Raw genomic sequence first — 55,577 nt, forward strand, 5'->3', positions numbered from 1 at the left:
GCCAGCAACAACAAAGCCAACCCTGGAGGTGCTGCAAGCCACTGAACTGGGGACATTCTGTGTGCCTTGCCACTGCTATGTTCCCATTCTCACACCACTGTGGCTTTTTCTGCATATTTTACAACCTTTAGTTGCCCAGTTTCTTCCAGTACAGTTGGCATGTTGCTTTCGGTCAAATTAGTACAGTTCAGCAACCATTTTGTTCTTTATACAAAACGCAGCACTTTCAAATCCACCCATGAAATACATTTCAGACCCAAATGATCAGCCTTAAAAAGCTGAGTCAAGCGAATGCCTTATTAGCCTGGGGCCTTCAACTTTATTCTTTCTCACTTTGTGGGGAGATGATCAGGATTCATAGGTGGATGTGGAACACTACACAGCTTCCTTTATGGGTTTAAAATACGTTTAGAACTTCTTGTTAAGAGAAGGACTATCAAATAGGATTGAGAGGGAAAGGCTGCCACTAAGATTGAGGCCATTTCCAAAAATAACACTGAAAGCAAAGGGTTTTTAATTGGTGCATTTCTCTGTGTTTGTAATTCAGATGCAAAACTTACATTGGCAAGAGAGCACAAGCAGTTAAAAGTCGGCTCTAACGCTATTGTCTCACTGTAACCATTTATAAATGACACATCCAGGCCTAAAAAAGCATTACTAGCCATCATGTGAGAAAGCAACTTGGGAATTATCCATAGTGTAATTAGTCTGTGGAACTCCTTGCCACAGGATATGGCAATGGCATCTAACCTAGGTGCCTTTAAAAGGGGATTGGACTAATTTCTGGGGGGAAAATTCCATCACAGGTTACTAACTGTGATGGGTATGTGCAACCTCCTGATTTCAGAAGTTGGCTATCTCAGAATGCCAGATGCACCAGGATGCAGGTCTCTTGTTGTCTTGTGTGCTCCCTGGGGGCATTTGGTGGGCCACTGTGAGATACAGGAAGCTGGACTAGATGGGCCTTTGGTTTGATCCAGCAGCTGACATCTTCTTATGTTCTTATGGAATGAAGACAGCTCCCCTCACCCTTAACACTCTGATCCATCATAACTTGGGAAGATAGACTTAGGTTTAAGTGTAGAGAACATATGGAGAAAGACCACTATCAAAAGAAAGCCAAGAGGTCACATGTACAAACATTTAAAATACTTTACTGGAGCTTGAGCAGACTTAGTCCTAAACTGAAAATAGCTTATGTCCAAGAACCTCCATACTGATTAATAAATACATTTCAACTTGGAACTTTTAAACATTTTATTTTTTTATATACAAAAATATCTCAAAAGGCATTTAGAACAAATTATATAAAATCAGTTTCTGTGATTCCTTTAATGTAGCCATTCAGAATCTTAGTAATAAGGTCCGTCTGAAGATGGATTGTGTCCACTCAATTGCACCATTGAGCTTCTGGTTGTGGCATTTGCTTTGTCCGTACCTGGGATGTCAACTTTTGCCTGAGCTGTCTAACTTCTGACATCAATTCTCTCTCTCTAGCATCAAGGTGTTGCCGCTGTCTGTCAAAAGAAACTTGACAAGAAAGAAAAGCATTAAAACTGCAAAGATAACAGCTCCAAGAATGAAATAATATATTTTTAAGACAAGAAGAAGCAACAAGTAATGACTTTCTGAAAATGTAGTGGCAAATGTGGTCTTTAATGTTTAGAGAGGCATGGCTTCTGAAAAGAGAGGTTCTACCTAACAATCTGCATTTTAAAAATTCCTTACCAAATTCTACTAAGGAAACCAACAGTGCAAATTCCAGGCATGTCTACTCAGAAGTAAGTTTCACTGAATTGAACTGAAATTCCCAGATAAGTGTGTATAGGACTGCAGCTTAAGGCACCATATACGTGGATGGCTCTATAGAAACAATAGCAGGCAGTCTTGAGATAAGAGTTCTCTTATGGAGACAGAGACATTTCAGTATGAGACAGCAAAACATTCCTGGTGTGGTTCTAGCTGCCTGAATTCATTGTCTATATTCACTTAAGAAAGAATGTGCTGAATCTAGTAGGGATGACAAAATTTAGAACTTTAATTGGTCTAGCTCAATCTTTCCCAAAGTGTGGGTCGTGAGTCCAAGAGAGGTAGGTTGCAGGGTGGCCTCCCACTTGACTTTGTGTCTGAATGGCACTATATTGGAGCAATTCCAGAAGCACTGGGCAGCCCCTGAGGATTCTTCTGGGTTGCACCTGGCTGGCAACCTGTTCTACCGGCCTCCATGGGCCTCAGCATGGCTTGCAAAAGCCTCTGAAAACCACTTCTGGTTTTCACAGACAACTTCTGGTTTGCCACAGAAGCTAGTAGAATGGGTTGCTGGCCCAATGCAACCCAGAAGAAGTCTCCCCAGTACCACCAGAAACATCGTGACCCTCTACGTAGGATAAGGTGGGTTGCAGTGCTGTTAAGATTGGAAACCACTGGTCTTGCAAGAAAAGCAATCTGAATCATCACCTGGTGGGGGCAGGAGAAAGAGAGAAAAAAAATCTGGTGTACCAGTTGCAAGGGTTGGGGAAGCCATTTGTTTCTCCAGAGAGAAGTTCAAAAGTCTTCTTTGTTTAGCAACTTACAAGGCACTGATGAATCTGCTGGTGATGAATCATTTAGGCAGACATTGCCAGGCTGTGTTTGGGTCTTGCTGGGTGTCTGATGGAATGCTAACCCTTGCCCAGACTGGGAAGCTCTCAAATCACGCAGTCGTTCTGTGAGAAGTGGACAAGTTGCTTGCTAAGCTTTTAGCACAATTTAAGACACTTTGTGCATAGTATATACATACAAACATATGATAGCACACACACACACATACATATAATGCATACGAAGTTCTCTTTCTGCACACAAAACTGACAGTGTGATGTTCTTGTACACAGAAAAGTGAATGGAATCCTGGCTTTGTGCCCATGTAGCACATTGCACAAGTTGCACATAAATTTGCCAGTGCACTGTAGTACAATTTCTTATACACATGTGTGCACAACTCACGCACAACAGGGTAAAATGCAAGCTTGTTTTCACACGTGCACCTTAGGATAAAACTCTCAATTCTAAAACAAGGCCAGTCAAACTTTACACTCTGAACCAACAATCAAAATCATGCCAATGAAAGCTGACATTTGAATGGCAGTATTGATTTACAAATAGAGGTGGGTTTTTTGTGATAATGACATAAAAACACATAACACTGCTTTCTGCACTTGTCATTTTTGTAAAAACAAAATCCAAAATTGCAAAAAAAAACAACCCCAAACCCATCATTTTCACCCTGCTCTTGGCCAACAGTCTGAGGCTAAGAGGCAAAGAAGGAAGGCCCATAGCCAGGGAGACAGACCAGGGACAGACTGCACTTGCTCCCAGTGTGGAAGGGATTGTCACTCCCGAATCGGCCTTTTCAGCCACACTAGACGCTGTTCCAGAACCACCTTTCAGAGCGCGATACCATAGTCTTTCGAGACTGAAGGTTGCCAACTAGGATCAGTTTTAGTCTCCACTTTCAGAGTACTTGAAGCATCATACAAAAATCATAGTCAAGCACACCATTACCAAAGAGGGATGGTGTTTGGCTTGGTATAGTCAAGAGGTGATAGCTGTTGAGATTAAAAGAAAGAGACAAGAGGCTATTTCTTCCTTCTCAAAGTATGAAGAGCCCAAGCTTTTTAGGAATTTGCAGGTTAAAGCTTTCATAAAGACTGAAGGAGCCTAAACATGGGCCTTGTTTAGGGTTGTGTTTATCTTGAGCCAACCATATACTGTACCAGTTGAGACTTTTGAACAGTCTTCAAGAGTAGCTCCATCCCATGCAGGGTGCAGAATGGTAGTTAGTCTCAATGCTCACGCAATCAGAGTCAGAAGGGGACTAATGATAATTGAGTCTAAGAGCCCAATCCTATGCACATCTACTCATAGGTAAATCACATTACAGTCAATGGGGGCTTACTCCCAGGTAAGCGTGGATAGGATTGCAGCCTAAGGCCCCAGTCCTATCCAACTTGCCAGTGCTGATGTAGTCATGCCTATGGGGTGTTAACTGCATCCTGCAGTGGGGGAGCAGTCATGGAGGCTTCCTTAAAGTAAGGGAACAAATGCTCCCTTACCTCAGAGCTGCATTGTGGCTGCACTGGTGCTGGAAAGTTGGCTAGGATTGGGCCCTTAGTGTCAGGAGAAAGGATGATCCATGAGTAGGACCCCCAGTTCCCTACAGCCCAAAGTAAACATTAAGAGGTTAAGAACCTCAACAGAGGTCAACCCATTCTATTCTTACAACAACCCTGTGAGGTAGACTACACTGCAAAGTAGCCTAAGTTCACTTAGTGAGAATAATGATGCCAACTTGGGTTTCTCTGATCAAGGACAACATTGTCTCAATTACCCCCACACTGGTTCACAGCTGGACCACAAATGATACAACTGCTTCACCTTGATGATCGTACTTGACATCAACTGCATGCAGGAGTCCTTAAGTGCTCACCAAAATAGCCATCTTCATCCTGGAGTTTTACAGCCAGGTCCAGCGCATCTTGCATTTCATGTTCTAGAAACCGTCTCCTGTTGGCCTCCAGAGCAGCAGCGACAGCCTGTTCTGCTGCCACCTGCTCTCTTTTTTCTTGAACTTCCTCCCACTAAACACACAAAACAGAATTTTTTCTTTAAAAAGAGGACTGAAGGGGGGATAGCAAGGTGGAGAAAGACTGCACACAGTAAAAGCTGTTGAAAAACAATTCAGGACACAGTCATACAGAAAAGGAGCAGGACACAGAAAAGGAGCCACAGTTTGTTAACATTTTAGAATATTTTAAGCAAACCTCTGGACCTATAAAAATATTTGCAACTTCTGAGATACCAGGAATGCAGTGGGCCCTTGGTACCTACAGGGGATCCATTCCCAAACCCGCTCCTTAGATACCGGTATCTGTGGATGTGGAAAGCCCTCAAAGCACCTCCCAGACATGACTGGAAGTGCCTTCCAGTCATATCCAGGGAGGTGTTCTGAGGGCTGAAGAGGCTGCATGTGGCCTCCAAGGGCCTGAAGGCCCCTGAAAGGCACTTCTGACTTCAGCTGAAAACCACACCCACCTTTTGAAGGCCTTCTGAGGTGCGGAGAGGCCACATGTGGCCTCCCTGCGCCTCAGAACACCTCCCAGACGTGACCAGAAGACTCTTCTGGTTGTGTCCAGGAAGTCATTGAGGCCCTTCCTATGCAGGGTCAGCATCCATGTTGGGTCAAATCCATGGGTGCCGAACCCACAGATGAGAAGGGCTAACTGCGCATTTAAAAGCCAGGTCTGAGGAACATCCACAAATGAGCTTGCTATAAGACAACGGTCTGAGCTCTTTTCAGGATTAACCAGTTTAGCTAAAGAGAGTGAGGATATTATTTAGTGTCTAGAACTTGACAAAGATAGGGGGCATCTAATGCCTGGTAAGATGATGATGCCCCAGTTCAGATGTATTAAAACAGATTGCAGGAGGAGTTATAATTAGATTCTAGTCTCTGCTTGATGATAGATTTCAGGATGTTTCCAGGTCTATTGGACAAAGAAACAGCATTGGCTGTTCCCCCATTTTAAAAAATATAACATCTAGCAGCTACTTGCCCTGTCTCCAGCACAATCCAAAGAACACAAAGGTGCCCTGTGAAGGATCAATTTCCACAGTGTGATAAAACAAGAGGAAAGCATGGAAATCCTCACCACGGGCTGAAAAATCATCTAGCCAAGAGACAGATTCCTGTTTTGCCCTGCAGTCAACTGTATTGTGCTCTGAACCTGAACTATGTGCTGGGTCAAGTTGAGGTCTTATCCACGCTTGTGAATGGTTCACTGGTTATAGAAGGGGTGGGAGGGAACCTGGCTTGCTGACCCCACATTCTTTAATCCAGTTCAGCATACTGGCACAGAGACCTACCCATCTCACTCACCTTTTTGGCCTCCTCCCTTTTCATTGTATCCAGCAGTTCTGCCTCAGTTGTCTTGTTGTCACGAAGGAGCTTTGCTAGTTCGCGATAACATGCCTCGCGATCCAGATCGTCCCGGCTTTGCTTGTGCAGAACGCGAGCTTGCCAGTCCATCTCAATCTGCTCTTGATCAGCTTTGGCCAAACATTCCTCAGCCAGCTGAAAAACACAAATGGGAAAAATGGAACTCCAAGGACTTTGCACCCACTCCTATGAAGAATGCATCAGGTTTGAAACAGCCAGCCACCTAGTCACCTGCGGCAAGTAAATATCACCCTCCTGTCAACCAAGACACCTTGGACATGTTTTTTTAAGAGGGTAAGGTGGGGTGTGCATTTTCAAAATAAAGAAACAAGTAGAGATGTTTTACAGAAACTGGTCCTTTTCCTGCTCTAGCTAGCTAACCACTAACATTGGTATGTTCAAGCAGGTGGGTTAATAAGTATTTTGGGGGAGCTAGTAATTTTGGCTAACATACTTGTAAGGTTGGGATACATAAATAACCTCCTTCCATTTGACTCTGAAGTAGCAACTACACGTTAACATAATCTGAACGTTGCCTTCGAAAGAGTTGGACTACTGGTCTCTCTAGCTAGTAGTCTGTCCCACTATGCACTGGCAGGAGTTTTCTTTAAGGCCTCAGGCAGTGATCTTGCCCATCATGTGCAATCTGATGCCAGGAATTGAACCTGGGACCTTTGGCACCAAGAGTTAACCTTGCAAGGGGTTGTATAACTGTTAACTGTGAGGAGGTGAGAGCAGAGGGACAATGAAGCACACAAAAGTGTGCAACATTTGAGTCTAAGGCTCTCTCCTGAGACTGCAACTATTATTCAGTCCTGGTGGAAGAAAGCACACTTTCTTTCAAGAGACACTTTCTCTCTGGTTTCTTTCTAAAACAACTACATAGAAGGAATGCTAAAGCATTTTGGTACACAGTTTTAAAAAAAAAACCAGTCTAAACATTTCTGTTGCAAGAGACATGGATTCCTGAAGTCCTCCTTACTCTCTGAGCTTTCTGTTCCTTATCCTCCTTAGTTTCAATCAGTCTCTGAAGCAGGTGGTTTTCAATATCCGCCTTTTGCCGGCTGGTGTCCAGGTCTCCTTTTACTTTCTGAGTTACAGTTTCCTGTTCTTTGACAAGCTTCTGTAAAGATAAAAATCAACTGGTCTTGTGAAAGACAAGTAGAAAACAATGGTCCCAGCCACACACACCAGAATTAAAACAATTGTATAGAAAGGCTCTTTCCAATGGACCCAACTAGGGAAGAGTTTCTCCTACAGGCCTGCCTGCATCACAGGTTACATACTCTCACGGGAGACCATCTTGGTTCATCACATTTCACTTGTTTCAACAGTCTGTTGGTTAGCTCCTTGGGGCTCCCCGAAAGAGGGCACTTAATAACACTTTAGCATTTATTGTGCTTTTTGAGAATACAAAGCACTTTGCAAGTATTAAGATGCAATCCTCAAAACAACCCTGTAAGGTAAGTGAGAATTATTATCCCTATATTGCAGGAGGGGTTGAGAGGGAGTAGGCCATCAGGTGAGTTTGTTGCAGGGGAAAATTCAAACTGGGGAAGTCTTGATTTGCAGCTCAGTTTCTTTACGACCATGCTACACCAGCTCACCAAAGTAGATTATGTAAGGTGAGCCTACCTGTTCAAAAAGCCTCCTTTGTGATTCAAGCTCCATCTGCCGCATCTCTACGTCTTGAACTGTAGTGGCTGTTTCTTGATCTCTCATTGATGCCTAGAACAGACATATACATAAATGCCCAAAGAGCAAAGATTTATTTTGTTATTTACCGTTACATGTTTATTCCCATCTTTAAAAAGGTTTGTTTGTGTGTGTGTTTGTCGTATACCACTTTGGGAAAAGTGGTATAGAAATCTAATAAATAAAAATCAAGCAACTAGTAGGTTCTGTACCCATCAAGAAATGAAAGGTTGCCCCAGAAGCCTTAGGGAAGGTGACTTGTTGGTTCTGCCCTCCACTTTTGGTCTGGTCAGAGATAGAGAAGGGGAAAGGTGTCAAAGAGGAGGACAGGTGTGTTGAGGGAGAGGTACAAATGTGAAAGGAGATAGAGGGCCTGGGACATGCACCGAGGGGAGATACCATTCTCAGACTGCTGGATACTTCACTCAGATTCCTTCTTAGTTTTACGGCACTTGGTCGAATGGTGACATATTTTCAGAAATGGTAAAGACTGTACTACCGAAGTACCACGTTCCCTACTAGGAACATAAGAAGAGCCCTGCTGTATTAGGCCAAAGGCCCATCTAGTTCAGCTTCCAGTATCTTACAGCGGCCCACCAAATGCCCCAGGGAGCACAAAAGACAACAGACACAATCTGCGTCCCAGTGCCCTCCCCTGCATCTGGCAGTCAGAGGCAGCCTGCCTCTAAAACCAAGAGCTTGCACATACCTACTATGATTTGTAACTCGTAATGAACTTTTTCTCCAGAAATTTGTCCAATCCCCTCTTAAAGGCATCCAGGCAAGATGCCATCACTACTTCCTGTGGCAAAGAGTTCCACAAACTAATTACATGCTGGGTAAAGAAATATTTTTTTCTGTCTGTTCTAACTTTCCCAACATTCAACCTTCGTGGATGTCCCCTGGTTCTGGTGTTATGTGAGAGGCAAAAGAGTGTCTCTCTATCCACTCTGTCCATCCCCTGCATGATTTTGTATGTCTCAATCATGTCCTCCCCTCAGGTGCCTCTTTTCTAGACTGGAGGCCCAAATGTTGCAGCCTGTCCTCATAGGGAAGGTGCCCCAGCCCAGTAATCATTTTGGTTGCTCTCTTTTGCAACATTTCCATTTCCTTAATAAAATAGGATTCTTTCCTCCATTTTGTTTCTCCCATTTTATAGAACTAACGTGGCAGAAAGAACATCAATGGATAACTGGAGCATTTTGGTTCTCCTTTTCCTTGGAAGAGATGTCGACATCTTGCTCTGGGAATCTATGGCAGCCTTGGACTGGCAGAACCATAAACACTTCCATTGAAATGCCACACTCTACAACCCACGGCAGTACTGCTGTCATGCCAATTCCTAAGCCCATTGTCTCCAGATATAGTAACAAGAGATGGAGATGACATAATAGCCTTCTTTCAGTTGCATTATCTCCCTGTTTTCAGTGAACATGAGGAGGTCGCCGTGCATACAGCATTAGTCTGCAGAGGCAAGCGTCAAACACAGGGAGATAACAAGTGAAGAAGGTGCCTGCTTCCTAGGTTTCTTATGTATTTAAGAAACTTAGGGCACATTCCTAACCAACTTTCCAGCAGTGAGGTAAGGGCAAAGTAAGGGAACAAACTTTCCCTTACCTTGAGGAGGCCTCCATGACTGCCACCCAACAGCAGCACATGCCCCATTGGCACAGCTATGTCAGTGCTGGAAAGTTGGTTAGGATTTAGGCCTTAGGTAAGCAGAGCATGTGTCAAGCCAACATGGAAATAAATACTGATTTATTTCCATGGATCTTTTTGCTCTTATTTTCCTCACACACGAGCAGTTTGGTTACCTTTCTTGTAATTTCATCGTCAAGCCGCTTGAGCTCCATTTCACGCTGATCTTGCTGGTATTTCAGAAATCGCCTTCGGGCAGCTTCCAATAACTGAAACTCCTTCACTTTCAGCTCTCTCTTCACCGCAGCCAGCCTTTAAAGCCCAGGAACAACAGGAAGAACAAAAAACGATAGAAACAGATGACAAACCCTTTTCTGAAATGAAAGTGAGAATGAGCAGAGTGACATTTTGACAACAGTTGCCTGTTGCCAACTGTGGCCCTTCTGACGGTACTGAACATTCCTGACAGATGTACTGTGAAAAACCACATTCCACTCTGCAGGACAAATCTAATTCAAGACTATCTGCAAAGAGGGGTTCCTTCTGGGTCAAGCCTCAATAATGACTGTGGCCAAGATACAGGACAGAAAAATACCTCCTTCTTTGCTCTGCAAGTTTTTCCTCTTCCTCCAGCAGGAGCTTCCTCCTTTGCTCCTCAGCCTCCTGAAGCAGCTCTTGTTTTCGATACCAAGTTTCATCCTCCACTCTGCGCTCAATTGCTTTGGCTTCTATCTCATGAACCAGCTGCCTGCAGAGAATCATTTCATACTTTACTATCTGAAGTGGATTTCAAGCAATCCTACTCTGTTCTTAAAAAAGCAGCTAGAAAATGACATTTAATCTGTTTCTAGTACAATACTACACCTCAGCTTCCAAACTGATCAGCTACACCAGTGATTTTCAACCTTATTCGTCTCATGGCACACTGATAAGGTACTAAAATAGTCAAGGCACACCATCGGTTTTTGGACAATTGACAAGGCACACCATGCTGTTGGAGGGAGGTTTATTTCCCCCAATGGCCCTACTAATAAATGACCCTCCCCCAAACTCCCAATGCACACCTGCACACCATTCATGGCACACCAGTGTGCCATGGCACAGTGATTGAAAATGGTTGAGCTACACTCTGATTTACACTGAATTACTTGAAGTGCGTGAAAACATAACACAAACCAAACATGCTGGTAAGTGTAGGGTGTTTGGTTGGATATGTTACAAAGGAACAGGGTGTAATGGAATGCAGGCTGAGGTGGACTGGATTGTTATTTTCAGTTAAACAATTTTGTTCACTTCAAACAATGATATACAGTATGTGTACCTGAGATGGTCAGGTGGGCTCAAGATTATTTTCTTGTAGGATGCTCAGGGCTGTTTTCCCACTGCAAATACCCCTCCCCCCCCCAAGAAGCTGCTGGGGCCCCCAAAGGTGTTATTTCCTGCAATGGCATCTTTTCCTAGAAAAATTTCAATTTCTCTAGAGACCAGATCCAGAAAATGAAAGCTCAAAAGTAGGTGACACATGTCAGGTTGCACCTAGGTTGGCACCCAGTATTACTTCACCTTCTGACGTGGTTCATGCCGAAGTCCTGGAATGACTCTCCAGTGTCAACTAAGCCAGAAGTGTGAAGCAAAACACAGCATCAGAATACAAGGACCTTCTCACTCCTTTGTGTGAATGCATGTGTGTGTTCAAATTTTGCAATAGGAGTTTGGGCTAGATTATATTCAAGTCAAATCCAGCCTGGAATTCTGATTTTTCAGTCTCTGCCCCCCCCATCTAACATGCATTACCATTCATCTTTCCAAGACACACACCCCATTCCCAATTCCTTATTTCCATCAATACCTCTCTCTCAGGTATTCTATTTCATCTCGCCTAATTCTCTCTCGTTCTTTCAACTGGTAATCCACGATGAACTCGGGGTACTTATTAAATATTGGGTACTGCCCCTTGGTCAAAGGCACAAAGTCCTCCAGCATACGACGTGGATGGATATCCGCTGGGGTGCACTCCATTAGGTGGTAAGCCTCTTTAATCACAGCACTGATGTCCAAGTTGTTCCGGTGATGGAAGAAGAACTGAAATCAGTTTGACATAAAGAGAAAGAAAAGTAAGCACAAGGAGCAACTTATTTTGTGTAGCCCTTTCCCAGGACTCAATAAATTGATTACTTTGGTACCTCAAGAACAAGGCTAGTGAACAGAGTACCACAGCAGCTACCACTTCCTGATTCATAACAGTAGCCCAGCCAGAGGGGGAGCAACCTGGTAAGTATGCAGGCGCTAAGTCCCTGTGTAAGCAGCTCGTCTGGAGCCAGTTGGCACTAGCACATAGTTGTCACTGCCCTGTACGGCTCTGATGGCAATCGGGAGAACGCACTTACATGGAGAGTGGAGGCATTTGCTGTACTTACATGCCGTCCCCTCAGCTATGCCACTGACTCATAGGACTATCAATGCTTTCTTTGATAGATGCTCCATCTTCCAACTTACAGAGCTTCAGAAATAACATATTCAAAAGCAGTTGTCATGAAGGGAGAAGCTGCAGTATTTCTCCCTCTGATGGAGTCACCAATGGTGCCTCTCCCTTGACATTTGTATTTGTTTAGCAATTTGTTTGTTTCACATCCTTCCTCTGAGAAAACCAGGGATGTATTCAACAAAGAGCCCAATTCTATGCATGCCTACTTAGAAACAAGTCCCATTATAGTCGGTAGGGCTTGCCCCCAGGTAAGTGTGGATAGGATTGCAGCCCCAGTCATCAAATTTCATCAGCACTGAGGGACTGGATTTATGGCAAGAGAAAAAAGAGTAATCTCTTGGTGGGAGGCTTGGTGAATGTCATGGCTAAGGGGGATTTAAATCTAGATCTCCTCAAAACCATTCACATCACCAACCTGGTTCCTGGGACAACAAAGAAGTTACCTGACATTTTGTTTAGTTTATTATTTCAATTTCAAACACAGGTGTGTGTGTCTTAAACACACAACTTCAGGCATGGTCTACACATGCAGCAGTGGAAGGTGGGGGGAATGGGTTGTACCATGCCAAATGGAAGGATGTCATTTTTTTTCTGTGTTGAAAAAAATTATAAATCCCTGCACGTTGGCACATAAGGCAGAAAGACCCTTATACAGCCTATTCCTTACTGTGCTGGTTTTCTACATGGAGGAAGGTTTTATTTTCAGAGGGTAAGGTTTAAAAAAGTGCTCTCCTCCACATGCAGCCTGAAGTGTATACAGTGCATTCAACTACCTCATTCTGCTGCATGTCAACATCAGGTTTTACATCCAAAAAATATGGCAAATGTGGGTTACTCATGACAATGGCATTTTTATTTATATCTGTGCTATGTGTGCATCATGCCTTTTTTCCAGGAAACTCAGAGCAGTGTTTTAGCTGAATTAACCCTGTGGGTAGCTTAAACCCGGTGGGGGGGGGGCACTTGCCCAAATTCTTATAATGACCTTCATAGCCAAGCAAGGAATTGAACCAGGATCAGAATAGAGTGTTCATAAAGATGTTGAATTTCAGAAATTACAGGCTATTCAAAAGGGAAGAAATGCAAGTAGAATTTCCTTTTAGGTTAACAGATAAAGGCCCCTAACATGGCTTCTACAGTGTTTGTTAGACTGTGAGTCTGTGGGCAGAGCCTGTTTCATTTTTCAATTCATCTACAGCATTTCAGGTGCTTTAATAATGATGATGATAAATAGCAGCAGGAGCACTTGACTTTATTACAGAGTCTGGACTGTGGGCTCCTAGGTTCCTGCCTGGAGAGTACAGAATACAGAAGCCGGCCAAGCCTGGCTGAAAGGGCAAGATGCTTACCTCAAAGTCTTCTTTCCGATTACAGCGAAGCAAAGGCGTTCTGGAACACATCACATAAGCAGCCACCACCATCAGAAAGAATGAAGGATGATTGGAGAAGATATTATCAAACAGTTTCAGCCATTCTTCCCTGGTCAGCACCTCTGAGAACATGGTTTCTAGAAGAGGCCAGGCGTAAACCTAGAGGCACGTGGAGAGGTCAGTTAGCAGCTGTTGCACCCTGAGCCTGGTAACATTAGACAGGCTTGAACACAAAGACAGCTTTCATTTTAAAATACATGTTGCTTTCCTAATTGAGAACTCAGGTCCCTTTCCAGTCCTATGAGCTCAGGACCACTGGTTTCAACTATCTACTCCCCACTTAAAACATCAAAGGAACATAGGGGAAAGCAGGTGCTCCACAGACTAATTCCTTACTTCTTAATGTGTGTTTAGGAACCAGACTGAAATAACCTGTAACCGCAAGATACAATAGCATTCTCTGAAAAAGCAGCGGGCCATTTTCTTCCAGATTAGTCCTGCTGAAGAAACTAAAAAATGGCTTGAAAAATGTAAGCTAGAGTAATAGAATAAAATTCAGTCTCTCAGGTAAGTGAACAGTAATAGCTAGAAGGCAGACTAGGAGGAGACTGCAAAAAATAGCTCACCTTCAATATCATTCCCCCCTTTTTTAGGAGTGCAGAATCGGGAGCCATAGCAGTTGGACATTAGTCTAGGTGAGTAAGCCCCACCTGCACAGAAACTAAAAACATCTGATTGTGAAGCATAAACTGGCCAGCATATTTCAGGATGCGGAAGGACATGAGTCCCCTATGGCCACAGTTACAGAGCTGGTTGAATAGCTACACAAGCTGGAGGACTGGGAATAGGTTTAGCAATGCTGTCCCTCCAGTAACTCTGCCCATATTTGCTTCAGAGAGGGCAAAGGAGTGGGAGCTGTTGATACAATCTCTGCAGAGCAGTAACAGGAGCACCTGATGAACTGGGCACCCGCCTCCCTTAATTCCCCTGATAGGAAGAAATGATGGCAGAGCCAGGAGGCACCCACATTGGACAGCACTGGGTGTTCTGGATCTGTCACTGTAAATGCAATACCACCCACCTATCTATCTTGTTTATTACTGCTTTGCAAACAATTGCAGCTGAATAAAAATAAAACATTTGAAAAGCAGAACAATGTTATCAGGGCATCTGCCAACAAGGACCAGTATGCAGTAGGAAAGCTTGAATCTTCTGGCCCAGAAGGAAATGTTACTAACGTCAAGTGATTCACATGAAAGGCTAAAATGAATGTCGCCTCCAAATTGGGAAAAGCACATATTTTCCAATGAGGCTGTTAAGCCAGGTACGCAGAAGTAAATGGCAGATGGTCTCTGTCAGAAGCTAATGATTTCTAGCCTGCAGTAGCAACTGGGCACTGCTCTAGCCCAGTAAGCCAAAAGAAGCTCTCAAGGCCATTTTGAGGACATCTTAGCACAGGCTGAGTTCAGTGCAATGCAGTGAAACAGACTTGAGTGCTATCACTATGGGCAATGAGTCCACTGAACAAACTCAGGCTGCAGCTGCCCTGTGCAGCTCACCCAGCTCAAACCCAGGTTGAAGTTTTACCTGTGATGTTATATTGTAACTCATGAGATGCTGAAGCAGTTCTTTGTCGTGATGGGCCACGATGTTTTCCACCATGCTGAGGACATTGATGGGAGGGTTGGGAAAAAACTCAAACCAATGCTGGCACCAATTAACTAAAGAAGAAACCAAAGGGTTCGGTTGAGTGTCTAGCAGCAGCCCATGCGCAGAAGTTCATCTACTGATTCTGTTCCACTAACTGCCAAATACGTAAGTGACAAGTTAGCAGTTGCTCCGTAAAATATTGAGGCAACTCCAACCCTCCTCCCCCTGCCACCACTTCCCAAATCTGGAGTAAAGAAATGTGTTAATGACACAAAAGAGGTGCCTTCAACCTCACTTTCCTCATTAACTTCATTGCAAAGCTAAAATCAAGAATTAAATAGTAATTAAAGTGCAGGTCACCTCAGCAATCAAAGAGCATCCACCACATCCTCTCCAGAGCACACAACATATAGATGGCGCCGGGGCAACCCGAGACCTCTTGATGCCTTACGTGGCATACCAAATGCTACCCCCCTTGTGCTTGATGATATGCCACCCTCTGCTCCTCCCACTCTCCAATGTCCTCATTCAGCACTCCCCTCCCCGTTTAATCTTCTGCTCAGTCTCATTTTTTTTTTCAGTCCAGGGAGTGAGAAGAGGAGGAGCAGTTGTGGAGGTAGGGAAGTGGACAGAGATGGGCACCTCCCCACCAATCTGCAGCCTGAGGTGACCACTTCATTTAATGCTTTAAGTGACCAGCTATGTTAAATGTGGAGCCTGGTCAGATATTTTTAATCTTTCTTAAACAGCATTTGCAGGGACCCTGTTCAGGACCACAAAGAAGGGCCAGAGGTACCAATTGATGCTTCTTTCCTGGGCAGGGTGACCAGATACAATGGAGGACAGAGTGCCTATACCTTTAACCATGGTAGAGAAGAGGGAATTTTGGCAGGTGCAGCTCCACATCGAAGGGTTTAGAAAGCTGCACCTGCCAAAATTCCCTCTTGTCTACCATGGTCAAAGGCACAGGCACTTTGTCCTCCATTATATCTGGTCAACCTGTTCCTGGGGCAAACCACAATTGGGGGGGAGCTTTCATTGGAACTGCAATGTGGGCTGAAAGAGTTAAGCTTCTGTGATAATGGATTCTGTGCAACACCCAGATTATATCCTTACAGAATAAAAACCAGCAACTCCTTTTGGAGATTCACAGGCAGCTGAATTCTAAACAGTCAGGATGGGTGTTCAGCGTTCTTATTGCAGCTCGCCTCTTGCAAGACAATTAGAATGCAATGTCAAACTCTCAGTGAAATGAGAAACTTGTCCCAGCACTTAGTCTATCATGCAGCTACCTTTCTGAAGCTAAGCAGAACTTTGTCTGGTCAGTACTCGAGTGAGCGATCACCTGAGTACACAGAACTCCACATATACTTCCTTGAGTTCCAGGATGACAGGAAAACAGAATACAAATGTAAAAACTAAGAAAGCTCTATGGTGTACGTGCGGTGGTCATTATTTTGAACATCCTTCCTTACCAATTACAGTAGCAACCACCTCAAAGCAGATCAATTGATTGTTCTGGAAAAGCTTGACAAAAGGGAAGGTCAGCAGAGGGATGTAGGGCATCTCGCCGAAGATAGAGGACCAGTGAGCTAGAGCTGACAGCGTCCTGTACAGAGGCAGAAGAAAACTGCTGTTGTTTTCAACCAAGGAATGGAGTTGTTCTGCCTCCGTTTTGCTCCCATCGCCCAGAATGGCTCCATAGGGGAGGGGCTGCTTCCATGCTGCAGTGAAGCTCCCTGCAAAACTTAGTGCTTTGCACCCCCTCTAACTATGCTACTAATGCAGGCAACTAGGCCGTGAACATCAAGTCACTTGTAGCAGGTTTCCCCAAGACAATCCCACATGTACCTCTGTAAGACTCGCAAGAGCTTCCTGCTTTTAATAGGGTACTCATTCTGCAGGTGCACAAATGCCAAATGCGTCCCCTTATCTAACAGGCTGCTGAAGGTCAGGTGATTTTCTGGAAGACGCAGTAAGGAGCGCCACACAAACAACCTGCAACAAGACAGCAGATTTGCACAGGCAGGCCAATTTGACTTAATGGGGCAGAATGCAACAGATTGGGTCTGACACACGCACCGACGCACCTGTATTTGGCTGGATACTCCCCAAACCCCTGCAGCAAGGCTTGCAGCCGTTTCTTGTTCAGGCCATCTGGCAGCTCGTTCTAGAACAAGACAAACGAGGTCACTTCTCTCACTGCCTGCTGCGATACTCCTTGGCTCAGCCTTCCTGACTTCCACCTCTTTTCTTCATTTCCAGTTGTGCTCACCTAAGCTTTTCCATTCCTTTGTAGGACTACATCACCCCTCTTGTCCTGCCCCTTGCGCTGGCTCCCGCTTTATTCTCCCATATTCTTTTAAATTTCCACTGACCTTCAAAATCCTTTCCCAGTTTGGTACTACCCCCAAATGGCCCCTCGGCTACGCAGGGCTTTAATGTCTTCAAGACGATCCCTTGGAGTTCCCCACTGCTAATCAAGAGGCAAGTGTTGTTCCTAGATCCAATGCTTGCATCGCCTTAACAGAACACGCCTCAGGCGAGAAAGTGTCCAATGGTCAACATTTAAGCTCAACCTATGCAGACGTGTCTGCTCCATGCAGACATTTCTAACAAGCAAGTTCAGAGCATCAAAATACTCTGCAGAGCTATCGCCCAATTAAGAAAAAATGTTGGTTGATTTAAAAATTAAAGTAAATGGATTAATCCAATGTGGAAGGAAAAAAACCCATACTCGATTTTTAGATCCCGCATGGATGCATTGTAGCAGGTACGACCATACAATTTTTATTTTATTTATTTATTTGTTCACATTTTTATACCGCCCATCCTCCAAAGAGCTCAGAGCGGTTTACACAGCTACTCCTCCCCTCCTTCTTGTCCTCACAACAACCCTGTGAGGTAGGTGAGGCTGAGAGAAAGTGACTGGCCCAAGGTCACCCAGGAAGCTTTGTGGCTGAGGGGAGATTTGAACCTGGATCATCCAGGGCTGAGTCCGCCTCCCAAACCACTACACCAGGGGTGCTCAATAGGTGGATCGCGATCTACCGGTAGATCGCGAGGCAAAATGAGTAGATCGCGGAGTGCCGACCCCCCCTTCAGGTGCCTCTGGGAGGAAACGCCGGGAGTAAGGCCCATTGTACTCAATGGGCTTACTCCCAGGTAAGTGTGGCTAGGATTGCAGCCTCACAGCCTAATCCTAGGCATGTCTACTCAGGAGTAAGTCCTGTTATACTCAGTGGGGCTCAAGGTACACCAACATACATTGTACACATAAATGTTATATGTTATGATGGCGTGAACATTGTAAAAAAAACTCTGGTAGATCTCCGGGCCTTGCTGGGTTTCAAAGTAGCTCTCGAGCCAAAAAAGTGTGAGCACCCCTGCACTACACCATCCTGGCTCTCCAGATATACAAGAGATATCCATCCTATGCAAGAGTGCAGAGTCTGCCCTAAGAGGGTGCCTGCCACTAGCAATTTTTACTGTATGAAAACATTTTTTAAAGTGCTGTCTAAATAATTGGAAGCACATTTCTGGTCTATTCAAAAATGGTTTTCCAACCTTAGTTATGTGCCCTAGACAGACAGCAGGAGAAACTAAGGTTAGCTTAAGCCATTTCTGCCGAACACTGCACATACACAACAGGGGTAGAATGTGTACGCCTGTGGGCAGGGCAGAAATGGGTTAAGAAAAAAAAGGGAAGTAACTGCACATCACAATTGTATCAGGAGTGTTGTCTTAGCCATAGGCAAGGCATTGTTTTAGCTTTCTTTCCTTCTATATAAAATGGGGAAAAAGGTATTCACAGCTAGAACAGGAATTTGAACCCACATGTCCTAGCTTTAGAAAAGGAAGCTATATATTGAATCACACAAGCAATGTTTTCCACCCCCACCCCCATGGAATTGTTTTCCCTATTATTGCATTACATGCCAAAGATAGCACAGAGTGCAGGCAGCCACTTTGGATTTGCAGGCACTTTGGACTGGAGTGCAGGCAGCAGGCTTTGGATTTTGAATGCCACTGAAGTCAGCAATCTGGGAGACAGACAGAAGGACCCATGGAATGCAGTCACCTGGGAAGTGCTCCTATGCAAGCTTTGCTGAAATTAACTGGAGTTGCACGAGAGTATCCCAGAGGGAAAGAGAATATGTGCATGTGAGTGTATAACCTTATTAGTGTTTAAAATATTTATATACCATCTTTCAACAAAATGTTCATGTAGCAAAATCCCTGATCCAAACAGGTTCACAATTTTTTAAAAGACACCAGCAACCACTGAAAACGATGCTGTGCTGGGATGGTCATCTAGACCCGCCACTCCTGGCATCCCATGATGCACCAGCCCTGCACATGTTCTTACCTCTTTATCTTCATGCGACTCATCTGGCTGCGGTCTTAACACTTTGGTTTGGAGTTGGGCTCCTTTTGATTTCCAAGGCCCCTCTGTCCTTCCAGATATCACTTTCATTGTAAGCTTCCTGGCGTCTGACTTGCCTCTGGATGACTCATCTATTACTTTGAACAGAGGTGGGGGAGGCTGAAAAGGAAGAGATTCAGGCAATTCAGGGATAGCCTTGCAAATGTTGGGTCAAAGAATGCCACCATAAATCAAGCAGCGTCCCATTCACTTGAACTCTACCTTGTTTACTTCGTGGGTCAGGGTCTGGATGCTATATATGTTCAGGCTACCATTCTCCATTGTGGCAGCCAGGTATCTTCCATTAGGGCTGATGGCAACTGCGCCCATGCCCTCTTCATGACTGCCAACTTCGAAGAGCAGCTTACATGTCCGTATATTGATAAACCTCATGATGTTATCTTGACTCAGCACTCCAAGAACCTAGAGCACAAAGATAAAAGCTAAAAGCCCTTTCAGGGTGGACACCTTTTATACATTCCTATTAGGGTAGTTACAGCTGTGATACCTACTTAGAAATAAATCATACTGAGTGCATGTAACTTGCACGTAACCACTGTTTATTTATTTATTTAGAGATTTTTATCCAGCCCATAGAGAGGCCCTCATACCAACTTACAAATAACAAAGCAGGACAGTTTTTGCTTCTCAATATATATGGAAAAGCATAAAACAGCCAAGAAACAATTAAAATTATTACATTATCTTAATGATACTTGAAAAAGGATAGGCACACAAGGGAAATACAAAATCAGCTTAGCAGGAGGATAAACACCACAGCTCTAGTGCCTGTTGAAACAAAAAAGTCTTCATCGTGCACTGACAGACCAATAGCAAGGGGGCCAAAGCAGTGGCATAGCTAGAGGAGGTGCAAAGCACTAAGTTTTGCAGGGAGCCTCACTATGGTGTGCAAGTGGCACCTCCCCACCCCTCCGGAGCCAGGCAAATGCCTCCGTTTTGCTTCCGCACCCAGTATGAAGGGGAGGAGCCACTTGCAGTGTGATGAGGCTCTCTGCAAAACTTAGTGCTTTGCACCTTCTCAAGCTATACCACTAGGCCAAAGGAGTCTTCAGTTGCTGCTGGGGGCTGATGGGCACCTGGCTCACTGCCAGTCGGGTGTGTTGTTGAGATGTTTGGTAATGATGTCACTGCCAGGCCCCTCCACAGAAGTTTTGGACAAGCTTTAGGTGAGCTGGGCCCGCTCTGAGCCACAACTCACCACTGAGATGGAAAGGCAATTGAAAAGTATTTTACACAAATAAACATACATCCCAATTCTATCAAAAACCTCCTGCTGATGTGGCTGCATCACCAGAGTGCGCACTGCACCCTGTGGGGGGGGGGGGGAAACGCAGTTCTGGAGGTCTTCTCCAGATTAGGGAACATTTGTTCCCTTTGTTCACATTTGTTCACAGATGCAAGGGAGGGCACCAGGATGAGGTCTCTTGTTATCTGGTGTGCTCCCTGGGGCATTTGGTGGGCCGCTTTGAGATACAGGAAGCTGGACTAGATGGGCCTATGGCCTGATCCAGTGGGGCTGTTCTTATGTTCTTAAACTACAATTCCCAGGAGGCCTTGCAGGTCTCTTGTTATCTGGTGTGCTCCCTGGGGCATTTGGTGGGCCGCTGTGAGATACAGGAAGCTGGACTAGATGGGCCTATGGCCTGGTCCAGTGGGGTTGTTATGTTCTTGCCCAAGGATAAGCCTCCATCACCTGAATGGGTCTACTAGGACCTGCATCAGCAGGTCCGAATTGATCTGGAAAGGTGGATCAATGCAAGGAAAGGGGATAGGATACTGGTTGTGCTGCCACTGCCACCACCAACACTGCCCTCTTCCCAGCCTCAATCCGCCCTCTCCCTGTCCCAGCTTGCAGTTTTGCTGTGCTATTGCATATTTTAATTGATAATTGTGGTTACATAGAATGATGTAAACTTCTTGGGAAGGTCATCTGAAAATGATACAGAAATAGCACATTCAAGAAAAGCCTTTGGAGACATAAAGAGTAAGCACATGATGCTACCTTATACAACATCCAATTGTTAAGCCATTGTCTATTCTGCAACAGCCCTGCAGGGTTTCCAGGAGGGATCTTTGCAAGGATTGAACTTGAGATCTTCTGCATGCAAAGGAGGAGGCTCTACAGCTGATCTATGATCCCTCTGCTCTACAGAGGACCATCTAACTTCAACTGCAGTTCAGAAAGACAGCACATGTTAACTATCAGAAGCTTCAGAAACACTGTCCTACTCCTTTGCTTCAAACTCTGCCACTCACCTGATTAGCACCACCATCAAAACTATCTGGAAGGAACTCCAGGTGTCGAACTGCTCGCACTTTGGTTGGCATCTGGATTATTCTTAGCAGCTGCCGAGACTCCAAACACCACAAGTGAAGATGGTTTGATTTGCCACCAGCTGCAAGGACACGGCCATCCCTGCACCCAAAAACAAGACACACTTAACATAAATGCAGCCACCTCTATCTACAGCTGGCAGCAAAGACAACAGACGATTTGGATGCACCCAAGTCTGCCCCACCTGCACATGACTCGGGGTGCAAGCACACAGGTACTTGTACTATACATTTGCCCCAAGAGGGACAAGTTGTTCTTGTAGTATTAAATAAGTGTAGTAGTCGTATTTCAATCACTTAAGGGAGGAACTCAGATTACCTCCCATTCCATCGTTGCAACATGTACAACATTACACTGGGAAACAGAACAGGACGAGCCCATTCAGATGTACCATCTGGATTAAACCAATGAGAAATGAGAGGACAAGACTCTCTTTGCAATAATAACAATGGCTACAATTCAACATTGCTTAATAGGACTTTTGCATGCCTGAGGATCGGAACATACCGTGTGGCGGCAAACACTTTATAGCACAATGAAGAACCTTCTACTGGAGATGGCAACTGGTACTTGCAGTGAAGAGTATCAAACTCCCAGGCAAAGATGGAGTTATCCTTAAAGCAGCTGACTATGGTGTTGCTCAGAGGAAGAAAGAACACCTGAAACACAGAGAAGAAGACCTAAGCAGATGCATTTTAAAGAAGAGATGTGGTATTTTAGATGTTCAAATATAATTTCCACATCATCTCAGAAGTTGCTATAATCTGATAGAATTGCATGAGCTGCAAGTGACCAAAGTTTTGAGACTTAAACACAGAGGTCTTGTGCAGGTATCTGAGAGATGACAGGCCTGAGCTTGGCTAACACCACCAAGTTTCAACCCGGGGGGGAAAAAAAACACTGGTAAGTCAGTCACATTCAGGATCAGGCTACTTCATAATAGGCTGAGCAGTTCATGTGGTACTGTCTAACCCTCCATAAAAATGTCCAGGTCAGGATTGTTCAGCTGGGTCAGAAGGTCCAGAAGCATAGGAAAGAGGCACTAAATTGGTGCTCTGAAACTGAGCCCAAAAATCAAGGACCTTCTGAGCCAAAATACTCCCAAAGCCAAAGACCCCCAAGGTAGTTACTAACCTCCAAGGGCCTATTTGCCACCACAGACAGCACGCGCGGACAGAGAGCGATGATGAAGAGGTAATGGAGTGCCAGGCTACAGTGTTGATCTTTTAATTCTTTCCATTCCCCAGCAAGGGGGAGCTGCCTGTTGGTGGGAACAGACAGGTCCAGGGAGTCTATAACAGAGCGGTTACCACCAGTCCCTTGTTGGAACACGTTGTTTTTTTCCCTGGGACCTGCCCAAAGTTCTGAGAAGGTTATATCTCCTGCGCTGCCTCTGAACCTGCCACAGTTCCAGCCTGTCTGTCCATCCTTTTCACTTCCCACTCCAGACCACTGCCAATCCTGCATCCTGATCTTTCCCAGACTGTTCACTAGCCTGTGCAACAGCCACTTCCAGTCACATCCAGGAAATCAGGCCCTCCAGCTGCCGGCTGGCATCTGTGGTTATTCAAATCCACAAATGCCAAGTCTGCAGATTAGGAGGGCCACTGTATGTTAATTTGTTTTATTACACCCATTTCCCCCCCCCCCGGTTTTTATTGGAGTCTTCCTCAGATTTTTGTTCCTGCTGCTATGGTGTTCCAGTTTTCAGAGGAATAGTTTTTATGTGTATTTTTTGTTTTTATATTTTGTCATAAGCCACCCTAGACATTTGTATGGATGAAGAGAAACGCATTAAATAAATAACTGAATAAACTTACCTTCTGGATACCCACAGACTGGCGAACATTCAACTTTCTTTTCCGCTGAAAGGTATCCAGATCCCAAAGCTGAGCTGTGTCCACAGATGCTGTGATGGCGTATCTACCAGAACAATGAACCGAGATCGAGGACACTGAGGAGTCATGTCCTCTCATCCAACTAACTAGTTCCTTGGCAACTGATGATGAGAATAAGAAAAGAGAGACAAGATTTAGACAGAGAAGAAATTCTAGCTTCATCAGATAACAGGTTAAGTGGGGGGAGGGGAATGCATCTACTGTTAATTCTGAAATGTCTTAATATTAATTGGAATGGTTGGCAGAAAAAGAAAGCCATGTAGTCAAAGGACAAGATGGCTGGACACCATCAAGGCTGACGTTAATTAGAACATAGAGTAACTGAAAGAAATGGTCCAAGATTGAAAACTTTGGCACCACTTAGTTCATAGGATTGCTGAATACAAAAAATGAAGATTTTTTTTCACCATTTTTACTAAGTGCTAAGATCAAGATGCAGAAAACAGCTGATCTTCACACCAAAGGCTCCTCCTCTGATTGGCATGACTGATCACCTGAATGGTACTCACAAGTTTAGATAAAATAACTGGCTTATTTCACACTTATCAGTAACTGGATTTTGTTTTATTTTTCAGCAGCTGGGCAATTCATTTTGCAATGATAAGGCAAGATGTCTGTGTAATTGCTTGGTGGGAAGGATGCAAGGCCATCTGGCCACTATGTAAATATATTTTACGTCATAGCAAACCAGAAATACCAAAGACAAAACTACTCATATGTAAGGAGCACAAGTTTTGTAAACAGTGCCTATTACCTGTATCGAAGCATTTAACGGAATAATCAGCTAGAGCTACAAGGAATTCTGTTTTCCTGTGAAGGTTAAATGCCAGAGCCGTGCAAGCTTGCATTGTTCTCTGAACCAGCTTAAACCTATAAAAATAATTAAAAATTAGTCCAGCGAAGTGCTAGAAAAGCTAACGTCCAGAAACCGAAAAGCTAATTGACAAAGTTCCATATCCTTTCACTTGCTCTTCACAGACTAGTCAAAAGCCAAACCTATGAAACAGCCTCATTTGTCTAAATCAGGGGTGTCCAAACTTTTTGGCAGGAGGGCCACATAATCTCTCTGACACTGTGCCAGGGGCCGGAGGAAAAAAAAGAATTAATTTATGTTTCAAATTTGAATAAATTTACATAAATGAATATATTAGAGATGGAACTTATATGAATGAATGACGGTCTTGCAGTAGCTCAAGGCCTATAAAAGACCTTGTACAAAGCAAGGCCAGTCTTTTCTTTGCTGCTGCTGCTGCATTACAGATGCGTAACAGCAAGCAGCGGAGGGAGCCCTCGTCTGACAGCTCATGCAAGAGGTTGGACAGTTGGCTGTCACGCTGAATGCAGTTGCATCAGGCCAGCACGGACTCCAGCAAGTCTCTGGAGGGCCAGAGGCTCATTGGAGACTGGGGGCTCCCTGAGGGCCAGATTGGGAGTCCTCGAGAGCCATAAGTGGACCCAGGGCCAGGGTTTGGGCAACCCTGGCCTAAATGGATGAAAGAATTTCCAGAACATTCAGCTCAGGTCTGCAAGTAAATAGAGTGTTATTTGCAGATATTATGGTGAGGACATGATACAAAACAGAGACAGGCAGGAACTTATGAAGACAAGGGACCAACCTGAAGTAAGGTTTATGGCCAGGTTCAGAAATAACAGATCACTCTCTTTCTCATTACAATAAGCCTGGGAGAGTCAGGCTTGTATGCTTCTCCCCACTGCACGGTCACAAACAAAGAGAAAAAAATGAAAGTTTTTACTTTCAGTATGAAATAAACCATAGTTCTCTGTTGTGTCCAAAGCCAGCATTGAGTTTAAACTAATTAGGTAACAAACCAGGATCTGAAACCACAGTTTGATTCTGGTTTGTTTTACCTAACTGATTTGACCTAAACTACCATTCCTTGAGTTCAGACACAACGCAAAACTGTGGTTTCATTGAAGCAGTAAGCTTTCCCTTTCTTCCTCTTGTGCGCACAAGAAGGGGAGAGTGCGTGAACCTGGGGTTCCCTAATGCTCATTCCTGTTGTGGAGAACAATGGTTTCCTGTCACATCTAAATGTGGCCTCTGTCTTTTAAACAAAAGCAGACCAAAAATATAGAGCACCAACCTGTTGCTTGTCAAGTCAAACACATAGATATTCCCTTGATGATCTCCAGCAAGCAGTGAATCTCCAGAACTGCTGAAGGCTACATTTAGAAAACGTACTGTCTTGGAGTGGTAGCCTGATGTACTGTGAATAATATTTACAATGACTCTGAGGAGAAATCAAGGATAAATTGACAGTTTGGTATTATGAAGCATTAAGTGTGCTTAAACCATTTCACAAACCCGTCCGTATTTTGGCTATAACGTTTGATCAAACAGAGATATTTAAATGTGGTTTGTTTCATTGAATTCTGCATGAAATTGTGCATCAAATGATATATAACATGATGGTATAATTCAAAAATATGACGATGTAAAAAATTTTGGCCAGTCACCCCGCCTGTATCACAGGGTGCAGCCCGCACCCCCTAGAGACACCACTGCAGGGGGGTACAGAAGCAGAGATGCTTCCATGCCATGTCCCATTTCCAATCTAGGGAGAGGGAGCAGCAGAGACTGGCCTACCAACAAGCAGAGGGGAGACACCATTTGACACCACCTCAGGCACCTGGAGGTCTTGGATGGCCATGATCGAGTAGACAATCACTGCACATAGCAGTTTTATTTAAGCCTTATAGTTAATACCTGTTGCAGACCGACCTTCAATGAATAAGACAATTCCACTCTATAAAAACTATCTAGATCAGTGTTTCTCAAACTGTGGGTCAGGACCCACTAGGTGGGTAGCGAGCCAATTTCAGGTGGGTCCCCATTCATTTCAATATTTCATTTTGAATATATTAGATTTCATGCTACCATGGTATGTGGCTGCATTTGGGGAAATGACATAGATCTGTATGTTTAACAGACTACTATGAAGATGTTTTTAACAAAGATAGTCAATGGGACTTACTCCTGGGTCAGTGTGGGTAGGATTGCAGACCAGGATTATTAAAAATTATCCTGCTTCATGATGTCTCTTCTGGTCATGACATCACTTTTGGTGGGTCCTGACAGTTTCTCATTCTAAAAGTGGGTCCCGGTGCTAAATGTGTGAGAACCACTGATCTAGATCAATGTCTCTCAAGGTTTATTCTCTGGTGTACCACGTCACATGGTCCACCTATTCAAAGTAGCACTGGAAGTAACTGGCGATGACATCATTGCTGGTTACTTCTGGGTTGGGAAGCCAGATGTGACATGGCAAACACCAGTAAGAGTCTCAGGTTGGATGGGAGGGCTTTTTCAAGTGTGTAAAAGCATGCTTTGGAGCCTCCTATCTCTGTTTGTTGTGTCATGTACCTGGTCTTGCTGCCAGATGGCAGGTGTCCAAAGGTCCTGCAAGTACCACCAGACACCTCCTGGTACCTGGTGGTACCCATACCACTGGTTGAGAAACACCGCTCTAGATCAGTGTTTCTCAAGGTTTGTCCTTCACCATACCACTGCACATGGTCCACCTATTCAAAGTACCCCTGGAAGTAACTGGGGATAACACCATTGCCAGTGACTTCTGGATTGGGAGGCCAGATAGACTTCACAAACACCAGTAAAAGGCTCAGAGTGGACAGGAGGACTTCATCAAGCACAGAAAAGCAAGCTTTGGAGCTCTGCCTGCCGAGCCTCCTGTTGTGTTGTGTTCCTGGTCTCACTGCTGGGCAGCAGGGTCCAGGGATTCTGCGCATACCATCAGACACCATCCCAAGTACTACTGGTGGGTACCTGTACCACCAGTTGACAAACACTGACCTAGATGGAGACAAGGAATCCTTTTGATGGTCTGCCTGCAGCACCTGGAAACCAGGATATGTTGCTCTTGAACATGGATGCTCTACCCCTGCTGGCTCTGATCTGATGTGGGCAGCACCTGGGAACCAGGATAGATTGCTCCTGCACCTAGATGCTCTACCACTGCTGGCTCTGATCTGGGCAGCACCTGAGAACGAGGGTAGGCTGCTCTTGCACATGGATGCTCTACCACTGCTGGCTCTGATCTGGGCAGCACCTGAAAACCAGGGTAGGCTGCTCTTGCACATGGATGCTCTACCACTGCTGGCTCTGATCTGGGCAGCACCCGGGAACCAGGGTAGACTGCTTCTGCCCCTGGATGCTCTACCACAGCTGGCTCTGATCTGATGTGGGCAGCAGCTGGGAACCAGGATAGATCGCTGTTGCACATGGGTGCTCTACACCTGCTGGCTCTGATGTGGGCAGCACCTGAGAACCAGGGTAGACTACTCCTGCACATGGGTGCTCTACACCTGCTGGCTCTGATGTGGGCAGCACCTGGGAACCAGGATAGACTGCTCCTGCACATGGGTGCTCTACCCCTGCTGGCTCTGATGTGGGCAGCACCTGGGAACCAGGATAGACTGCTCCTGCACATGGAAGCTCTGGCACAGAGCAGGGTAGGAGTCCAAGAAAAGCACATCCACACACCCCCCGCACGGTTACCCCTGCTGCGCCGCCGGAGAGGGCCTGCGGTGCCAGATCCTGCCCTCCTCCCTGCCGCCCAGGTCAGAGCTCTGCATCCCCGCAGCCGCCACCTCCGCCGGGTTCCAACCGAACTGCCCCGCCCCCCCAACGGCTGCTTTCCACCGGCCCCGCCCTCCTTGGGAGACTCCAAACTGACACCCAAAGCGGGGGGCGGAGTGAAAGCGCCGTGGACGCAAGCAAAGCGGAGAGCTCCCCCTCTCCGCAGAATGGTACAGCCTGGTCCAATCAGCCCGGTGCCTGCTGGGAGTTGTAGTTTTCAGGTAGCAGCAGCGCAAGACCTTGAAGATGCAGCCTGGCAGCAAGCGGGATGAGCCTGAACCAGAGAGATGCTGCTTCCTGGAGGAACCCACTTGAGGACTGCCGCCCTTCTACCCCGCGGACTCTTCTCTTGGCTGCACAACACAGGCAGAAATTCAACAGGTGCAGATCCATTTCCATTTCCCTGCATGGAGAGATGCAGCAAGGCAGAAAAGGCTACCTGAGAACATCAGAAGAGCCTGCTGGGTCAGGCCAAGGCCCATCTAGGGCAGCTTCCTGCATCTCACAGAGGCCCACCAGATGCTTCAGGGACCACACAAGGCCACAGGAGACCTGCATCCTCGTGTGCCCTCACTTGCATCTGGTATCCTCAGATAGCCTCCTAGGACCAGGAGGCTGCACATGCACATCATGGCTTGTCACCTGTGATGGACATTTCCTCCAGAAATCTGTCCTGTCCCCTTTTAAAGGCATCCAGGCCAGATCCCACGGCAAGGAGTTCCACAGACTAATGACACACTGGGTAAACAAATATTTTTTCTAGTCTATCCTAACTCTCCCAACACTCAATTTTAGTGGATGTCGCCTCGTTCTGGTGTTGTGTGAGAGGGAAAAGAACATCCTCTATCCACCCTTTCTCTAATTTTGTATGTCTCAATCATGCCCCCCCCCTTGGGGGGCGCCTTTTTTCTAATATGAAGACTTTTTTGTTTTTTCTAGGCTCATCTTGTTGATACCTGATTGTCAAAAGCATTTGAGTCCTCATCATCTCCCCATCCACTCCCTGTCCTAGTACCCCACAGATAGTGGTGAAACACCAAGGAACCTTGTGGGGCACAGTTGATTGCTATTGTGACTGTGTCACTCTATGTTTCTCCCTGACACATTTGGCAACATAAATTTGAAAGACCTGCTACTTTCTACTTTTGCAAGTCACACAATTTTTGGTCCCATTCTTTGCCAACTTTTATATACAGAGATACACACCTGCAATGAAGGCTTAGCATTTCATGAACTTTAATACACAATGAAGAAATAAAATGGATTTTAATACACAAAAGTTTCTAGCACAATACTTTTTTTGGTTTGTTTCAGAAAGAGATGGCAGTCTTGATCTTAGGCAGAGCCACGTGCATCTTAGGGCTCAATCCTATCCAGCATTCCAGCACTAGTGCAGCCACAATGCAGCCCCGAGGTAAGGGAACAAATGTTTCCATACCTTGAGGAGGCTTTTGTGACTGCCTCTCCAGCAAAGGATGCAACACACACCCCATTGGCATGGCTGCACCGGAAAACTGGATAGGATTGGGCCCTTAGGCTGCACTCTTATGCAAACACTTACCCATGAGTAAGCTTCACTGAATTCAATGGGACACACTTCTGAATAGATACTGTACATAGGTCTGCACTGTTAATCAACTGACACCAGCAGGTTTTAGCCATTGCGCAGAGTGGGCTGCAGCTGCAGCCATAATCTTACATGCATCTTATGCCTAGATGTACTTTTCAGGTCTATATATTTTAATTACGGCATTTCATGCATTAGTGAAGCTATTTTCTACCTTTTTCATCTCACAGCACACTGATAAGGTGTCAAGGCACACCATCAGTTTTTTTTAACAATGGACAAGGCACACCACACTGTCAGCAGGGGATTAGCAGTCCAATACTGAACTTCCCAGCACGCAGGGATGCCGTGGCTCCGAAACGGCTATTGCGGTATCCCGAGGGGATGGTGAGCACTGCTGGGGCGACTCAGAGTAAGTGAGATTATGCTCCCTTACCCCATGTAAACCCCAGGCGGCCATGATGGGTCTCCTCAGATCTGCACCTGCTACTGAGTGGGAGCAGATTCAAGGAGACCTATGTTGGGTCTCCCAGGCCTGGAGGGGGGTCAGGATATGGCAACAGGGCCTGCTGCCATCTCTTACCCCTCCTGCCCCACTCCCTTCTCTGTCATACTTTCTTCCTGCCTCCCCTCCTCCCTGGAACACCTCCCCCCATGTGCCCACTCCCCTCTCTGCCATCCAGCATTTGCCTGGTGCTCTGGGCAGTGGTTACCTGTCCTCTGCCCAGTGCTGGCTCAGTGTGGGCTTGTGCTGACCAGCATCTGTGGCACATTTGCAACATTGCACGCAGGTGGTGATGCGTGCAATGTTCAGGATTCAGGGAAGTCGTGGCACCAAAATGGCTATTGTGGTATCTCAAGGGGATGGTAAGCGCTGCCGGGGCTACTCGGAGTAAGGGAGTTTATGCTCCCTTACCCCATGTAAATTCCAGACAGCCTGGATGGGTTTCCTCAGATCTGCGCCCGCTACTGAGCGGGTGCAGATTCAAGAAGACCTGTGTTGGGTCACAGGTCATCACCTGTGGGTCATCCCATCCCGTAATGACCCTACTAGTAAATGACTCTCCCCCAAACTGCAGACTATTTGTGACACACCAATGTGCTGCAGCATACTGGTTGAAAATAGCTGCATTAATGACATGATTTCTTCACACACACACACACACACACACACACACACACAGTATTTTATTATATATGGATTTATAGTATTATATATGAACAGTATATTACATATGGACATACATATATGGATAATTTTATACTTTATATAGACTATATAATATATAGCAGTGTTGCTCAAACTGTGGGACTGAGTAGGTGGGTTGTGAGCCAATTTCAGGTGGGTCCCCATTCATGTTAATGTGTTCCTTATTTTTAATATATTAGACTTGATCAGAGTGACCAAATACAATGGAGGACAGAGTGCCTATATATAGGTATATATACCTATATATAACTACTGTATAGAAGAGGGCATTTTTGCAGGTGCAACTCAACATGGAAGGGTTTAAAAAGCTTTGCCTGCCAAATTTGGCTTAGCCTGCCAAAATTCCTTCTATACAATGGTTAAAGATATAGGCATTCTATCCTCCATTGTATCTGGTCACCCTGGACTTGATGCTACCATGCTATGTGACTGCATTTGGAGAAATGTGATAGATCTGTACTTTTAACAGATTATTATGTATTTGCTTTTCACAATGATAGTTGATGGGGCTTACTCCTAGGTAAGTGTGGATGGGATTGTAGCCTTTGGGGAGGTCTGGGGAATTGTTTTAAAAAGCAGATCAGCAACTGCTTGGGAGAGTTAGCAGGGTTTTTCTTTATCTTAAATACCTTTCTAAATGTATACTTGTTTTAAACTTTTAATTTACTTACTTGATTTGATATTTTTTGTTTGGGGGATGTTGAAAATTGTCCTGCTTGATGATGTCACTTTTGGCCATGATATTACTTGCAGGTGAATGACATCACTTCCGGTGGGTCCTGACAGTCTGTCATTCTAAAAAGTAGGCCCTGGTGCTACAGAGTGAGAACCACTGATATATATCATAACAGAGCTTCTCAAACTGTTGAGCACCAGGACCCACTTTTTAGAATGAGAATCTGTCAGGACCCATCAGAAGTGAAGTGAGGGCCAGAAGTGTCATCATCAAGTAGGAAGATTTTTCACCATCCTAGGCTGCAATCCTACCCACACTTACCCAGGAGTAAGTCCCATTGACTATCATTGTTAAAAGCATATACAGAGTAGCCTGTTAAAAGTACAGGTCTATAACATTTCCTCAACAGCAGTCACAGACCATGGGAGCATCAAGACAAGGGTACTAAAAATAAAATACTGAAGTGAATAGGGACCCACCTGAAATTGGCTCATGACCCACCTAGTGGGTCCTGACCCAAAGTTTGACATACGCTTACATATATTTATATACATATATGTGTGTGTGTGTGTATATGGACAGACATATATATATATATATTCACAGATCCTTATAAACAGATACATACATATATACAGGGCTTTTTTTCTAATGGAACGCGGGGGGACGGAGTTCCGGCACCTTTTTGCAGGGGCCCCTCCCCTTTGGAGGCATTCCAGGAGAGGGGAAGCAAAATAGAGGCATTTGCTGGGTGGGTGCTGGGGGGTGCAGGTGCCTGGCCCCTGCCTGACTGCACAACAACCCCCTCCTGCCCCATCTCCAAGCTCTTGCCTGAGACCAGCCTGCCTCCCCTCCCCCCACGCTCTGCTTTCCAGCACAGCTTCCAAGCTGGTGGAGGGCGCGGGGGACACGCACCGACACCGAGGAGGACGGACAGCCAGCCAGGGAGACGGGCTGCAGCACCCGCGGAACGCCCAGGTACTGGCTTGGTGGTGGAGGAGGAGGAGAAGGAAACTGGCTGGTGCAGCCCCCGTGCCAATCTGCAGCATGAGCCTAGGCGTGTCTACTCAGAAGTAAGTTCCATTGTGTTCAATGGGGCTTACTCCCAGGAAAGTGTCATAGCCTTGCAGCCTGAGTAGACAGGCAGAGAAAGAGCTCTGTGGCTGCAGTCCTCTCCACACTTTCCTGGGAGGAAGCCCCATTGACTCTAGTGGGACTGACTTCTGAGTAGACAGGCACAGGATTGGGCCCTGAGGCTGCCATCCTATCCACAGTAAGCCCCATTCACTAAAGTGGACTTCTGAGTAGACATGCATATGATTGGGCTCTTAGGCTGCAATCCTAGGCACTTTCCTGGGAGTAAGCTCCATTGACTAGACTAACTTCAGAGTAGACATACCTAGGATTGGGCTCTTAATCCTGGCAGAGATATATATCTGCACCTGTTTTCACATGCTAAGGGCAGGTGAAAAGGGATTCTACCTGTGTACAACATGCTGTCCAGCCTTGCCAGAGATCCTCCTCATCCTTCCCCCACAAGCATGTCCTCCGCCAGCCAGCGTTTGCAGCTCCTCTCCAGCAATGCACAGCAGCTGCTCAGGGCAGCAGAGAACATACAATTGCATGCCAAATGCCTTCCCAAAGACACAGAGTATTCTGATACCTGAATTAAACCATATTTAATCGCTTGTTTGCAAATGTAGCTGTTTCTATGTGCACCTAAGGACCCCTCTCGTGTAAGAATTCCTTTTTTGTTCTTACTCCCACAGTTGCTTAGAGTAATTTTACTACATGGAACTCATGTAAGCCATTTTTCAGAATCCATTCACTGCTTCCTCTCCTCGAAGTAGTGCCACACTACATACTACACGCTACAAGTGCACCTGTACAGTATTTTTCCCCATGTGTAGAAAAAAATAGCTAGGGGGAAGGGGATGTAGAGATTGACAGCCCAATCCTATGCATGTCTACTCAGAAGTAAGTTCATCTTTAGGGGGGAAGCACATAAAAAATATTTTATTTCTCCAATAAAAAATGGTTTAAAAATAAATAAATAAATAAATTAAATAAAAGATTAACAAGTTGTGAGTTCCTGCACCTTTTTATTTACAAAAAAAGCACTGCATATATACATACACACATATATACACATACATACATATAGACACACTAAGTGCCTGAGAGCCGGAAGCCCTCCCCTCCTCGGGGGCGGGCCCGGAAGCGGCGGTTGCCGGGCGAGTGCTGCGCGGCCACGTCGGAGGGCGTCCCTGGTCGGCGGCGAGAGGCCTGCTGCGGCGCGATGTCGGACCTGGGCGACTGGTTCCGCGGTATCCCGCTGATCACGCGCTACTGGTTCGCCGGCTCCGTGGCTGTGCCGCTGCTGGGCAAGCTGGGCCTCGTCAGCCCCGTCCTGCTCTTCCTCTGGCCCGACGCCTTCTTCGGCCGCTTCCAGGTGGGTGCCGTCGGGACTACGCATCCCAGCACGCTCAGCGCGCCGCCCGCCGTAAGACGGCCTGGTGTGCTGCGCTGTGCGTGCCGGGAGTCGTAGGCTGTGCGTCGTCATGCCGCGCTGGAGCATGCTGGGAATCGTAGTTTGGCGAGGGTACTCTTGGCGCAGGCTTGGTCGCCCTCCAGGGGCACTGATGGCAGGCAGGCAGGCAGGCAGGGTCGGTGGGGGCTCCTGTGGCAGCAGCAGCAGGGGGGCAGCGCTGACCCTCCTCCCCGTGGCTGTCTGTGGGGTGGCTAGGCTGGGAAAACCCCTGGGTGCACCTGGCAGGTGCCTGTCCAGAGTCCCCTATGGGCACAGAACCCAGTACTAGGTGTGTCTACTCAGAAGTAAGTTCCAGTTTAGTCAATGGGGCCTACTCCCAGGTAACTGTGGATAGGATGGGAGCCTGACAGCACAGAGTGGTACAGGTTAGGCACCCAGAGGGAGAGTTAGGCACTTGTCCAAGGTGACCAGACGTCATAAATGTAGGACGCCCCAAAATGTAGGACATCCAAGAAAAATGTAGAACATGTCAAAAATAAAAGCTAAAAACACTCATATATTGATTTCTTGTGGTTAATGTAAACACTATATTACTTATTATTAAATTTGAAACTATATTGCATATAGTTTATCAATTACAAGTAGGCTCTGCGCTGCCTGCTCACAGGGAAATGGAGGATATTTAAGTTCTTTTCCAGGACGTGAATCTAAAAAAGAGATTTAAGTTCTTTTCCAAGACATGTCCTGGAAAAAGAGGACGTCTGGTCACCCTGCATTTGGTAGGCCAAGGGAAAAGTTTGTTTATTTATGGAATTTATATTCTGCTAAGGCAGGGTGACCAGATGTCTTCTTTTTCCAGGGCATGTCCTCTTTTTTGGCCTCGTGTCTTGGGAAAGAACTTAAATGTCCTCCTTTTCCCTGTGAGCAGGCAGTGCATAGCCTTCTTGTAATGATTAAATTATATGTAATATAGTTTTGAATTTAATAAATAATATAGTGTTTAGCCCATTTTTGCCCAGTCCACAGGTGTACACATTTGGTCTCTGTTGCTTATCTGCAACATTGGACAGAAATGGCTTAAATTATCCACATGAAATCAATATACAAGTGTTTGACTTTTGTCATGTCCTACATTTTTCTTGGATGTCTTACATTTTGGGCTGCCTTGTCCTCTTTTGCAGTTATGACATCTGGTCACCCTGCCCTAAGGGCACTCAAGGTGGCTTACAAATAAAATTATAAAACAATACTGTTTTATAATTGTATATATCAAACGTGGATATATACAATTAAAACACAAAAAGCTCAGATCATGGTTAAAATATGTTTCATATAAAAGTGCCCCAAAAGGTCTCCAGAGAGGAAGCTGTTCTCAGTTCCAGGGGGAGGGAATTCCACAGGTGAGACACCACTACCGAGGAGGCCCTATTTCTTGCCACCCCCCCACCCCCGGTGCCAGCACAGTTAGAAAGGCCCCCTCTGATGACCAGAGAGGACAGGTTGGATTCTATGGAAGTTCGAAAGTTCAGGGCTAATTTAAGGTACTGTGATGTGATTAGCATATGATCTTGAATTAACAGAACAGCATACAAATGTTCAATTGTGGAACTTCTTGATTCAGTTTGGGCTAGACCTGGTGTCTTGGCCTAATACCTATGTTGCTCGCCCCTGAGACTGGAGGAAGGAAGGACCTGAGAGCTGGAAGAGATATAGTAAATGGAAGGCCCTTAACATGAGAAGGAGGAACAAAACAGGTACTTTGGAAGCTACCTCTGCAGCTTCACATACTCACATGTTGTAAATAGAAAAAGGACTCCATATGTGATGCAATTCTATGGACTTTTGTGCTCCTCTGGAACTTGATACAGGGCACAGGGTTTGGCTGTCTTTGCTGTTGGTGGCGGACTATTACATTTTGTTCATTTACTTGCCTTCTTGTTTGTTTAGGCTTTTCTCCTTCCATTGTTGATGGGCTGTTGTTAACTTGAAGTGGGCTGCAGGTTTAGCTCTGGACTCTGCATCTCATACTCACAGTGTTCCTGTAGAGATGCATTTTTGATGCACAGTGGAGAAACATTTTGTCTTGCTGCCTATGAGAAGCAGCTCTGGCCTTCTCATTATATAGTTTCTGTGTGGGGCAATACCATGCCGCAGTCCACTGTGTTGGGAATGAATGGGGCTGTGTCTTTTTGGTCTGCATTCTGCACAATGCAATACAGTTTTGATCCACATTAGGAAATGTATTGGACCAAGGCATCAGCAGCTTGATCATAATTATTACAGTTACCCTTGTATTACCATAACAGATTATGAAAACAGTAATGTTGGTGGGGCTTTGATGACTGCTTTTCCTTCTGCTTTACAGGGTAATAGATAGTCTAACTGGCCCCTGGAAGGGTGAAAGGGGACCTAGTTTCAATGGAGAAGCAGTAGGTGAAGATGGTGATAGTGACACTTAACATCGCTGGCTGCTGCTGGTCAACTGCATGTGGCAGGCTATTTATGTGGCTGCTCTTCTCACTTCAGTTAGCAGTGCTAGTCCTGCGATATGATAGATGGGGATGCCCATAAAACAGGTGGAGATGTGCTCAAGTTCATGAGTAACACAGGCTGCTGGTGCAGCCTGAACAGAGTAGCATATGGAAAGTAAATGACCTCATGGCTTCTTCATCTTCATGTTGTTTATAGCTTGGATAAAGTTGAATCCTCGAGAGGGAATTGCTTATGCTACTGTCTGTGTAATGGTGCAGGCTGCCTGAGCTGGGCTGAAACAGACTGAGAAGCCTGCTGGAACGTTATTTGGGCTTAGGTCTTGTACCTGCTCAAGTGGGAGTAAATCAATTGAAAACAACAGGGCTTGCTTCTGAGTAATCACACAAACGATTGCATTGTAAGGTGGGTTGGATATAGATATATCAAGGGGTGGTTCTTGGAAGCAGTTTGCTCTGTCCTTAGTAACCGTAAAGGTTTTTGCTTCTTGCATCCCTGCTGGTCGCATATTGGTGGAATTGCATATTGGTGGGACAGTATAAATAAGTCTGAGAGTGAGTGAGGAAGCCAGGAAAACGGCCATGGGCAACCCTAAAACTTTAACTTCTTTCTAGTATTTTGAGTTCTCTCTCTAAGAGCACAACTCTATGCATAGCTACTTAGTAGTTAAGTTCCATTTATTTAATGAGATTTACTCCCAGCTAAGTGCATACATGATTATAGTCCTATCCTATCTCCCCCTCCCGTATGCTACTTCAGCCATGCCAAAAAGAAGTGTGCTGTATCCACTGGGGGGGGGGGAGGGGGAGAATCAGGAGGCTTTGGAGGCAAAGAGATTAAATTCCCTTATACCCTTCCCCAGCTGGTGCAAGTTCAAGGTGGATCTGTTGCTGCCAGATCCACCCCATTTGTCCCCTCAGCAGCATTACCTGCTCTGGTGGCTGTGGACTGGTCTGGCAATGGACGGGGAGTTGCTTGCAGCAGCGCTCCCAAAATGGCCACTGACAGAGCCCTCTGTGTGCTGTTGGTGGCCATTTGTCTGCCACCATCACAAGGAGCTAAAGCCAACAGCCCAATCCTTCATAGGGTTGGGCTGTAAGGCACCCACAATTATGTGTAATTACAATATCTGTCAATTCATTCAGTAAAAAAACAACTCTCCAGTCTAGCACAAAGGAAATCCAGATCTGAATTTGTGAAAAACTTTGCAGCATAGTTTTATGTGAAGATGGAGAGTTCTGACTGTAATATGTACTGCAGAGTGATATATTTTGGTAAGAACTGGAGCAAGAAACAGAGAAGTAGATAAGAAGAAACTTATTCAGGGATGCGTGATACTGTGTTTGACAAACTCTGGTTGCCACAGCGTCTAGAAATTGCATTGTGGCACCCAGTAGTTTTGACAAGAATGATTCGTGTTTTTTTCTTATGTTGTGATAGGAAAACATGAACAGCAGTGATTGCCTCCCTCAGCTGCTCATCTATGGGAGTAAACCTGAGTGCCAAATACTTTGTTTAGTGACATTTGCGATTGTATGCATCACAGTGTATGGTTGGTAGGCATCTCATTTCATGTGGCATGAAGGAAGGAGCACAGAGATTGGCTTGGGTGCTGATTTGAAAATCTGCGTAGGCAGTAGGCACCCAGTATTATGATGTTTTGTCATCTCCTGGGTGTGTTAGTCTCTATGTTGAGGTATTTATTTTTATTAGTAAATACTGTAAGTGTGAAGTGTACAGCAACAACTAGGAGGAGAAGTAAATGCAAGTAATCATGGAATTAAATTAACACATTTATCATTTTACTTCACATCAAAATATTCTATTTTGTGTCACAAATGTCCATGGCATGTGTTTTGTTTCGGCCATCATTTAAAACCTAAAACTTGACAGTTGAAAAACTTATCTGGCTCATATATTTTAAGCAAATTTGTATGGTAGTGTTACAAATTTGGGGCAAGGAGAAGTGCGTAGCATTGTGGCATTGCCTCCTGACCACTGAAAGCCTACTGGACTTCCTCTGGCTTACGAGTGATCAAATGTTCAGATGTTCATCTTGAAAAATCTTGAAAATCATTATCCTCTTCTCACCCTCCTCACCCCCAAAAGTAGCCAGAATCTGTACCAAATCTGGTACTGTAAAATTGCTCAGAATATATACTGCTTTCCTCTGTGTTAGGGCATCTGATGTGATTGTGTAAATCAATGATATTGCCCGATGAAAACAAGTGTAGACAAGTTCCTTAGTCATGCTCCAAAATAAAATTGTGAATTCATATTGTATTTTATTTGAACAGATCTGGAGGCCCATAACTGCGACATTGTATTTTCCTGTCGGCCAAGGAACTGGCTTTCTTTATCTGGTGAACTTATATTTTTTGTATCAGTATTCATCACGACTAGAAACAGGTAACTTATCTTTAAATATGGTTGTTTGCACATGCAAAGGAGATCCTTCCGAACACCAAAAGCCTCAAATCCCCAAATGCACTGGCTCGTGTGTGAGCATGCATAGTTCTTCTTCAGCACCATTAGTGGTTGGGTCTGGTAACTGGACTGGTACGTGGACTAAGGTCCACGTAATTCTTCCTTTGTGTCCGTCCTGGGCAGTCTATCCCAGAGGCAGAGCCTAGGGTACAATTTGACTATGAGGTACCCTGGCTTCCTTGGGGCTACTGAAACCCATTCCATCAGAAAAGACATTTGAAAATGTGGTGTTGTGCAAGTATTCAGCCTGGAGCACGTTAGATGGCCAGAGGGTTGATGGTGGCTTGGGGGGGAGGGCGGGTCACAGCTATGGATCTCTTAATTTTTACTTGTTATGGAGCAAACAATCAAATTATGACTAGATACCTGTGGTAATCCATGAGGATTTGCAGAGGTATTAAACCACTACTGAAGTAAAATGTCAAGAAAAAAATTCAGTTTTGTCTTGTGTCCTTAGCTCTGGAGAGCAGTTTGAGGAAGAGAGAGATGGAAAGCGAAGCTATCCACCTTAGTTACTAGGCTAAGAATACTTTCCCCTCCCCACCCTGCTCCCATAGCATAGTTTTGTTGAGAAAATGTCGCAGTGACCTCGGAGGAGAGCTATGCCATAAGGACTGTGCTGGCTTCCTAAAGGCTCCCCTTGGGTGCAGCCTGTCTTTATGCAATAGATTGGTTCCTTTTTTAGCCATTGGTGTGTCACTTGTTACGGTTGTACCAGTAAGTACAAAAGCAGCCTTTGCCCATCCTGCACTGCAGGAGAGAATCTTGAGTGCCCTGGAAGGGTCTGTAAGGCAGCATTTGTTTATTGTCCAATTTAAGTAACTAATCTTAAGGATATGCTTGCTAAGATAGATATAACTTATTGGACCAGTCACCCAATTGTAGAATTTCAGATATCTTCCTTTTAACTGATTAAGGGTGCAATCCAAAGTGTGCCTTATTCCGACCCAAGTCCCTTTGCAAGCGGCAAAGGTAGGCATGGGGGGGTGTTTCTGGGCAGGGGGAGGGTGACCCTGGGGGTGGGGAGCCGGGGGGGTGGGGCTGGGACCCAGCATTTATGCTGGATCCCAACCCCCGTCCCTGGGGAGAGAGGAGCGGCTTCGTGCCACTCTGCTCTCCTCAGACTTGTGCCACCACCAGAGGTGGCGCAGGTCCGAGGAGACCCTTAGGGGTGCACAGTCCATACCCACGGGTAAGCGGAAGAGCTTCCCCTTGCCCGTGGCTGAGCCGCTGCACCCAACAAACCTGTGTTGGATGCAGTGCAAGTCTCCTGGCTTGCCTGCTCCAGCGCAGGTTTGGATTGCGCCCTAAGCAATACATTTAGTTACAATACACTTGCTATCATTGAAGCACCCTCCTTGTTCTTCTGGAAATGTTGTGGGAAATGTGAGAACTTAATGAACAAATGCTACCATTCATTGTTAAAAATAAAAGTAATCATTCATCGTCTTTTAGATTGTGAGTTCCTTGTGGCCAAGACTTGCAGTTTTGTATTCTAAAGTGTCCTATACACCGATAGTGCTAGATTACACACCAAAATCAAAATAGTCCTCCATACCTACAATTACACACCAAAATCAAAACAGCCCTCCAAAAGGAAGACATGTGCCCTTAACCCCTCCAGTTAAGTTACCTTTACAATTGATCAACTAAAGCTGAGCAACCTACATGAATGTATGTTTATTTGCTTAGAAGTGAGATCCACAGAGGCAAGTCTGCCTAGAATTGTGGCTTTAATTGCTCTATTGATTAAACCAATTAAAGTTTTTGGCCCTGATACTTAGATATCTTTTATAAAAATCATGTGCTTTGCATAAGGGCCAAATAGGATGTTATGTCCACTGCTGCTTTCAGAGGTGGGGGGGGGGGGAAAGATGTTGCAGTGCATCTATGGTAGGCTCATTACGTGTGGCTTTTGCAGAAAAATAACACAAGAGCCAAAGCTTAGCATCTGTATTGAATAACTCTACAAATTATTGTATTGAATAACTCTACAAATAACACTGCAAATACCACATCAATTTTTTAGGCACTGCTTTGCCTGAAAAATATCTCCATGCCTGTTCTGCAGATGCCTAAAGCAGAGAAGCATCTTGTTGTTTCTTCTTGTGAGCAAAAGCCGCAGTTGTGTCCTGTGTTATAATCATAGCCCTTAAAGAAGCGGCCACCCCTTGGGGGAAGGTAGCAAAACAACTGCCAAGCTTGCAGCTCACGCTAACCTTGTTCTTTGTTCACAGGTGCATTTGATGGACGGCCAGCTGACTATGTGTTTATGCTTTTCTTTAACTGGATTTGCATAGTCGTATCCTTCTGTTTGCTACCAAGGTTTGGTAAATTTGAATGCTGGAATAAGAGCCACAGGGGCATGCTGAAGTTCTGACTCGCAGCTCTATATGCCCAGTTCAAATCTTGGCTGAGTCATGAATTCACTGAGTAGCCTTGACCAGCTGATGTGTGTCATTCATTCCCCAATCCCATCCTCTTCCTGCCATATGATAATAATAAGCACCTACTTTGGGGCGGGGGGAGGGAAGGAAATCTAAGTTTTGTGGCAAATGTATATGGAAAAACTCGGGGGCACAAAATAAATACCATTTGCTGACCAGTCTCACTTCTAAAACTTTTGCTTCTGCACAGGGCTATGAGTGTAGGCTAATGATTTCAGCACCGTTTTTTTTTTTGGTCAGCAATGTAAGAGGGTTCCAAGCAGGTTCTTCTTGCTGAACTGTTAACCCTGCCTTGCAACAGTGTTGACTTTGGGTAGTACTGTAGTTTGTTTTTCCTTAATCTCACACTGAAAGATTACTGGCTTGGCCATGAATATGCAGGTAAGTTTGTGTGCTCTCAGAACAATTCACCTTCTGAAGAGGCTCTTTTCCCATCACTATTTGTACCAATGACAGAGAATTCATAGCTCAGTGATGAAACATGTAGCTGCATGCGGAAAGCCCCCTGTTCAGTCTCCAGCTTAAGAACCCCATTCACAATAGACAGCGCTGATGGTCTGACTGGTATTTGGCCACCTCATGTTAAGTACCAGATATGTGTGGATCATGTTGAGTGGAAGTTGGCAAGCATGACTGTGGTTCACTGCTTTGTACTTTCAGCTGTATGTGTTGACATAGAAAGGGTGGGTTCCTACTTATATTGTGAAGGGCAAAAACCAGTCAAAGCACACATGTCCTGTGTGTGTTTGGTCTTGGGCAAGGTTCTCCAAACTTTTCAGCATGAGGGCCACCCCATATATCTGACACAATATTGAGGGCCAGAAGATAAATAAATAAATTTAAATAAGTAAATACATTAGAGATGGAAGGGGGGATGGATTTTGAAAAGGATTGAGGGATGCAGAGGGCACAGGATTTGCACAGAAAGGGTGGGGGAAATGGATTTTGGAAAGGAAAGTTTTGGAGATGGATTGTGGAGAGAATTAATATATTGGAAAGATAAAAAGCTGAGCAACAACTGAGTAATAGTTGGGAGAACTCTAAGAAATGTAAAGAGCAAACATGTTTTCAGTATGTGTTGGATGGATGCTGCTGATTGGCCAGCAATCTGATCAGGGTAGTAAATGTACTGTATCTGGAACTCCTTCTTTCAGGTTTCCAAAGGGTGTGATATAATTTGGGGAGTAGAGAACCAGACAGAAGTTACTCTTGCTGTTTGCTCCCCCTCTCCCTACACCACAGCCTGCAGGCACAGAGCCTTCTGGGGCAACATTTGGGGGAGGCCTCTTCAGCAGAAGCATCTCTCTGCACAGCGTATTCAGCAGGTTGCTGTGGGCCCACAACAGTCAAGCTTCCCCATCACATGCCATGGGCTGGATAAAATTCTCTGGCGGGCTGGCTGTGGCATCTGGGCTGGGGTTTGGAGACTCCTAGTCTTGGGAATGAGTGTCTAAGCACAAAGTAGCATACAAAATGGGTATAAGAAATTTTGTCTCTTGTTAGGAGTGGGAGTTATGGTTAATCTTTCCCCACTGGGTTTTTAAGTGCCTGCTTTAGAGTCCCACATAGTAAGTATTCCTTATAAGGCATTTCTGGACCCTTAGACTAGATTAAGGAGCTTCTCAGTGGATGCTGTTCTTCAACATCCCATCATCGGGATTTCATAAGTTAGAGGATTCGTTCTCAGCTGTGGTCCAACCTGCTGTTTCCTGCAGCAACCTGTTCCCTTGTGTAGCCACCAGGCCAGGCTTCCTTATAGAGAGGGATATGCCCTATTGGTCTTTCCTTGCAACCCATTTTCCCAGATGTGTGCAATTTCTTGTACTGGAACAGGAAAAATTTAAAGCTAACCTTGATATAGCAGAAGCCAGGTGCAAACAAGTCTCTCATCCAAGGCACAGCAGGCAGTTCTGTGTTATATAACACAATTACATAACTAAGCAAGTGTGGTATTGATGTGTCTATGAAAACTGCATTGCCACTTTACGGTATTACTCCTCTGGATAGCATACACTTCTTTTTAAAGGTCTTGTTGGAAGTAAATCAACACCTTTTTTCCTTTTCAAACTTCTAGTTGTGCAATGACTTAAATGAGAGTTCTGAATAAGACCTAAAAAACTGCATGCTGGTTCCCTTTTGTAGCATGACTTTCGGTTCTGCTCTTGGTGCAACATTGGGTGGCATAATTGGATTTAATGAAAATCCTCATTTTTATTTCTAAATTGGGCCGGTGTTCTGTAATCTTGAGGGTTGCACTCTTCAAGTAGGACATTGAAATCAATGGGGCTTAATTCCAAAAGAAGCAACGTTAAGAATTGGATTTTTCTCTGTGCACTGAGCCTTCACAACCTGTGACTCACCAAGCTGAAGGCAACTTACCAGCTTTACACTTTTGGCTTGTCAGGTCTTGAAGTCACCTTATGCTTTAAATTGCAGTTGCCTAAACCCAGAGTGGTGGGCTGCCATATGCATCTAGTGATGCTGTCTCTGCGATTAAGCTTTTGGCTTAGTGGCTCACAAGCTGTGTGCAGAGAGATGCCCTATTTTCATGTTTGATTCTGACTATCAGATTTGGTGAGACCTCTTCTGTATGGTTTTCAGCATGACTGCCCTGTAAAACTTGTTCAACTTTTCCTTAAATGTTAGCATTATCATTTTTCTGATTATGTTTCTCTTGTAGTTGCTGATGATCCCCCTGATCATGTCTGTGCTTTACGTTTGGGCCCAGCTAAACAGAGACATGATTGTGTCATTTTGGTTTGGAACGCGGTTTAAGGTAAGGCCTGATGAAGGGGCTTCTTTTTCTAGGGAGACTTGTCCAACTCAGGGGACTTGTTCCTACCTGCCAAGGAAGTTGTTCTTCGTGTGACCAATAGGGATATAAGAGCTTTACTGGATCCCAGACCACTAGTCCATCAGGCTTGGCATTCTGTTTCCCACAGTGGCCAACAAGATGAGTGTAGGAAACCCACAAGCACAGAATGAAGGCAGCAGGGTTCCTTTGCTATTTGGCCCCCCCCCCCCCAGCAACTGATATTCAGAGGCACAGTGTCTTCAAACATGGAGATTTCATATAACCATCATGCTTCTGTGTTAGTGGAGGTAATTGGGAAGGGGGGAAATGAAAGTGATCAGAAGAGTATTTAACTGGAACTTTGGGACAGGCCTATAGACTTCAAACACTATCTTGGTGTTACACCAGAAGGGTGAGATACTTTTATTAATAATGCTTAATCTCCCAGGTAGAGTAAGGTATTGAGAACAAAATGGCTAATATTATAATGCCGTTGTACAAATCGATGGTAAGGTCACATCTGGAGTATTGCGTTCAGTTCTGGTCGCCACATCTCAAAAAGGACATAGTGGAAATGGAAAAGGTGCAAAAGTGAGCAACTAAAATGATTACTGAGCTGGGGCACCTTCCTTATGAGGAAAGGCTATGGCGTTTGGGCCTCTTTAGCCTAGAAAAGAGGCGCCTGAGGGGGGACATGATTGAGACATACAAAATTATGCAGGGGATGGACAGAGTGGATAGAGAGATGCTCTTTACACTCTCACATAACACCAGAACCAGGGGACATCTACTGAAATTGAGTGTTGGGAGAGTTAGAACAGACAAAAGAAAATATTTCTTTACTCAGCGTGTGGTTGGTCTGTGGAGCTCCTTGCCACAGGATGTGGTGATAGTGTCTGGCCTGAATGCCTTTAAAAGGGGATTGGAGTTTCTGGAGGAAAAATCCATTATGGGTTACAAGCCATGATGTGTATGTGCAACCTCCTGATTTTAGAAATGGGCTATGTCAGAATGCCAGATGCAAGGGAGGGCACTAGGAGGCAGGTCTCTTGTTATTTGGTGTGTTTCCTGGGGCATTTGGTGGGCCGCTGTGAGATACAGGAAACTGGACTAGATGGGCCTATGGCCTGATCGAGTGGGGCTGTTCTTATGTAAAGTGTTTTGGAAAAAGCTTCTGTGCAGAAAAGCCATTTTACTTGCTTTTTAAATGCCCTGTAGTGAGCTAGAACTTGCTTCTTAGAATATTTTTAGCAGATGAAGACTGATCTGTGTAGTCCTAAATCTTCCTGTTTATGTCTGCTTTTTTCCCCATAGGCTTGCTATTTACCGTGGGTTATCCTAGGATTCAATTATATCATTGGAGGCTCGTAAGTATTCACAGATATCCTTTTATTGTAATATTCTTTATCTCTTGTGTGAATTCCTGCTGCCCTTCTTAAAAGCAAGAAATAACCTGCAGTACAGTGCAGCTTATTTTTGTATTTGGAAGAGCACCCAGGATATTAGGTTAACCAGAATTAGTGAGACCCCATTCTAAATGTTGGTGAGTAGGCAGGGGAGGCTGGAGGAGGCACTCTTTTAGTCCCCTTGCACACTCCTTTTATTAGTTCAACTTTAGGTCTGGTGGATTCCTTTTGGAAGCAGCCTCCATAGAAAACATGCCCAGGAGGCTCCAGTGGGTACTGCTTCAGGGCCAACCTTGTTTACATTGGAAAATGCCTCTTCTGAGAAAAGATTGTACTCACAAAAACAGTAGGTTCCTGTGATCCTCTCCTTCAAAGCAGTGGTGGTCGTCGGTAGGGTAGAGATCTTCTTTTGTAGCTGTTCTTGATACAGGTACGCTTGACTTAGTTGCTGGGAGTCTGGATTGTTTTAGGGTTTTTGTGGAGAAGATAACATGCATTTCTCTGCAGGGGTTCTTTCATTTGTAGAGAGACCCTTGATTGCCTGACCCAATCCTAATTGGTTCTCTGCAGGGGCAGCCAAAGTTGTCAATAGGATATAAAAATTTGCAGAGGTACATTCTTATAAGAGAATTGGATCATTTTTTAAAGATGTTTTACTTTTCCCATTCTGTGGTTAACAAGTGTTTAAAGCAAAAGCTAAGTATAACATTACCATTGTAACTTATCTCTGGCATTGGAAGCTGAATAGAAAGATCTTTCAGGGTTTATTAAAGGCATTGGGGTTTCCAAAGGAAAAGAATTTTGTAATTATGGTCAATCATGGAGAATATCTCTGGTATTCTCCTTGGTTCTTTCTATTTTTCCCCTCTTGGGATACCCCATAAACCTGGATGATAAGAGTTAATATACAACTTCTTATGTCCACTGTCCCTCTGTCCACTCTTCTGTGTGTTGGGGATGGGCGGGTTTAGCCAAGGTCTGTCAACTTCTAGGATCCAAAATGAGACACTCCATCTCCAGAGTGACCAGCAGGTGCTTATGCAGTGGGGCCTTGATGTGCAGAATGCAAGCACATTGGAGCAGATTACTCTTGAGGGCCACCGGGATGCTGCAACTCCTTAGCACAGCGGTTTTCAACTGCTGTGCCACGAGGCTGCCTCAGGTGTGCCACGGGATCAGAGGAGGGAGGCAGCAGCAGCAGCAGCAGCGCGCCCGCCTGCGGGAGAAGCGGCTGCTTTGAGCCTCACGCGGCAGGCAGCACAAGGAAGGGAGCAACCAGCGAAGGGGCTGGTGGCGGCTGTTTTGCATCCCACACAGCAGCTGAGGAGTCCGCTTGGAGCTTGCTCCTGCTGCTGCACACGACTCAGACTGCAACCTTACCCTCACTTTCCTGGGAGTAAGCCCCATTGGCTATTATGGGGCTTACTTCTGAGTAGACTTGCATAGGCTTGGGCAGAAGGTGGTTGTTGCCTGCCTGCATGCTGATTGGGCAACCAGAGAAGACTGGAGGAACCAGGGGGTGGGAGCTGCGGAGTGAGTGAGAAGAGGGAGCCAGAAGACAAGCAGGGAGACAAGCAGGTACATCGTGGGTGAGTCTGCTGAGGCCCCCAACCTAAGGGCTCACTGGCTGAAAAGGGTCCTTGAAAGTCCCTTTTCCTTGCCAGTTTGCCTGCAACTCCCCAAAGCGACCCTCCCTGCACTTTGGGGCTTTTAGAGGAAGGGCACTGGGCCACAATCCTATCCACACTTTCCTGAGAGTAAGCCACATTGACTATAATGGGGCTTACTTCTGAGCAGGCATGCATAGGATTGGGCTCTGGGGGTGCTATCCCATCCACACTTTCCTGGGAGTAAGCCACATTGACTGTAATGGGACTTACTTCTGAGTAGGCATGCATAGGATTGGGCTTTTGGTTGCACTCTTTTTTTCTCAAATACACAAGCAGGCAATTGGTACTTCTCTCTCATCTTCTCAACATTTTTCAATGACTTCAAAACATTTTTTCCTCCTTTTTAGAAGCCACATATACTTCCCTTTCCTAGTTTCTTGTGAATTTTTTTTGTCATGTAACGATTTATTTGTATTTTATTAATTTAAGATTAATTGTAATGTTGTAATTTAACGTAAGTAAAAAACTGTAGTGTGCCTTGACAATTTTAGTGCCTTGTCAGTGTACTATGAGCTGAAAAAGGTTGAAAATGGCTGCCTTAGTACCTGAGGGTAGAGCTTGCTGTAAATAAAATGTAACTCTCAATTTTGTACTTAGCCATCAGGATTCATTTTTCTGCACTTTAGGCTGTACCAGCTCTTAAAAAAACAAAGAGTTTGTTCTTCAGGGGATATGGAACCCTTGAGAGTCCACCCTAGGTAAAGTTACTAGTTGGGTCCTGTGAAGTTAAGATTCTAAGAATCTGTTAGGTTGGCAGCAGAAAATGCTTTTTGTCACTACTGTTGAAGCTGTGAAGAAAATGCTTTTTGTCACTACTGTTGAAGCTGTGAACGTTCCTTTTTTCCTCAGTATCATCAATGAACTGATCGGCAACTTGGTTGGCCACCTGTACTTTTTCTTAATGTTTAAATATCCAATGGACTTGGGAGGAAGAAATTTCTTGTCAACCCCTCAGTTTCTGTAAGTTGGTTGAATATTCTGTTAATGTTTTTAGTCTTGCTTCTTTGAATTGTACAGGTCCAGCCTATTTATACAAGGATTTTTTTATACACGGATTTCACTCAACAGGAATGGCCCCTGCAAATGAGAAGGAATGTGCTGATCCCTGGTGAAGGGGAAAACGCATCCCTTTAAAATCAGTTTTAAAAAGTGAACAGTCCTTTATCAATAGCCTCCTTAATGAGAGAGGGGGGGGAGCTGGCTGACAATCCATCAATCCTTCTCTCTCCAGGTGACCCCTCCTGAGTACGTGAAAGAAAGGTGATCGCTTTGCATCGGTGAAGGGAGGGGCTGAGTGAAGCTTTCTAAGCTCTTGGAGAAGGACTGGTTGATAGATTGTCTTCTTAATGACTCTTATCTTAGAGTCAAAAGGTCAGCAAGGCTATTTTTAAATCATTGGAGCAAAGAAACTTTGTTTTTTAAATTGATTTGCTATAGTGCGTTTTTGCCATCTACGTGAGTGCTTGGAACGGAACCCACGGGAATAATTAGTCTCAACCTGTAGTTATGTTTTGTTCATAATCTTTATATTTTGCCTTTCCTCTCCCCATCAGGAGGAGCCCAAGGTGGCTTATGGTTTTGATTTTTCCTTTGTATTCATAATAGTCGTGTCTCTAAGGGGCTCACAGTCTTTAAAAGTATGAGAAATTGTGAGGACAAAAAAAAAACAAACCCCAAGTTATGAAAAGGCAGTTCACCTCCCAGACCTGTTGGTGTTTCTTTGAGCACGCCGTTGGGGTGGGGGCACAGTCTGCTGCTGGAGGTGGTGATGGTGGATCTTTGCAGGCTGTCTGCTGTGTCAGCCATAACTAGAGAGGGTTTTGAGTTTTTCAAACGGATGGTCCATGATTTGGTCAGCTGCTACACTCAGCAGATTGCCGACTTGTCTCCATGTTACCAAAAGTATGCAAAGTTCTTAACTGACACTTTAGAAGACCCCAGCCAAATCGGGGTCAATGATGATGTGCAATTGGTTAATAAAATTGAAAGTACAACCTAAATTATTTGAGGCTAGTCTGGTCTCAGCAGTGCTATTGGTAGAAGGAAGAGTATTTTTTTATTTATTTTAGAGATTTATATCCCACCTTTCTATATGAAGGACACTCAGGGCAGCTAGACACTCAAGAGTAGTAGAGAATTTTCATAACTGGCGTTTAGAAGACCCCCTATTGCTGCCTGCTCCTGCAGATGCCTCTTTAAGCTTGCCCCTCAGGTTCACAGTTCAATCCCTTAGCCACAATGCTAGCTCTGTTTTTGAAGGGGTATTGAGGTTTCTCAGTTCAAAATTATCTGAGAACCAAGAAGTGACCGGTTTCTCCTCTCTCATATTAACAAGTTTGGTTTCTTTTGACCTGTCTGTGATTAGTGCACTGGAAATAAAAGTCATGAAATCAGCAATTCTGGTAACACAGGCCTACAAAATTGAGGGTCAGAAAAGTTTTTCCCAAACTTTATGGTGGTTTGATATGAATTTGGTGTGCCGATTCTAAAAATGGCATCCGTCTTGCCCTATCACGTCTAGTTCTGGAGATATAGTATAGCCTCATTAGTGAATGGTTCAAGCAGCTTCCTCATGAGGAAGCCATGGTGTAGGCTTCCTCATGTGAAAGCTGCTTGAACCATTCACTAAAGAGGCTATACTATATCTCCAGAACTAGACGTGATAGGGCAAAACGGATGCCATTTTTGGAATCAGCACCCCAAATGCACCTAGGAATTGGTGTAACGTTTAAGGAAGCAAAATGTGTGTTGGCCTGTGTAATCTGTAATAGTTGTAGCTCTGAAAGATTTGCAATCTTAACACCTAGATTACTTCCATTCTGCAATATGAGGGAGAGGTGAGCCTTCTAGTAACCAGATCCCAGACCATATAGGGCTTTAAAGGGCTTGAAAGGTAAGGCACAGCAAAACACTTAGCTTTGGACAAGTCTGCTTTTTACCAACATTCTTCATTGCACATTAGAGATCGATTGAATTTGAAGCAAAATTCCTCTGCAAGTAATGTAAAATTGTGGTTGCATTCTGGCAGTCTTTCCAGTTTTTGCTCAACATGGCTTAATACATATCTTATATTGAACCTAAAACGTTTGTCGAAACCAGATTCTTAATGTGGATTTTGAAATCTTGTTCTGGGTTGTATGGCAATCTAGTAGAACATTTGCATTTGTTGTTTCTTAAATTCTAGCTAGTTGCTGTTCATTTTTAATTATTAACGCTTAATGGGTGCACAGGTCTTTAGTTCAGTGGTTCTCAGACTGGTGGATCGCGACCCACCAGTTCTTGTAAAGGTTCCCCCGTCCCTTTAAGGGGTGGGGCAAGGGGAGAGGCAGGGAAGCGATCCTCAGGAAGGCCGTTTGGGGGGGGCGAAGGGGAGTGCTGCTGACTTACTTTCAGAAGGCAGGGCTGCTGCAGGAGGTGCGGTGAGCCCTGCGCAGCCCTGTACAGCACTCCCCGAGGCTTGGAACTTTCACTGAAAGCGGGCGCAAAGCACCTCCTGCAAAACAGAAGTGCTTTGTGCCCACTTTCTCCGAACGTTCCAAGCCTTGGGGAGAGCTACAGAGGGCTGCGCAGGGCTCCCCGCACCTCCTGCAGCCTGCTGCAGCCCTGCCTTCTGAAAGTAAGTCACAAGCACCCTCCCTCACCCCCTCTTAGCAGCACGATCCTTGCGTCACTGTCCTAGCCCCTCCCCCACAAAGACTTACTGAGGGTGTAAAACTCCCTCAAAATTTGAGAACCACTGTTTTATTTGATTGCGCACAGGCATACTCTTAGCTCTTTCTCTCGGCTTCCAGGTATCGCTGGCTGCCAAACAGGAGAGGAGGAGTGTCTGGATTTGGCGTTCCACCTGAAAGCGTGCGCAGAGTTGCAGAAGATCGTCATGGCGGTGGAAGACATAACTGGGGCCAAGGCTTTCGGCTGGGTGATCAGTAAAAAAAAGAAAACGCCCCCATTGCTACTTCTCTCTGTCTCTCTTTCTCTGTCTCTTCATTTTGGTGAGGAATATCTTCAGTCACACATGTGGAGAGTACTCAACCTGTGGAGACCCCCATCTGCGGAGAATACTCAAGGACTAGGTTTGCTCTAGTGCTATTCGGTCTGACCCATAAGGGATCTTTGCTTGGTCCTGGTGGAAGATGATACAGCTTGAAGGCACAAGATCTAGTTTACTTCAGGATATTGAATAATGCTCAACTCAGTGCTGCCATTAAAAATGCAAGACCCCCAATTTGAAATTGTCTAGTGCGGCATACTGTCTGTTACCAACTTTGCCTCAGGTGGTTTGTGTTTCCATCTGTCTTGGAGGCCTAACCTCATGTAAGATGCCTACGGAGTCTTGTGAGAACCCACTTTGACAAGACTTGGACCAAAAAAAAACAAGAGCTCTCCTTCCAGTGTAATTAATAAAGAGTTACTTTAAAGATCACCTCTAATTTTTTTTTTAAATTCAGGTTGCTGAAAACACATTATCCTTGGATTGTTTTGATTGGGAGAGATGCTGAGTTGATCCACCAAAGCCAGAGAAAAAGAGAAGGGTGGGAAATGCTTGCTAGCTTTTTGAAAATGTGCTTCAACCACCTCAGTAAGGCAGTATGGTGCATTTTTTAAGGCGGCAGTTCTGTGCACGCTGCCTTGGGATTAAGTTCTCTTGAAGTGGAGGGACTTACTGATGAGCAAATAATATGCAGAAGGTATTGATATAGTATCGGCTTCTCTATATGTGTGGTACCTGTAAAACAATTGGAGAAAGAGCACATGGACCGTGCAGGAGGGATGGCTTCGCTGCAGATAGTATGTTAAGTGGTTGGGACAATTATTCTTGCTTATGAATAGGGAATAATAATTGGCCCCAGGGTTCAATAAATAGATGTCTCTATCCTCACCCTGGCACTTCTTATTTTGGAAAAGATTTGGGTACCTTTGTGACAAGTTAAGGTGCTTTACTGTATTGTAAGAACAGGTACCGTACCATTACAGCTCACATGGTTTTTGACTTTGTGATATGGAGTAACTTTGGAGATCATAGATCTGTGCACTCAAATTATGGAAGGAAGGAGAAGGCATGCCTTTTTTTGTCTTAAACTGTGACTCTTTTTACTCCTCTTCCTGGGACTGCCCCTGTCTCTATAGCATTCAACCCATGTAACAATCGGATAGTGTGGCCCACTGTGCAAACCCAAGAAACATGACAGCAATCCTTCCACTGAACTGCATCAGGTAGTCTCTGTTCAGTGTCTGTTTTTCCATCTGTGAAACGGAGCTGGATGGAAACCATTCATGTAGTGGTACTAATCTGCAATGGTTCCATGGTACTGCAACAAATGGAAAGTGATTATAGAAGTGTTTAGGAATACTTTTGTGTTTACTTCTATTGGGATTTTTCCACCCGGCTTTTCAGAGCTTCTGTATGCTATTGTCCTGAGCTGGAAGAAGGAGGTGAATCTGCTCACGGGATTTCACTTGATGTGTAGCTAGTTCCAAAAGGGAGGGACCTGTGGGTGGGCTGTATGCAAGAGAGGTGTGTGTGGACACAACCAATGTGTCTTTTTTGTTTTTGTTGAGGAATGTAGAAACAGTGCCATTGTATATTGAATTGTGCAGAAATGATTTAAGACATTATCTAGCATCTTCTTGCTCATGATGAAACTTTTTAATGACATTTCTCTTGGTTTTTATTTATACCATTAAGTATGATGACAGAGAAATCCCCCGCTGCTCAAATGTTCTTATGCTTCTTGCCATTAATTCTGGCCTGCAGAACATGGAAACAGTCCTATATGACAGTCGTTGCTAAATTTCAAGGACTGACATTCAAAGGAGGGCATGTGCATGTAGGACAATCTTCTTGTGCACCTATTTATTTGATTTGTATTCCGCCTTTCTCTCTGAAGAAGAAAGGCACCCAAGGCAGTTAGCAATAAAAACATTAAAATACATTAAAAATACAGAATGAAAACAAATAAACATAAAAAATAAAAACAAGATAAAACTACAGAGCAGTAATAAAGCATACAGTAAAAAACATTAATTTATCAAAGCAGAAGGCCTTGAAGGCTTTCCTAAATAAAAAAGTCTTCAGGCCCCACCGGAAGGTTAATAGCAAGGAAGCTGTCCTCAATTCAAAGGGGAGGGAATTCCATAATGCACCTAGGGCTTTGCTGCTGCCTTTCTCTTACAGCAGCTCCTGTTACTGAAGACACAAGCAGTTCTTAAAAAGGAATTGCATCTTGGCTCTTGAGCAGCTGTTCACGGTTCTTTCCCATGGACATATATGTCCCTTCTTTGGATCTTGGCCTAAGCAATAATATGTATAAGTAAATGTTGTTTTTCCAATACTGATCTTTGATTTTAAAACAGGACTTGGGAAGCAAACAGTCACTTTTGGATGTGGCTGTTGCTTGCAGCGCCTTCCAGGAGAAATCCGTCACTGCACTGTGAGCTGTTGTTGGTGCTTGTGTACAAAATTGGGTTTTGCACCAAGACCATTCCTACACAGCTCTGAAAGTGATTTGTACTTTCAGAATTAAGCATGTGAAATGTGTTACACAAAGTAGGTGGGGAATTGCTGGATTGAACTCCCTCCCTCAACTCATGCGGAAAACTAGCACCATAGAGAAAAGTTATTTTTCCTGGCATGGTAGTTTTTCACAGGCAGGGAAATTTTGGTCTGTGTGAAGGGGGGGTAGAATAGCCTTTTCCACATCTGTCTGAAATGATACTATCTCATGTAATTTTTCTGAATGTATAGCTTGGTACTAATGTTAAGGGCTTTGATGGACTGTTTGAACAGATCCCATCCCTGGAACATATACATGGTAGACCTTTTCAGCTGATGTGGGTCCCCTGGTTAATTACTGTGGCTGGCATGCCTGAGCAGCTCCTCCCTTGGAATATGGAAAGAAAAGTGATACTTCTCTCTTCTTCACAGTTCCTGTGATCAAAGAAGCAAATCTGAATAGCTGCATGGTCTCTTCAGCAGTTGGAATTGCTGTCATAAAATTCCCATTTCTCTTGGAGCATGGCCAGGCACAAAGGGGACATGTTCCCCTTTATGTAGTGTAAGAGAAATTGGAAAAGGAAATGGGGTGCTCAAAAGAGAAGGATGGTTCTATTCCATTTCTATCTGCAATTTTAAACCAATTTAAATGTTCAGGAAGGGCTTGTGATACAATCTTTGGGTCTGTAACATTGCAGAATGCATTTGGGGGATGCTAGGGAACATATAAGTAATTCTCCATGTGCATTTTGCAGTGGTTCATTGTGTGGAGGACTGCCCCTCATGCTCTTTTGAAGTTGGTGTTGGCCCCTTCATTGCACCCCCACACTGAAATCTCTTTGCCTATTGAAAGTTTGCATGTCAGGGAGGTGGCTTCTAGCCTACCTTCTCCTAGATATGCTAGCTTTCTTAGTTTAGGCAGACTGTCTTCAGACAAATGACGTGTGACAGACCTGTAAAAATTTTGATCTTGCTTCTGGACGTCCAGCACAGCTTTGATCTGTTCACTTGAAACACTCTTAGTCCTCAAGTTGGCACTGACTGGCAGATCCTGCTATGAAATGAGCACTTCTATTACTTTGTATAGAAAACTTTTCTTTTTGTAACCAATGTTTTTTTTTCCCCCTGTGGGCAGACTTTTAAATTAAAGTTGTAAAACTCTAAAGGTGTTTGGTATTGTTCAGTTGTGTTTCAGCCTAACAAGTCCTTGATTTATAGAATGCAACCTCAAAGTAGCTTCTATCCTATGCTGTATTGCTTATATCGGTAGAATCATGTCTAAACATGAACATGGCAGTCTACAAAGGATGAAGGAACAAGTCCCTGCTCCAAGGGCCTTATAGTCAAGATACCAACACAAGGGAGAAAATAGTGGAAGAGGAGGCAGAGGTAAAAAGGGGGGTGGGGAGAATATACAATTATTTCAGTTAATGCCTGCTTTGGCTCAGTTGCAGTAGGGTTTAGAGCAGCCATTTTCAACCACTATGCCATGGCACACTGGTGTGCCACGGATGGTCTGCAGGTGTGCCGTGGGAGGTTGGGGGAGGATCATTTGTTAGTAGGGCCACTGGGGGATGTAAGCCCCTGCTCTCAGTGCAGTGTGCCTTGTGAGTGGTCAAAAAACTTATGGTGTGCCTTGACCATTTTAGTGTGCAGTGAAATGAAAAAAGTTGAAAATCACTGGTTTGGAGATTAGGGGGCTGTGCCAAGGATGTATGGAAAAGATGAATTTT

At 44.8% G+C, this 55,577-nt stretch overlaps 2 protein-coding genes across 3 annotated transcripts; one reads left to right on the forward strand and one right to left on the reverse strand.

Moving 5' to 3' along the window:
* Nucleotides 1-1,294: 1,294 nt before the first annotated feature.
* On the reverse strand, nt 1,295-28,129 carry TBC1D31 (TBC1 domain family member 31). 2 transcript variants are annotated; one of them, XM_066623858.1, is made up of 22 exons: nt 28,033-28,129; nt 25,601-25,747; nt 24,250-24,365; nt 23,418-23,596; nt 22,105-22,256; nt 21,519-21,678; nt 19,464-19,664; nt 19,185-19,361; nt 16,906-16,985; nt 16,667-16,813; nt 16,291-16,424; nt 14,753-14,886; nt 13,145-13,324; nt 11,160-11,392; nt 9,906-10,058; nt 9,487-9,622; nt 7,613-7,705; nt 6,960-7,100; nt 5,918-6,112; nt 4,469-4,619; nt 2,574-2,705; nt 1,295-1,530 (listed from the first exon to the last, which is right to left on the reverse strand). In XM_066623858.1, exons 1-22 carry the CDS (start codon nt 28,107-28,109, stop codon nt 1,391-1,393), a joined length of 3,258 nt encoding a protein of 1,085 aa, XP_066479955.1. In that variant the 5' UTR covers nt 28,110-28,129; the 3' UTR covers nt 1,295-1,390. The 2 variants fall into 2 exon arrangements, with proteins under 2 accessions (XP_066479955.1, XP_066479956.1); XM_066623859.1 differs by lacking the exon at nt 28,033-28,129 and adding an exon at nt 25,112-25,207 and having other exon boundaries at nt 25,601-25,647.
* Nucleotides 28,130-33,783: 5,654 nt separating this feature from the next.
* DERL1 (derlin 1) lies at nt 33,784-51,774 on the forward strand. The gene is made up of 8 exons (XM_066625779.1): nt 33,784-34,018; nt 38,845-38,956; nt 41,272-41,336; nt 41,836-41,862; nt 44,162-44,257; nt 45,590-45,642; nt 48,201-48,311; nt 51,143-51,774. Exons 1-8 carry the CDS (start codon nt 33,866-33,868, stop codon nt 51,279-51,281), a joined length of 756 nt encoding a protein of 251 aa, XP_066481876.1. The 5' UTR covers nt 33,784-33,865; the 3' UTR covers nt 51,282-51,774.
* Nucleotides 51,775-55,577: the final 3,803 nt, after the last annotated feature.

The sequence above is a fragment of the Tiliqua scincoides genome, chromosome 4 (assembly GCF_035046505.1).
Source record: "Tiliqua scincoides isolate rTilSci1 chromosome 4, rTilSci1.hap2, whole genome shotgun sequence".
Lineage (NCBI taxonomy): Eukaryota > Metazoa > Chordata > Lepidosauria > Squamata > Scincidae > Tiliqua > Tiliqua scincoides.

Bases quoted from the DNA above. Each gene is read 5' to 3' on its own strand.
- TBC1D31 (XM_066623858.1), bottom strand. From the start codon at position 28,109: ATGCAGAGCTCTGACCTGGGCGGCAGGGAGGAGGGCAGGATCTGGCAC. The intron at 19,362-19,463 runs GTAGAGTTCAAG...CTTCCTTTTCAG, and splicing joins TGACCCACGAAGTAAACAAG to CCTCCCCCACCTCTGTTCAA. The intron at 6,113-6,959 runs GTAAGGAGGACT...TGTGTTTTTCAG, and splicing joins AGGAACAGAAAGCTCAGAGA to CTGGCTGAGGAATGTTTGGC.
- DERL1 (XM_066625779.1), top strand. From the start codon at position 33,866: ATGTCGGACCTGGGCGACTGGTTCCGCGGTATCCCGCTGATCACGCGC. The intron at 34,019-38,844 runs GTGGGTGCCGTC...TTATTTGAACAG, and splicing joins CCTTCTTCGGCCGCTTCCAG to ATCTGGAGGCCCATAACTGC. The intron at 48,312-51,142 runs GTAAGTTGGTTG...CTCGGCTTCCAG, and splicing joins TTGTCAACCCCTCAGTTTCT to GTATCGCTGGCTGCCAAACA.